The sequence below is a fragment of the Pseudoliparis swirei genome, chromosome 4 (genome assembly GCF_029220125.1).
Source record: "Pseudoliparis swirei isolate HS2019 ecotype Mariana Trench chromosome 4, NWPU_hadal_v1, whole genome shotgun sequence".
Taxonomy (NCBI): Eukaryota; Metazoa; Chordata; class Actinopteri; order Perciformes; family Liparidae; genus Pseudoliparis; species Pseudoliparis swirei.
Window position 1 is genome coordinate 28,319,791 of NC_079391.1, and position 72,089 is coordinate 28,391,879.

The 72,089-nt window shown below is 45.2% G+C and overlaps 1 protein-coding gene across 12 annotated transcripts; it reads left to right on the forward strand.

Moving 5' to 3' along the window:
- Window positions 1-17,711: 17,711 nt before the first annotated feature.
- Window positions 17,712-46,810, forward strand: tle3b (TLE family member 3, transcriptional corepressor b). 12 transcript variants are annotated; one of them, XM_056413725.1, is made up of 22 exons: window positions 17,712-18,152; window positions 18,699-18,942; window positions 19,534-19,634; window positions 19,835-19,898; window positions 21,586-21,630; window positions 28,049-28,111; window positions 28,804-28,908; window positions 32,604-32,642; window positions 34,911-35,115; window positions 35,846-35,862; window positions 38,085-38,207; window positions 38,945-38,995; window positions 39,288-39,443; window positions 40,288-40,423; window positions 40,948-41,123; window positions 41,594-41,670; window positions 41,777-42,026; window positions 42,802-43,049; window positions 43,162-43,309; window positions 43,394-43,544; window positions 44,792-44,868; window positions 45,363-46,810. In XM_056413725.1, exons 2-22 carry the CDS (start codon window positions 18,919-18,921, stop codon window positions 45,468-45,470), a joined length of 2,364 nt encoding a protein of 787 aa, XP_056269700.1. In that variant the 5' UTR covers window positions 17,712-18,152; window positions 18,699-18,918; the 3' UTR covers window positions 45,471-46,810. The 12 variants fall into 12 exon arrangements, with proteins under 12 accessions (XP_056269700.1, XP_056269689.1, XP_056269691.1 ...); XM_056413714.1 differs by lacking the exons at window positions 43,394-43,544; window positions 44,792-44,868; window positions 45,363-46,810 and having other exon boundaries at window positions 34,911-35,114; window positions 35,803-35,862; window positions 43,162-43,387; XM_056413716.1 differs by lacking the exons at window positions 43,394-43,544; window positions 44,792-44,868; window positions 45,363-46,810 and having other exon boundaries at window positions 34,914-35,114; window positions 35,803-35,862; window positions 43,162-43,387.
- Window positions 46,811-72,089: the final 25,279 nt, after the last annotated feature.

The following is a 72,089-nucleotide window of genomic DNA, read 5'->3' on the forward strand; positions in this document are numbered from 1 at the left end:
CAGGTACTACTTGGATGTTTCTCGATGGGATAAATGCAGTGCTGCTGGGTAATGGTTGACAGAGAGTTGGTATTTTAAAGACCGATATAATAACGATGGTTTGGAGCAGGAAAAAGGAAATGGCCGATCACATGTACAAAGATATTTTCTGCCATGGTGGCCATCAAATGATCAGATATGACCCATAGTTGTGCTCTCACCTGTGGCCAAATTATAACGACCATGCTCGCCAACCAAACAGATGCAGGTCAAGTCTTCAGTCGAATGCATAAATGAATGCCATACTATATATAACCAGCCACCTTATCTTGCTCATATTTTATGAATAAAGCTGTCAAATTTTCAAGTTAACTTTCATTTGAATTCCTCTCAGGTACACATTGACTTCATGGAGCCTCAATATAAAACGGTGATATATGATTTGTGAAATATGATTTGCCTCTACGGCCGGGTATAGAAAGAGCATGAATAGATATGTATGTATATGTGGCATGAGCAGCAGCAGCTTGTTCTACATGGTGGCAGAATGGCTTTCACATTGTGTGATAAACAGTATTTATCCACAGGACTACAACTTAGTCACACACACATATTTCATTATTGGTTTGCAGTCAAAATCCTTTGTTAGACTACCTTCAGGGCATTGTTTTCTTTTTAATTTATATTTTTACCAAACCAAAACAATCAGAAAACTCGGACAACTAATTTGCCATAATTTCATCTGGTGCGTGTTGTCTCTCCATTCACCTTCAGGGTTCATATACGTTGACCAATGGATATCCACGACTTTTCCATGACTTTAAACCAAATTTCCATGACAAAACATTTTGTGAAATCTCAATGTATACATAAAAAAGTGAGCAAATGTATACCTGAAAAAAAGACCCAAATGAATGAGAGAAAATAGTTTGATTAAAAGAATAAACATGTATGTCTTTTCAGTTAAGGTGTGTTCACTTGCATCGTGAACAATGTGCGCTGCGAGTATTGAGAGCGTATGCCGGCTTATATTTTGAACGTAATTCTTTTAAAAGCATATTAATTATGTAAATGCACATATGAATACAACAAATGAACATGACTTTTCCAAAACTTTTGGGATTCAATTTCTTGAAAGGACTTTTCCAGGCCTGGAAATAATCATTTACAAATTCCATGACTTTTCCAGGTTTTTCCATGACTGTACGAACCCTGACCTTCATCATGTGTCTCTCGTCTTCGAAATGCAAAATGACGTTATAGTGTGGCTCCGGTATTGTGGCATTAACTCCGTTTGTTAAGATAAAATAAGATAATCCTTTATTAGTCCCACAGGGGGGACATTTCAGCATTACAGCAGTGGGTGCACATTAGAGCATTAATACAAATAAAAGATCAAAATAAAAACACAAAGCACAAAACAAAACTGTTGTGGGTGATCTCGTCGTTATGCATGAAAGAAGGCTGTTCCTGCGTTAGCGAGGCTGCTGCTGCTGCTCGGAAGAGCATATTGGTGCTCAGAAGAGCATATTGATACTCAGAAGAGGATATTGGCGCAGCATCCCTGACTTCAGATCAGCCGAGAGGGACCATAACCGTCAAATGATGCACACGGGAGCAAAAAGGCAGCAAGGTGCATTAACATCAGTCCTTTTGATGTTTTGTAGGCACGCAATCGTCCTTTTATGATGTGCACTATATCTCGCATGATTCCCTCTCCTTATTAACATAATATTAGCTTTGAAAAAGACTGGAGCTAAATGCATTTGTCTGCATGAATAATGCAAGGAAGAGACGTGTCGTCTTCCGCGTTTCTTTTTCCACGCAGCGAGCGCCGCTCCTCTCTGAAGTATGGCGGTCCCTAAAAGCCTTTCCTGGGAGAGTGCAGCGAGGTGGACGGAGAAGCAGAACAAAAGGTTATTTTGTTGAAGGAGGCAGAGTGGTGACAAATTATGAACAACTCATTACACTGAGGTGGCACTTTGTAGAGCAGCCAACATAATCAAACATTGAGGATGGATCGCCGGTGGAATGTCGGAAGGTGCTAATCGCTCCCTGACAGTGACACAATGAATTGCATTCAAGTTCCCCAAAGATGAAAAATATTTTTTATACTTTAGTGCTTTTCATGTTAAGATAATTTTGTATGGCGTTTCTGCTCCGTTGGATATTAAAAACTTTAGAACAACTTTTTCTTTTTTTACATCAAGGACTTTTTTCTTTTCTTTTTTAACTAACCGTGTCTCCTAAAATATTAGGGACAATTATGATTAATTGATATTTATATAACATTTTAGTAAAGTGTTATGTTCTAATTTGTCATTTGTTGTACTTACAGAACAATCCTTTAACACAGGAGACGAGGGTTTGTGTGGTTCCCCATGTTGAGGTTAAGGACAGATTATGGTTGTCATTAAATATTAACAAGTATAAACTAGTGTCTGTCACCATTGACTTTTTCAATATTTAACCAAGACCTGTATCATTGCCTTTACTTGCCTAAACATAACCAGAAATACTCTTTACTTTTCGTCATGTTTTGTGGCTATTGTAGGGAATATAGAAATGAAGACGTCACTTATGCAAATATGTTCAATCTTTTTTTTTCTGTATTTCGGATACAAAGCTAAATTTGCGGAGGCGTTATGTTTCTTAAAAAAAACTGAAGTTGCAAATTGGAAGTACAATTTGCAACTGGGATTTAAGTGGTAATTGCTCTTACTTTCTTCCTCAGCGAGAGTCAAATGAGAAGTACGGAGGGTCTAAAAGCTCAGAGGAAGTCAATTAACTGAGCGATTAGACACAGGGACCGATAAGATGCAAACTAATTAATTAATGAGGCTTTTTTTAAAGTGTTTCTTCTCTTGAACTTTGAGGAACTTGATTAGTTTTGGTTTGCCACTTGAGATGCGCTTGAATCCAGAGCAGCTGAGCTGTGGTGGTTGAGGTGGCAGCTACAAAGGGAAGATTTTTTTTAAACAGCCAAGAAAACTCAATTCAATTCAGTTTATTTTATAAAGCCCAGTGTATTGCAAATTAAGAAATTGCCTCAGTGGGCTTTACAATCTATACACATACGACATCCCTGACCTTTGACCTCACATCGGATCAGGACAAACTCACAAGAATTAGAAAAAACTGGGAAAAAAGTGAAGAAACCTTCAGGAGAGCATTAGAAGAGGATCTCTCTCCCCGGATGGACAGAAGTAATAGATGTCATGTGTACAGAAGGAATCATTAAAGAGTTACAGCACAATCAATGAATATGACAGAGTGTATGAATAGTTCCTACACTCAAAAAAACGATTCAAGCCCTTCTTAGAGGTGACACATTTAAATATTGTTTGATACATTTAAATAAATCAATTACAAAACGAAGATATTTATATTGAATGGGTGTAACACAAAATGTATGAATACTTTCATTTATTAAATTTATTTAGGTTACACTCACAATAACGATTCAAGCCCTTCTTCGAGGTGACACATTTAAATATTATTTGATACATTTAAATAAATCAATTACAAAAATAGATATTTATATTTAATGGGTGTAACACAAAATGTATGAATACTTTCATTTATTAGATTTATTTAGGTTAGATGGTGTGCGTATCAACTCAAAATAAATGTGTTTCATTGAGGACTACCCTTTGCGCATGCGCCAGCTGAAAATCAGTTGTTTACATGAGGTGAAGACACTTTCAGGGCTGTATGGTGGTGTAGTGGCTAGCACTGTCGCCTCAAAGCCAGAGGTCCGTGGGTTCAATTCCCAGTCGGGGCGTTCCTTCTGTGTGGAGTTTGCATATTTTGTGAGTTAGTTAGTTTATATTTTGAGTTGGACAAACACAAATTATTTTAATTTAATGAATATCGTTATTTTATTTTAGATGTATTTGATACAAATGAGTTGGACTAACTTAATTAAATTGTATTGCACTGATGTGCTAAATTTGAGTTGGAGTTGCATATAATTATTGGATGGAAAACCTGCCAACAATTTAATTGAGTTCATCCAATGAGTCATTTCTTTGAGTGTAGTAGGCACGTGCACAGACATTTTGGGGGGCAGGTGCTCAAACCCCAAAAAAGGGCATCTATCGGCTAAATGATTTTTCTATTGATTACTGTAACTTGAAGTTAAGTAATTGGTTACTAGCAACACCTGAAACACATTGTGTTCTGAGAAGACATGAGAGCTGAACAAAATGACATTTTTTTAAATTAACATTTCAATTTGTTTTTATTTACAAAATGATAGGAGCGAAAAGTGCCATATAATTAATAACTTTACTAACCTCGACCGCTGTACAAACATTATCAAGCCTCAGTCTTACATGTCCTCACTCTCGGTTAGTAAGTAGTTATTACAAGTGGTCTTTTTCCTTGCGTTTACTCTTTTCACCCTCTGCAATGCTCATACAAGATTGATCTTTGTAAAACTGGAACAGACAAAACAAAGAGAAACATACCACATAAAACAATGTGGCACAAGGATAGCATGACACCGAGAGCAAGCATTGAATTCTTGTGACATTTATGAAATGAATTAATAAGTTCAACATACTTTCGAAATTGTCTAAATAGCATGTATACAACACAAAGAAGATACCTGTCTGTATATCTCTCCCTCTCTCTCTTCATTAAACATGACGTCAGTAAACAGCTGGACAAGGCTTTGAAATCACGGATTTCGGGAGTCTTTTGTTTGTTTATTTTTTTTAGGAAATGACGGACCAGTCGCGACGTAATGTGGCGCTAATGTCGACGTGGTCAATTTATCACCAAACAACGTCTTGGGATTGCACAAACGCCGTCATGACCCGTTTGTCTGATGCTGCGGTGGTGGTGTGTGTGTGTGTGTGGGGGGGGGGGGGCGTAACCCTGCTCCGGTGTCTCGGATAAAGTTATCAGCTGTTTTGGATGCGATGGTGTTAAAGAGCGCTCCTGTGTGGGCCAGCACATGTTTCCCTGGCGGCATCATCAAATCCCCTCGGCTCGACTCCCCACTTCGCCCTAATATCCCTTGTCAACAACTGCTTTGGGTTCTCGCCACTGGCATTTTAATCAGTCACTATTACGAGCTAAACAGCTACACCGGCCCCGAGGCCAGCTGCCGGGCATGATGGGATGCGTTTGGATATCTGCCTGCATTGCGATGGCCTGACAGCACTGGGGTGGGAGGGTGGGGGTGGGGGGGGGGGGGGATAGACCTGTGACGAGCAAACACACACACATTCACACACGCGCGGGCACGTAAACATTTCAAAGCGCTTCCTCCGATTGAAAGGTCACGCGTCGTTAACGTCGTGTCTTTTTAAAAAAAATGTCTCTCCCCGTCGGCTTCTGCCGAAAGTGTGTTGCCGCATTTCGGTCATGGTCGCCCCGGACGATCAGCCGCGTGTCGTTAACAGGACACTTCAAGCGCGGATCAGAAGAGCCGGTCGGATGACGCATGGATTCTGAACTGAGACGTTAACAATACTCTTTAATTCACTCTTGAGGACGACGCAATGGATTCCGATGGATTCCCGAAAGGTGGCGCCCACGTTAAATTTAACCCATAGACTGCCACGTCAAAACTGTAATGTGTATTCGTCGACATCCCCGATTCATTATATTGGCTTTCGAGACGACGATGACACTTTTGAGTGGCCGACTTCACCACGGCCTTTTACATCCACACACACATTGCACGCAGGCTCCCGCAAATCCACACTCTTTAGTCACAGTTGCGAGTTACTTTGCTTGACAGCGTAGTAACAACCAATCACATCGCGGGGAGGAAGTTATTTCTGACCCAACGAGACAGCCTCCTTCCCAAATTAGTCACAGCGAGGTTGCCTCAGCGCTAACTCTAAATAAACGTTTGTGTCGACACACAAAGCTCCGCAGTCACCATGAGATTGGACTGCAGGTTGATAGTGGAGCAACGGGTAGGGAGTAGGGTTAAGGGGTTAGGGAGTAGGGTAAGGCAGTAGGGTCAGGGAGTAGGGTTAAGGGGTTAGGGAGTAGGGTAAGGCAGTAGGGTTAGGGAGTAGGGTCAGGGAGTAGGGTCAGGTAGTAGGGTCAGGGAGTAGGGTTAAGGGGTTAGGGAGTAGGGTCAGGGAGTAGGGTTAGGGAGTAGGATCAGGTTGTAGGGTCAGGGAGTAGGGTTAAGGGGTTAGGGAGTAGGGTCAGGGAGTAGGGTCAGGGAGTAGGGTCAGGGAGTAGGGTTAAGGGGTTAGGGAGTAGGGTCAGGGAGTAGGGTTAGGGAGTAGGGTTAGGGAGTAGGGTCAGGGAGTAGGGTTAGGGAGTAGGGTCAGGGAGTAGGGTCAGGGAGTAGGGTTAGGGAGTAGGGTCAGGGAGTAGGGTTAAGGGGTTAGGGAGTAGGGTCAGGGAGTAGGGTTAGGGAGTAGGGTCAGGGAGTAGGGTTAGGGGGTAGGGTTAGGGAGTAGGGTCAGGGGGTAGGGTCAGGGAGTAGGGTTAGGGAGTAGGCTCAGGGAGTAGGGTTAGGGAGTAGGGTTAAGGGGTTAGGGAGTAGGGTCAGGGAGTAGGGTTAGGGAGTAGGGTTAGGGAGTAGGGTCAGGGAGTAGGGTCAGGGAGTAGGGTTAGGGAGTAGGGTAAGGCAGTAGGGTAAGGCAGTAGGGTCAGGGAGTACGTAAGGGAGTAGGGTCAGGAAGTAGGGTTAGGGAGTAGGGTTAGGGAGTAGGGTAAGGCAGTAGGGTAAGGCAGTAGGGTCAGGGAGTACGTTAAGGAGTAGGGTGAGGGAGTAGGTTATATATATATATATATATACATACACACTATCTATATAAAATAGCAAAAGACATGGAGCCACTAGGTCAAACCGGATTTTAACTGATTAATGGAGATGTGAGCTGTCAACATTTTATATTTAATTTATTAAGGATTTAGTCTGACAAGCTTTTTCTTAATTTCTAAATGTTAAATTGATTTGATGAACCTCTTCATGCAGCTCAAATAACTCCTGATCATTTTTCTCGATTCTGAATCCGCTAATGGGCAGTGTTGAGCTTAAGAATAATAATTATATATATATATATAGCCGTTCCCTCTGACTGACAAGAGAGTGAAAGACAGAAAGCGAGGGGTAGTGGGCAGCGGGCCGGCCTCGGCGATAAGTGGACCACTGCAGAGCTCCGAGTGTGGAGAAACCTGATATCAGGATGGCAGCACTCAGCAGTCGGAGGTGAGGCACAGACGGAGGGAGGAGGGCGGAACACTTACAACAGCATTGCTTTTAAGTGGACAGCTTGAAGACATTAACACGAGATGCCGCTCGGATGTGTGAGTGTGAGTTAATGACACGTCGAGCACAAGTGGTACCGAGAGGAGCTCCAACCAGACCGGCGAGGTGTAACTCTGTCACACGTTTCCTTTTCTCTTTTTTTTATGTTCCGTGTGAAACGATATTTGTTTTCAAAACTCGTCTTTCAGAAAACACAAACCACGTTTTTTTGTTTTTGCGACCGACGGTGAGCATTCATTTGGTTTATCTCTGGGTTACTTGGCTTGTTGTGAGTCGTAACCCGCGCAGCTTCTTTCTTCGGTTTCGGTGAACCAGAGCGCGGACGCTTCCTTCCTCGGTGCGTTTGGCTGTGCGCTCTGTTCACATCCTCACGTTAGCAAACACACACGTGACAGATCCTCAGATTCCAGACCCCTGAACCATCTCGCACATTTCATATTTGGACCACGGTGACTCAAAGGCCACGGGATTCACCAAATAATGTTTGAAGCGGCAACAGAGCACGATTCAAGTCGGCCGATATTTTTTCGCGGACTCTTCTCTAGCTTTGTCGGCATATTCTCGGCATTCGAATCTAAGGCGCCTCTCTGGTTCATGTGTATTTTCATTTTTTAAACTTACATGTGTTTTCTGAAAGACTATTTTACCCTGACAGTATATGCGAGCTGGTGCCATGTTGACTACAACTGTTTTATATATATATACACTACCGTTCAAAAGTTTGGGGTCACTTAGAAATGTCTTTATTTTTCAAAGAAAAGCACTGTTTTTTCAATAAAGATAACATTAATCAAAAATACACACTATACATTGTTAATGTGGTAAATGACTATTCTAGGTGGAAACGTCTGGTTTCTAATGAAATATCTCCATATGTGTATAGAGGCCCATTTCCATCAACGACCACTCCAGTGTTCTAATGGTACATTGTGTTTGCTAATCGCCTTAGAAGACTAATGTCTGATTAGAAAACCCGTGCAATTATGTTAGCACAGCTGAAAACAGTTATGCTGGTGATATAAGCTATACAACTGGCCTTCCTTTGAGCTTGAAGTTTGAAGAACAAAATTAATACTTCAAATATTAATCATTATTTCTAACCTTGTCAATGTCTTGACTATATTTTCTATTCAATTTTCAATTCATTTGATAAATAAAAGTGAGTTTTCATGGAAGACACAAAATTGTCTGGATGACCCCAAACTTTTGAACGGTAGTGTATATATTTTCCTGGAGTTACTCCCCACTCAAGTCATTTTTGTTGTTGTTTTTTGCAAAGTTACAATGCTTTTATATTTTTCGGCTAGACTCTATCCACCACGGCCGAGTTTATTTCCAGTGGCAGTGGGTGACAAGAGGTTTATCCATCCAGACGGTATGAGAAGAATATTGTTTATAGAACATGAAAGCACGTGAACATGTTTTAGTATAAACCTGGAAATTAACACAAAGAATATCTCTTTTGATAAGAATTCAGTCAACAACACATTGGCGTGAGACTGTACTTCCCACTTCCAGTTCCTTGAAGACAATATGATGGCTTCTGAACGTATTGCGGTGGAGCCGGGTAATTGGAGTTATTGACCTGGATAAATGATTGCCTTTGCATCATATTTCATTTTTTATGATTTAATGGTTTTGACGGATATAATCGGGGGTTTCCTGTTCTGCAATTCGGTTCTACCCTTTTTCTTTTGAGCATTGGTTGTTGATTTGTCTGGCTTCCTGTGAAGCGAGCATGTTGTACATAATCCTCTTTGAGGGAAGGAGGAGGGGGGGGGGGGGGTACATTCAACAAGTAGCCTGAATGAATTGAAAATAAACTGGTGGTAAGAATGATATAAATGCATTTGTTATAGTAGGTTCAATATGGAGGAAGATGGTTTATTTTGGATTTCTGTCCGTGTTTTTTCTATCCTTGTTCGTATAGTTGTTATGCTGTTATGAAATGTATATTTATTTGTTGTGGTTTTTTGTTGTTGTAAAAACTTGAAATGAAAGAACATGAAAGCACATCAACATGTTTTAGGAGAAACCTGGACATATAAACCTGTATATTAGTACAAAAAAATATGTCTTTTGATAAGAATTTAGTCAACAACACGTTGGCGTGAGACTGTACTTCCACTTTCCAGTTCCTTGAAGACAATATGAGGGCTTCTGAATGTATTCCGGTGGGTGGAGCCGGGTAATTAGAGCTATTGATCTGGATAAATGATTGCCTTCGCATCGTGCTGAAGGGCATGTGCTCAGCAAGCCCCGGTGTTATCTGATGACCCACGAAATCGATGGCCTGGCTGCAATCTCCCAGGTGATTTACCTCATTCCATTAATCTCGCAAGGCGGAGTGGGTCCACGTGCACGAAAGACACAAGGCCACACACGTCATTGCATACTCTCAATAAGCATACAACGCGACACAATATTCCCTGTTTGAAGTATTTATGAGAGCAAAAATCTCTTCTTGCCCACAGTCCTGAGGCACTGCGTGGAGGAGCTTGTTCCCTTGGAAACCATATTTTTCTCTGGTCTATAATGGATTCTGGTTGCCCGCCGAGTGACTGATGGAAAAAGAAAGATCATTACATAGAGAAGACATTTGAAATGTCACCAAGATGTCAGGCTTCTCTCACATACGTGTAGACCCCCCCCCCCTCTCTTTCTCGCCCCCCTCTTGTTTCTAATAGAAATTTTACGTTGGGACAAGAAGTGCACGCAGTTGAGCGCAAACCCGCCAATAATGAACTATTTCAAACTTCCAAAGAAAACCGACTATCAAAGTTACAAAGATTGTGGTCAAATTCACTCTGAAGCACAATATCTATACCGGTTTATATAATATGACTATTAGCAACCAGATATAAAGCCGAACGTATCATGTTTTCTGTCGATGTAATGAGGAAATGTAAACTAATATCTGGCAGTTATATTAAAAGGTACTTTTGACAATATATCCAATCATGTGATATCATTGCAACTGTAAATCCATGGTAATTTGCTTTACTTAACTAAATATATGCAAAGTAATTTCTATGAGACAGGGTCAGTCGTGGCAGCGACAGTCATAGCAGACGTGTCATCATTCACTTGGTAAAGGCAAAGTGGGCGTCGCCGTCATCGGCAGCCTCCCTTTCGCTCTCCGGCTGAAGGACAGGGGAAGGTCACCCTGTTGACCTGCTTCTTACAGCAGCCACTTGGCCGGTAATCACAAACAATAACACCAACGCACTACAGAGCGTTACGCCGGGGCCGGCCTGCGGACCGGGTCACGATGAGTGCCGACTAAATGAGCTCATTAATCACAGACAGCACCGGAGGCGGAGCTATTCTTAATTCATTAATGCTCGGCACAGAAAAAACAATCATGGTTTTGGTATCCGTGAACTCCAAATGAACGCTTTGTGCACTTCAAATACTCAAAATGTGCTTAATATAATGTTCCAGAGCGCTAGATTCACAGAATACAACAACAACAACAACACCGCTTGTGAGATGTGTTTTTACGCCGACGAATCAAGACGATTCAAATTGGAATTATTTTTCCTATTTGAGCTTTTAAACCTTTAAATAATTGAATTATTCTCTTTGTGTTCAGATTTACTGACACACCTTTGTGTTACAATAAATCTGAACATCTTTTTACCTTTTTTTTAATGTCCAAGGTGGAATAAGGCAGATGTTTTTGCTCTGAGTGTTGACATCTCCAAGCTTTGCAAAAGATGGGAACAAAAGGACAATTTGTCAAGGCACCTGGAGGAGCCTCCTGTCAGTTTCACTCTTGTTTACCTTTCCTACCTGAACGACTTGCCCTGATACACAACTGTGTGTTTAAATAGCTTACTTGTCACAGCTTTTTCTTTGTGGAAGATCGAGTCCTCTTTCAAGGAGGGATTACAGAAAATCACAACATGGGAAATTCCTCAACATCCTCTCTGTATTTCCAATGAGGTTCTGCGTGACTCGGCTCACTCCCATTAATTAATAAAAATACAACGTTGAAAATATTTTGTATTCCCGTTTTCCGCTGGATCCCCTGTTCGGCCTTGACTGTGCTACGTAGGCGGGAGGAAACTGCTCGGGTTCAGCTCCTCTATTTCCTCTCCAAACAGGCAATGTGCGTAGGCCTATACACACACACACACACACACACACACACACTGTATATACATCAGCCGGCAGGACAAACAAATGCATGGACTTTAGCCAAGCAAAAGGCCTTCACCTTTTTTTTGTCCCGACACCGCTCATGTCTGTTTGTCTCTTTTGATAAAGCCCTTTCATCTTGTTTGCATTGATTACAGGCCGACGAGTCACAGTGATACACTTCGGGGCGCTATTCATGTCTGCAGCCCCCGCGACACACACTGGGTCCATTGTGGCGAGGAATGTCTCCTTTCATGGCCTCAACCCGCCTGTGAAAGCATGTCAATAATCCCCAGGCAGTGGGTGCTTCACAATGCCGCCGCGGCCATCCCACCGACTGGACCGCGGTGGAAAAAACGGGGCCCCCATTTTGCACTCCTCGGTCGCAGAAGAACTAAAAAAAAAATGACCGGGATGGCCGAAAGAGCGGACATTTGAATGGATGAAGTAAATAATCTGATGGATGCCGATAATCAAAGGTGAGACGATTTACGTAAGAAGAGAAAGCGCTCATCAACGCTAAGCCATCCATCTTCATTTACAGCCCTCACACACACACACACACACGACACCAAATATGTTGGGAACAGCTTTATTGCTTTGCACAGCCCCTCCTTGTTTTCACACTGCAGGCCTCCAGGAGGCGAGTGGACATGGCTTCTCCACTCAGGAAGTATCACGAGCCTCGTATACAGGAACAAGAATCGCTTCGCTGTGCCGCGGTTCTCGGTGCCGAGGAGCTCTTTGAGCGGAGAGTGCGATACCGCAAGCAGAATAAACGGGGATTTGAGTCTTCAGCGGCCACTAAAGTCATTGAAAATACACATCAGGTATATTTATTTTGGGGCAGGGTGTGAGCTGGTGTGTGTGGGGCTGCAAGAGGTTGAAAGAATCCATTGGCCGAGGCCCTCGTCGAGACGGGAGTGAAAAGAGCCAATCATTGCTCGGTAAAGAATTAAAACCACCTCTGCAAATAGCTCCAATATTTGTGTAGTGCCTCAGAGTGGGAGATTCACAGCGTCTGGGTTTCCAGTGCAAATAAACAGTGCAGAGGTCTACAAGGGTGGACTGGCCCCCCTTATCCCAGAGGTGAAGCCCCCTTCTTTGTTGCTGCCTAATCTGGGCCACTCTCTATTGAGTGGGATGAAAAGTGGATCTGTGTGTGTGTGGGTGTGTGTTTTGTGTGAAACATAATCACGGTCCTCAATGTGTGAGATGAAGCTGTATGATAATGTGTGTTTGTATGTGGTGCTTGAATCAGAGTCTCGGGGCCCGTGGAGAGCGCCGCTGTGTTTGCCTGTTCCCAGATAACCCACATCCTTACACTGCACCGACACATCCCAATCCCAGGATCCTCAGCGCGGAGCGAAGGGGACAAACAGCAGCACAAGTGACCAGCGACGCGGCATACATCCTGAGATGTGATGAATAGAAGAGGATGTTGAAATGCCCAGCAGTTGATTTCGGACGGCGTTTTTGACGTACAAAAAAAAACCCGATAGAGTATTCATCACGGTGTCTTAGACACGGAGATCTGACTCGGGACCTGAACTGGGCAGTATCTCCATTCGGTCGCCGCACGTCTCAGGTTCGTGCGTCGATATCTCGGAAACCAAAGTGTATGAAACCATCCGATCATGTGATCAAGCGTCAATAACATCGCTGGTTGGAAAATGTGGCGTTCGAGGCGAGCTGGAGTGTGGGAACTGGGACATTGAGAGGAAAATGACACGTATTGCTTCCGTTTTCGTCCGGCAGCAGCTCGTTAACCGGTGTTGTTCTCCTTGAGGGTCGTTTTGTGAAGTTCTGGTATCAGTATCCATAACTTTCTTTGGACCGGGTCTCTCTATTTTTGGGCACCTTTCAGATCTGGTCTCTTATTTTTATGAACTAATGCGGCCCCAGGTTCAAGTAGCTTTCCACAAGTTAATTTTGGACTTTGGACCTTTGACTGAACCAAAGAATGGTGGCTCGTTTGAGGGCATCAGAGGATATTCTATACCATACTTCAGGTTTTATTAATTTATGTTAAAATGACACGCATGTTTTTAGTGTTACTAAGCAAAATGTCGGAAAGCCAAGATAAAAAGATGCGAGTCTGAAACCTGTGGAAAGTAAAGAGCAGCGAGAGCCGCTCTGAGAAGTCCTTCAGTTTCTAAACCGGACACAAACATCCCAAAACCAACTTCTCAATGCCATCTTTGTTTATAGTGACCCGATAATTAGTGGGTTGAAATAGCGCCTTGGCAAGGGACTTACAAGTGATCGTAAAATACTTGGTAATTTACTCCCTCTTTAAACGTGGCGACATCCCATATTTGAGGTGTAGGAAGAGGGTTTCAGCATTGCCACTCTTCATTGCCACTCAAGTGGAAGAAAAAAAAAAAGGGATTTATTCTGTTTTTTTTTGAAGCCCTAAAACTGTTCATGACACATAAAAGGTACACATAGTCGAGAGCAGGTCGCCATATTCCAATAAATACGCCTATAACATTCAGACCTCTCGGGTAATTTGATCTCTAATAACACCTGGCTGTCATGTTGTGGAGGAAACTGGAGCAGGCGGTGGAAATAAACACAAACAAGGTGAAGTGTGACCGACTGTGGTTCCGCCGCCTGACACGAGGAAGGAAAAAAAGAAAAGATTTGCAATAAAGATCGAGCTCGGTAGCCATGAATGTTTTTTTTTTACCGCTCTTACATTTTGAGGGCATAAGTCCACTTGTGCGCTCTTAAAAAAAACTCTAAACGTCACCTCTCCCTGGTTCTGAAGTTCTGAATACACTTTGCCGTCACTTTACACATTTCACTGTCTGCCGGTCATGTTTATTTATAAAAAACACATCCATCACAAAAACGAAATGTCTTTCAGCTGGAAGGGTTCGCGAATGAAAACAAAGCTCGGTGTGCGAGCGGTCAACAGCTGTCAGCTCGCTTACGCTTTATGATTCACGTCACACGGTGGACGTCGGTCCAAGAAAGTCAACTTTAAACTTGGCCTGCGTCTCGAGGACGGCGTCACGCCTCGACTCCCCTCGGACCCGGAACGAGACGGCCGGCGGTCCGTCTGCTTTTTCACGAGCGAGCGCGTCGTCTATGGTGATTCGTGAGCGACGGTCTGTCATCGTCTCTGCATTCGACTCGCCGCGTGTGTGTGTGTCAATGGAGATTATACAGAACTTGGAAAAAGGAAAGTGACATTTCAGCCAGGTGAGAAGAGGAAGAGGAAGAAAACACAAACCGGCGGATCAATTGGTGTTCTTGGTCTAAAAAAAAAAAGGAACATAAAAAAAAAAAGGAACATTATAAACACTTAAATGGAACGTGTCGTTTGCGGTTCTTTCTATGAGTTGGCTGTTCTTAAGATGCCGTTTCACCTCCTTCTAGTGGAGGCACTCGTTAATCTACGACCGTTTCTAAGAGCCTCTTCAGCTCCAAAGCTTTTGGGCAACGAGGCCCGTGGTCTTCACATCGGAGGCTCCACACAGTTACAGGAGACATGCAGTCCGGGTACTAATGCAGTCTGCAAGTGTGTGTGTGTATGTGTTTGAGGTCAAAAGGTCAGACGACAGAGAGACAGAGAGGAAATTATTTCCTGCCGATATTTTATTTTATTTTACAGAAAGATGAGTTGATAGAATGTCTTCAATAGCTCAATAATGAACGTTTCATACTTTAAAAAAAATAAAAATATATCAAGCATATTACAGATTAGAATATACCACCATATTATAGCTCGGGGGAGAGAGAGTTGAGGCCACGTGAAACAAAAAAGCCTCATTTGTAAAGCCTCTCTGCATATGTTAAAGCTAAAGTTGCTAACTTTAATATAAAAATAACTTAGTGTCATATTTGCTCAAGCTGTCACTATATCCTGACATTACACGAGATATTCTGTGATATAATTCGGCTCCTCCGACTTAATGCCTCGAAATTAAAAGGCATTTGCAGGAATCCACTGTGCGCTGAGAAAAACAGCCAATCAGAGCAGAGGAGTCTCTAACGCGTTGACAATTGTCAAACTAGGCAACGTTGATTAAATATGCATCTTCTGTTCCCATATACAGCCTGTTTATCTCGTCAAATGTTCAGAAACATATTTAAGTGTGCCGTTCATCTGTGGAACGAGAATGTTTGTGACCCGGCCGCCATGTTGAAAACACTTGAGCACCGTCCTCTCGCTCGACAATTTTCTAAAAATATCTTCTTGTTGTCCCTTTACAAAGTTATGTATTTGACTATTTCACTTAAGTGATCATTTCAAGGGACGACAGACACATCAGATACATATTATGTTCAAGCTATTATCTGGTACAGGGCATCACATGGGGACATTTATGTTTTAAACTATATATGGTCCCTTTTTAAATAAAATAAATGGATATTTAATGATAAATAAAATGACACTTAGAACCGGGACTGCAGATAAATTATCACGAGGAAGCTTTGTGTGGAACATCTTTTTTAAAGTCTCCCAGTATATGTAGCTTATGGACATGCCGTCCGTCGATGAGTTATTATCCCAACTCATGTCAGAGCATCTGCAGGAGAGATGCATTTGTTGCTAAGCAACAGCTAAAGCTCGCAGTATGCCTGCTGCAGTTATGTTACAAATTTGGTGGACTTTAAGCTCTGGGCACTTTTTAATTCAACATATATATATAAAGATGACTATTTACAATAAAAAACAACACAATATTTACAGTAGTGTGTGTGTGTGTGTGTGTGTGTGTGTGTGTGTGTGGAGGGGGGGGTTGTGTGTGGTATGTCCATATAGTCGAGGTCTCATGGTGTGCAGCGAGTGCCCGAGTAGTTCTCTTATATCTGCAGTTTAGAAACACAATGCATTCAAGAATGAAGTCAGACCGAGATACATTTTTCATTTGTATCATTGCGCAAGTTATGCGCTGAAAACTTAAATTCACAAATGATTCACATTTTCCGATATTCGATTTATTTCTTCTAGATTGCGTCACTGGCAAATATGAATTCAACATCTTGTGACATATTCCTCAGAGTTGAGTTGAAGTTTCCCTGTTGACGTCAATACACACGTATCAACAGATTACACTTTTCAATAATTTTAGACGCTAATAAGCGCGGAAACAGACGAGAGAAACAAGCCCACGTTTGAGCGAGGTAAAAGCTTTGTTTTGCAGCAAATGTGTTCATGGAGGAGGGGTTGAAGAGGAGGAGGAGGGAATCAAACTGATATTTAGCCCCTACTGGCTTTTTTTTTTTGCTTTTGTTTTATGCAAGGCTCTTTTTACCACATGGTAGTGACAGATTGTTTGAACTGAAAGGAAAAGCCATTCGAAGCTAATTAAGCAGCCATTCCAGGCACTATTCGCAGGCAGGAGGGAGAGTAGCACAGGCATTTGTCAGCGCCGTACCCCACGTGGGTTTAATTGACAACCCTACCTCCTGACTGACAGCGTTTCCACCCCTCGGCCAATCGTATGCCGCGCAGGAAGACAGCTGCGACCCCATTGGCTGCAGAGCAACGAAGAGGTAGGAAGCAGACCCACGTGGGGGCCGGGCTCTGTGAGCAACGCTCGATTGGCTGATATCCTCACGCGCAGACGTGTTGTAGCCTACCTAGTGCTGCTGATAGAGAAGCTTGTAGATGCTTGAGGTCTCGTTAGAAATAGGTCGATCAATTGAAGTCACTCAAAGGACACTGCTGTAGATTAAGCGGCATTCACGTCCTCTACACACTTCGGGTCTTGAATGAAATTCTATGAGCTCCTATTTTTCTTGGAAAAGTAAAAAGAGACCGATTTCTCAGCCTTCTCTGCCTTCAGATTCCAGATTTAAGACTGTTATTCAGGGTCACACTTGCAATTGTTCACATCTCATACGCACATACTACATTTACGGCCTATTGCTGTTTTTTATTATTTTTAAAAAGAGGATAGCATTCTGTATTTGATTAGTGGGGTCATTTCCTGTTTACACCAGCACACCGTCTCCCAAGCGACATCGGTTTCTTCACGATAAAACTCGCAGGTGAACGCTCACAATGTGAAACGCGGGAAACACAGGTTGCAACGCACTAATATATAAATCATTGCCTTTTGTTTTGAACAAGTTGTTGAAAGCACCGAACGTCACTACAAATTCAAAATGGCGACAATGGTGAGGTCACATATCGAGGGCCCTATCAGAACGCCCGTGCGCTGAACAACCCCACGTGGGGGACACCGGGCGGTGATTGGCCACCGACGCTCAACTCCTTCGGAGAACCCCATTGGTCAGAGCACGGCCCTCTCTCGGCAGTCGGTTCCTCGTGTCAGTGCACAGTCTGTGTGTGGTACAGCGCGCGGCGGAGAACTGGGTATACCCACCAGTAAGCTAGTGGTAGATTTCACAACGGCCGACATTTTCACAAGAAGTAACCGGTTTATTCGCCGCCCAAAAAAAAGAATAGAACACATCTTTGGACTTACAGGAAGACTCGCGTCCTATTACTGGATCTAATACTCTTTGAGGTCGTATGCGGGCGACAACTAGTCCCGATCGAGGGGTTTCCGACGTCCGACCGGACGGAGAGACGCTCTCCGCCTCGGGTTCACCGGGGTTTTAAAGGACTCTCCAGGGGCGAAGAAGAAGAAGTGTTAGAAAAATACAAAACGGCGAAAGACATTTCCGGACGTTATCGTTCGGCGGTGACGGTTACACGTGACGGATATTAAGCTTTTTGTTTCTGGATACTATTTTTATTTGTTTTACCTGTGAAGAAGAGAGAGAGAGAGGGGAGGAATCAGCCCAGACAAAGGTAAAAAAGGGCGACATGAGGAGAGCCGCTAACAAGACGGGTTGTGGCTTCATGGGAGCAGCGCCTTGTGTTTTCTGATTATTACGTTTTCTCCCCCGTACCGTCAGAACAACCCTGGTGTGTGTGTGTACGTGCGCGCGCGCGTGTTCTTGTTCCCTTTGTGGAAGTCAACTCGTTACATTCACGAGAACGACAAAAAAGCCTCGTGATGTCGAGGTCGTGATCAAAAGTATCAACTTTGGGATTTATTTGATACATCGACTCAAACCCATTTAGCTGGTTTCCATGTTTTTAATGCAAACCGAGGCGACACATGAATGTATATTTTGACACAAAATGGGAAATGTATATGAAATACATATTGTTTTAATATTATAAGAGTATTAAAACAATTTAGTCATTTTCTCAAGGAGTAAATTACAACCACTCCATTAAGTTCACAATGAAGCTTTAACTCTTGTCGATTTACAACCGAACCGGGCTGTTGCGGTCGCTCGCTGCGAAAGTGATTCAGCTCCTCAGCTGTACCTCGTTTTGTGATTGTAGGTACAAAGGAGAGGCCGACCGAGAGGAGGAGGGGGGGGGATACATCCAGCGGCCGGGCTCCGAGAGTGCGCCTCGCAGCCGAGGAACAGGGCTTTGTCCGCCGCCATCCTGCGTACAGAGGGGAGGGGTGGCGGTGATTTACCGCACCTTCACCGGGATTAAGGAAGCAAAAAGGAGAGCGGAAAAAAGACGCCGAATTCACTCGTGCAAAGGACGCGACATGTATCCACAAGGCCGGCATCCGGTAAGTAGCCGCCCTTTGTCACTATTTAGTAAATTGATGCACATTCGCCACCCTGTAAAGTAGCCTAATTAGCTCGTCATGAGTGGAGCTGCTGATCCACACCTTACTATTTATGGTCTGCATCGGTGCCGCTGAGCTGCTTCACCGTGGCAGCGCAGGAGCTGGGAGCTCGTGTTTGTGTTTGTGGGCGAGAGGTTTTGGTTGAAGTCAGATCACCACCTCCCCGCTGTGATCTGACTTCATGTCTCCCTACAGTTTGTTTGTCACTTTTGTATCCAGTGCTAAACAAAAAAAGGTGATTTTTATCTTAAAATACCCCCCCCCCCCCCCATCACCAATCTCTCTTCATCCCCTGCCCACTGTGTACCATTACTTTGAGGATAAATGAAGCGACCCGCCTCTGTCTCTGTGAAAGCGGTTCTTTCCTCCTCCGCCAGTCGGGTGATGTGATAACAAACCCATCAAAAGAGGAAGACAAAACAAAGCCACAGTTCACCAAGAAAAAAAGAGGAGGCGGGGGATGAGAGCCTATTGTCTCGACTCTGACGGCGACATTTACACCTGTGGCATCTTCCTCTTTGCACTTTTCAGGCACCTCACCAGCCAGGGCAGCCTGGCTTCAAGTTCACTGTGGCGGAGTCCTGTGACAGGATCAAAGACGAATTTCAGTTCCTGCAGGCTCAGTACCACAGGTAATGACTATCCGACTGTAAACACGGTTGGCTTCCTGGAAATGAACAGAAGAGGAGTCTTCTGTCCTGTTCCACTTCGTGTCGCTTCATGTGCGTCTTATATGCTTTGCCTAAGGAACCCAAATCAAGAATGTGCTTTAATGAATGCCAAACGTACAACAAAAATAGCCAACTTTTATTTCTCTCTCCTCTTCCCAAAGTCTAAAGGTGGAGTACGATAAGCTGGCCAATGAAAAGACGGAGATGCAGCGTCACTATGTCATGGTAAGAGCAGTCGCTGTGAAGCTATACCAATCTGATTCACGACCGTATCCTCCCTGAAGCCTCAGGTGAACGGTCACAGGTGCCGCAGCCCGGCTGCTCTGCAGAGGCCATGTTGCCGTTTGCTCTCGAGCTCGGCATTGTTGACTCACGTCTGCGTTTTCTGTTTTCATTGGATAAGACGGCGCAGGTGGGATGTGTGGAGGGGGGTTGTGGAAGCTCTAGCAGGGGTCAAATGTCCAACTATTGATTGTGAGGTGTGACGACCCTCCTCTTTTGGCTCTGGGGTCCTCTTTATGACCCTCCGCTGCCCCTCCCTAACACACCCAACGTGACCCACTGGGGGTTAATGACTGGTTCTTCTGGCGTTGTGCGTAAATCAGAGGGTTTCCCAAGTTAAACCGTGGGGTCATTCAGACACTTGTGACACACCCATGGGTTTCTCGCTTTTGGGGAGAACGACTGTAAAGATAAAAGACTCCTTGTTTCGGTGGGGGGATTTTCATTAAGACCAACATGACCAAATAAATGGGTTTCTTTTTCTCCACTACTTGATATCACAAAATGGGAAATGCATGCAAAATCTCCCAGAGGATAATCAAATAGTTGTTCAGTGCAAAGAACTACACATGTTCCTCTGTTTTGCATCGCACGCTGTACTTCTTTGTCTCGTGTTTTTGAATAATCATCTAAAAGTGAATCAGCCATTATTTAAAGACTTTCAAGTCTGCTTCGGTCATTTTCAAAGCTAATGTATAGGTGCTTGATTTCTATCGAAGAGGTGACATTTAAACCGGTTCCTTTCCTATTCCTTTCCGTTGAGCGCTCCCCGGGGATCAAATGGAAACAAAAGAACTGCGTGCCTCCGCAAAGACGACCCGACTCGAAGGTTCTTTCAACGGCTGCATCGTACGCGTGGCAAAAAATAACAATCTTTTGTCTAAATATGAGCGTTGTAACTCAGACCTCATTCTCAGTGTGCGCCTGCGCGAGCTTATCTCGTCCTAACAGGAAAGAACGACTTTGACTAAAAGCACCAGCAGTACGTTTTGTCGTTAATATCTTCTTTGAGGAACCAGAAGGCGGAGGAAGTAGCTTTTAATGAATCTGTTTGCTGCGTGTTTTGATAAACAAGACGGACGGACTGCTCGGCTCTCGCTTGTATCTGTCGGCGGGCTAACAATCATCTGGCCACCGTCAGCGGATAATGTTGTTTTCAATGATGGCGTTGGCGTTCTCCGGTGTTTCTGAAGCCACAGGCGGGCAGCGCCCAGTCGAAGTAAATGAGACCGGTCGCCACTCGTCTGTCGGCTGTGGGCGCACGTAGAACATGGAGCCGTCGACCTCTTTGGTTAATGTCGGTGTGTTTTTAATAACTCTCCCCTCGCCCTGCTACGAGTCTTCAGCCTGTCTATTTTATTGTTTGGGTGTGGGTTTTTTTTTTAGAGGAAGGATAAAAGCGTCATACCCAGTCAAACACTATTTTCTTTTACAGCTCATTATCTGTTCCTCATTAGAGAAAAGTCGCAAGTAACTCGGGGGTTTGCGATTTTGTTGAACACAACGAGGAGCACGCCTGGCCTCCCTTGTACAAAAGTACATGCGTCACTGAAAAATATTTTAAACGGTGTTGTTTTTGTTGTTGTCCAGCGTTGCTGTGTATTCATGTTGTCTCTCCTCTGTTTCACAGTACTATGAGATGTCCTATGGGCTCAACATTGAGATGCACAAACAGGTATGTAGCCATATCAGGATGATCTGTATGCAGCCAAAACATTACCCCCCCCCCCCACACACACACACACATACCTGACTATACTCTCTACCCTCATGCTTAAATGACTTTAAGAGGCATACACATGCTGGCTTCCTGTAGTGAAAATGCTGACGGGCTCAACAACACGAAGGGCACGTTGCCTGATAGGGATGCTTTGATAAGATTAAAGTGAAGTATTTGGCAGACCGTCTGAGAGGGCGTGTCTTTGTGTGGTTTGTCCTTTCTACGTGGGTGTGTATGTGTGTGCGCACATATGCCTGCATTATTCTGTGTCTACCCCCCCCCAGTGCCAGCTGGGCTAAAAGCTTGTTAGTTCCGCTGCCACCCGGCGCTGGGCATCACGCTGCAATGGAAAGACTGTTACAGATGAACAGGGCAAAGATATCTGCAGTTTCCTTGACGCCACCCGAGGAGCTGCTTCAGTCGTCTGGCGGCACGAAGGAAACGGTGGGAGGGCAGATATGTTTCAATCATCTCGGCCCTCGAGATAGTGACCGCTTCACATCGGGCTTCTTAGTTGGTTGGTTTCCAGTTGATCTTGGGTCACGCTTAGGGTTTGGAGGACTCCACTCCGCCTAGCGCCTTCATGTCTTCCAGCTCTCTTTGAGATGAGTGTTCTCACTGAGTGTTGTTTTTTCTCTTTTTTTTTTTTGTAGCGCTGAAACAATTAATGGAGGAACAAATGGGTAGACAATTATTCACTCGTAGATTTGCTGCAATGCTGTGTTTTTATTGTAAATTGGATATCTCTCTGGGACCTTTGGGGACGTTTTATGGACTAAACAATCAATCGGGGATCGATGAATGACCCTGATGATGACATGAGTTGTTATTTGCGGTTCGCTTTGAATCAGAGAGCGGGTGTGATGTCTCTGGTCGAGGTCTGGTGGTGTGAATTTTTTGCGTTCCATGTGAAGCGAGTCGACATGCGCACTCGATAAGGACTGTGCCGTCTGGCTGGTTAACTCTCGGTGCTGTTTGGATGAGACAGCTGCTACTGCAGACACCACAGTCCTGGATCCTCTGCACAAGTCAGATTACACCTGTAAACAGTGTTGAGCTAAAGATCTGACCCAAGGCCTTTGAGTCAGCCGTGTGGAAGCCACGTCTTCTTTTCTATTAACAGACATTAGAATACTCTTTTTATTCAGTTCTCTTGAAAGGAGGAGTAAAGATTACTGTTATCTCGAGATGCCCCTCTTTAAAAAGAATCTTTTTACACATTTCCTCTGATGTCCGTCTCGCCCGCCGTTTCCCCCTGTCGCCTTTCGCCTCCTCCGTTCTCTTCCCCGTGCCCTCGTGTCTTTTCACCGCTTCCCGCTCCTCTCTGTCTGTACCCGACCCCAACGACGTGATGTGAATGATTGCCCTTGTGTCATTAGCTGTGCGATATGATGTATGAGAGTGGGAATCTGTCGGGGGGGGGGGGGGGGGGGGCGGGCGGAGGCTTCATGGCCCCTCGGATCCAGAAGGTTAATGGCATCAGTGGGGAGGGTAGCCCAGTCGGAGCAGCACCACACTGCACAATTCATCGTGCGTGTGCGCCCTCTAACTAGCTGATGTAGACCCCCCCCCCCCCCCCCCGTACTTGAGCGTTGTCTGTCAGGCACTTATCACCAACAAGGAGGTTGCAGGGTGGGGGTGGAGCTGGTTGTTGTGGGTGGATGCTGGTGGCAGTGGACAAAACAAAGGGGGGGGGGGGGGGGGATGGAGACAGGAAAGGAGTGCGAGGCTTCAGGATAAATGGGTTAATCGACTGGTCCTCTCCTGTGCATCTCCTTTGTTTATCAATAAGCCCGCTGGAGTCGACGGAGCACTCTGAATAATGCATGATTCCTGCCACCTCCCGCCCCAGCCCTCCCTTCTCGTGCCTGCGTGCGTGAGTGAGTGTTTGTGATGACATCAGCGAGAGCTAAACAGGCAGCTCTTAGCCGTCCCTGTTATTGGGAGGGAGGGAGGGAGGCTGGATTATTGGATGCAGGCAGCCTCATTACTCCGCTTGTGCAGAAGATTTATTGCGGTGTGAAAAAAAAGACACGATAAACTCACTTTGTGTTGTTATCGCTGGATTGAAGAAAACGAAGAAGAAAAAAAATCGGGGGAATGTACACAAGCCGCCCACACACACGCACACAGACACAGACACACACGCACACACGTGCTGTAATTGAAGTTCCAACAGCCACGCAGCTTTCCCGATGCGGAGCTGGGTGGTTGCTAGCGTAGGGATCTGTGCGGTTGCTGGGGGGGTAATTTGTTTTGACAGTGTCTCTTATGATGGCAAAGAGTGCAGGGTGAAGGTAATCACCCTCGCTTGCTGTCAATAAGTGATTTTAATTAGGGCAGCTCATTAGGCTGCCTCGGCAACACGCCCCGCTGACTCTGTGCGGCGCCTTTTCGTTTGTTGTTCGCTGGCGTTCGCTCCGTTTCCATTCGGTTCATCTCGTGTACGCGCGCCCCACATTTTGATTTCAGTTCCCTCTTTTTTTGGTGAATTGAAAGCAGAAGGAATCGACGGGTTCTCCACCGCGTCGTTGTGTTTGGCCGCCGACTTTAGTCGCGCCTCGGGGAGCCATTTTGTGTCGTGCGCGTGTTTCCTTTTCCTCACTTGTTGAGTGACTGAGGGAAGCGGTGGAAGTGCTTCACGGAGGAGTGTCATGTCAGTTTCCTGGATGGAGCAGAGGGAGGCCGAAAAGGATCTTGTGCAAATGAATAATTTATAGAGGATTCCTGGAATTGTTTGCCAAGGTGATGATGGCCGACCTGTCTCTGAGCCAAAACAAACTGAGAACGCACACGCACACAAACACAAACACACACTCGCTCTCTCTCGGGAGCTTGACGAGGTTATTGGAGGCTGTGAGACGTGCTTTATTTTGATAGCCAGGCAAGAAGGCTGGTAGAACAGTGTTACACAATTAGTGTGTGTGTGTGAGTCTACTCATCCAGTTGTTGGTCTTGATGTGGTTTAATGGAAGAAAAGACGTCTGTACACACACACACACACACACGGTGCATCATTCAGAATGAAATCTATGGAAGATATTGTTCACATGATTATTTGAAATCAGGCGTAAGCTGTTGGGAAACGACTCATTACCTTCGCATTGAAAATGCCGGAAGGTTATGTTTTGATCGCCGTGTATTTATTTATTTATTTGTATGCGTGTTATTCGCAAATCTCAAAGTATTGAACCGAACCGCATGAAATTTGGTGGGATGATTGTTTATTATCCGGGGACCAGTTGATTAGATTTTAGGATCGATCGGGTCAAAGGTCAAAGGTCATGAACAGGTCAAAATCTTTCGCAGAACTCAAAAAGTATTGAACCGAATCGCATGAAATTTGGTGGGATGATTGTTTATTATCCGGGGACCAGTTGATTAGATTTTGGGATCCATCGGGTCAACGGTCAAGGTCAAAGGTCATGAACAGGTCAAAATGTTCTTGAATCGCATGAAATTTGGTGGGATGATTGGTTATTATCCGGGGACCATTTGATTAGATTTTGGGATAATCGGGTCAAAGCTCAAGGTCAAGGTCATGGAAAGGTCAAACTCTTTTTTTACCATAGCACGATACATTTTTGTCCATTTGGCATGCAACTAATGCCAAAATGTTCATAATTCAATGCCCAATCTTGTGATATGCGAAGGTATGCGCTCTGAGTGCCCATTCTAGTTTCTAAATGCTAAGCTGCGGAAAAGGACGTCGCTTCAGTTTGTTGTGTGCGAGCTGAAAATAGAATCTCACGCACAAATATTCTTCATGCATTTGTAATGAACGAGATACCTCTAAGTGCCTCTTTCTTCCTGTGCTCTGGCTGAGAAGATAATTCCCAAATAGCCCCCCCCCCCCCCCCACTACCATCATATGCCACTTGGTTACTTTGCCAATTGAATCCTCGTCAGAGACTCTGCTCTCCACTCGGGGGCTAATGCCTGAAGCGACAAACACCCACATGGCTTTCAATGCTCCATTGATGAGGGCTGCAGCGAGGAGGGAGAGAGGGAGAGAGGGAGAGGGACCCTCTCCAGGCTCTGGTGCTACTAGACAACCCTGAGTACCTGTAATTGTGGCGCTGCAGTGGAAAGCTTCTGCAGCCTCAACGGCTTCTGTTTTCAGTGGCTATGAGTGATAATAAACTCTTTCCAGTGGCCCGTCTCCACCACTAAAAGCACTGTGGAAAAAAAAAAGTGAAGCGGGAGTAATGCAAGAGTGCCGCGTGTCAATGGGTTTGATGTGTTATGAGTATTTGTTTGTTTTCTCTCTCTGTGAGAAAGTCGCGTCAATAAGCCATGCGCCCGTTTGCCCTCCCTCACGCGTGTGACCGAGATGGCGCCGATGGAGGCAGCGAGTCGGTTCACTGCTCCGCCAGTTGATGCGCGAGTCGTGCCCTCTTAGAGTGTAGCTGTAAAATTCACGCCATCAATAATTGGGCCACGAAAAGATGAAGAAAATAAATGCTTAGGAAGTCTGTTGCATTGGGAGTCAGGAAATAAAAAACAGTCATACTTTGAAGGAAGTTAAGGGTTCTGTAACATTTAACCTTAATATAATAACGTGAACACTCTCCGCTCTCAAAGTATCTGGTGCTCCAGCTGGCGTTCTATAATGAACCTCTACCACAGGAACCTGTGTTTGTTTGTTTTGATCACATCCCACTAAACAACGCGGCAAACAAATGAAAACATATTAGAGTGCACCTGAATCCCATGAATGTTTTTGGCTTCCACCGGAGGCTCTGGAGTGGTGATGTTCTACCAACAAATGGATGCCTTTTCTTTGGGAATGCGTTTGCGGTGAGGGTTTGTAATGCCGCTGCTCTAATAGCCGAGTGTTTCAGCACACCGCCGTGTCCCACCAGCCCCACGCTGCTCCCGGCGCAGCCATTTCCACAGAAGTGGTGTGATACTGAAACACTCTAATCCTACTGTGTGTCATTGTATCCAGCCCCCACTAATGATGATGGTTTATGAGTCTCCACAGAGCTTCCTCTGTCCTCCACCCACCCCTCCCCCAGTGCCCCCCCCCCCCCACACTCCCAGTTATCCCTCATTAATTTCCCGTGCCGATCAGATCGACAGGCTGAAAATTCAATTTAATGACCTGCCTCTTTGCTGTGCCTAATATGATTTTACAGGCTGTTCTGGTCAGGGCCCCGGCCCAATTTACATAACGATCAGCCGTGCCAGATAGCGTTGCCCCGGCAACAGAAGAGGGGGGGGGAATCAGGGGACGAGGAAGGAGGGAGAACGCAGAGGAGAGTACTGGAGATTAGTAGGGTGGGGTGTGAAGGAGCGTTTGGGGGGGGGGGGGGGGAGTCTGGATAGAGAGACAGAGAGAAGGCACAGTGCGTCTAGAGTCACGCAGGAGGTTGTGAGATAATTCCTGACAGGCCAGCAAATGGCCGTCCCCTCCTCTTCTCTCCTTCTTTATACCTTCCTCCCCAAAATGAAAAGGGTGACACGCAGAGAGCTGTGCAAAAAGGCCACCGGCACCTCCCGTCCCCCTCACCCCCACTTTCTTCCCTTTCTCCTCCCCTCACCCCCTTTCACAGTCAAAAAAGGTTAAGGGAGAAAACGAGTGGAATGCAGCAGCCTATAAAACGGCGGGAAGGACCTCTTCACCCCCCACACACACCTGCCGGGCCTCCACCCATAATCTCTCAGAATCAATTAGTTCACCTCCCCCGGTTCAGTCAAACTATATTACCGTAGTGTCAAATCAGACTCACTTCACTGCCCCCCCTTCCCTTTTGCCTTTTATCACGCTTTCGCCTTTTGTGTTCCTCTCCTTCCCCTTCTCTTTCTGTGGAAAGTACCGATTTAAAAAAAGAAAAGGAAATGGGTTTGGGCAAAATGTCTTGGGACATGGGAGTGCGGTAGGTGGGCAGCAGCACATCCATTTGTCCAAATGCAGCGCTGCAAAGTGCTCTTTGTGCGTCGAGTCCTGCAGTATCGTCTTACTCTCCCAGATAATATGCTGTGGTCGATACCAAAGATGCCTCTGATAGATAGAACCGGAGAGTTAACCAGTCTGCCCCGCCCTCCTCCATAGGCCGTAATTATGACGTATGGGCCTCATTACGGTCTCTCCAGCCAGATGTTATTAGCATATTTCAGCCTCATAATGAAATAAGGCCCGAGTCTAATGGAGGCCGGAGAGGGGGGGGGGGGGGGGGGAGTACATTTGTTCTAAGGCGGTCCCAATTTAGTTAAGAAATACAGGGTCTGTCCAGATGGACGCTGCAAGTGTGTGTGTTTGTGTGTCCACAAATGTACAGCGTCTTGTTTCAAAGGTAGTTTAAGTGCTTGATTATCGTGTTGCCTGTACAGGAACCATCACTATAATTTTCCCTCTCTTCCCCAACAGACTGAGATCGCCAAACGTCTCAATGCAATTCTGGCTCAGATCATGCCGTTCTTATCACAAGAGGTGAGTGTCACTGCGTCTCGGTGAATCGTTTTATTGATTAACTGCACGGGAAATTGCGAGGCCGACGATTGGGCAAGAGATTGGGCGAGAGACCCAATTATTTCGACCACAAAATTCCTTGAATTTTACATTTTAGCAGCACAAGCCTTCAAAATGCAGGGCAATTATAAATAAAAACAAATGAACTATTTGCTATGTGAGGCTAAACATGCGAGGAACTTTATCAAGTCGGAGACTTAAAATGTCCCGATCCGACTCGACATGTCATTTTAGGTGTTTTTATTATTATTAATTCCTCACGGTAAGAAGTGAGTGCAGCTGCTGGAAACACCCACACGGATGTAAATCCCGCCTCAGGGATACACAAACACTGTTGCGCCAACTTTCCGCTTCATTGGCTGATATGTTCTTGATTAAATTCTTCACAGTGATTGATGGAGCCTTGGTTCATCTTTAACATCCCTCTTAAATCCCATTGAACCATACCACCAGTCTTTTTTTCCTTCTTCTTTACGAGTCTGCTTTGACTTTGAGTAGGATTAAATTACTTTTGTGCATTATGGAGCATATTATCCCCCTCAGATAAAGGGCATGTTCGCAGACTTTTTCTCGGTGAACCGTCAGTCCAGGCCCGGATAACGTGCTAATGAATTCTTCATTAGGAATCTAATCTGTGTTTTTGTGTCCCGCAGCATCAACAGCAGGTGGCTCAGGCTGTTGAGCGGGCCAAGCAGGTCACGATGACTGAGCTGAATGCGATCATCGGGGTACGTGGACTTCCCAATCTGCCTCTCACTGTGTGTATACCCCCTTTTCTTACTTCATTTGACCCGAGTCCGGGGGCAAAGCTGCACGCATAGGAGGGCCGGGCGCTCCACGACGGGCACATCTACTGTTTAAGTGCTACGTTAAGCTCACGGGGGTTTATTCCACCTTTTTTCTTCTTCTTCATGCGCCTCAGCTGAAGTGTCGCATGTCAAGGATACCTTGGGAAAGGGTAATGGATTCAGTAGAGAAATGGGTGTGTAAAGGAGTAGCTTAGTGGATTAATCTGCGGCTTTCCAACGTTCGGGCTGAATACCGACCGGCATACCGTGTCCTCCTCACTTGTGCAGACTTGCCCGCCGCGTCTCGTGGTTTATTGTGTTTTTATTTAAAGTTTGCAATGATGCTGTCAATATGCTCTTCAACCGGTGTCATGTTTCTTGATTGTTGGTTTAACCATGACCTGTCAGCACGCTGCGTGCAGTTCATAACGGCAGCTGTGCTCTGATTTCCTTCTCCTCAGGCAGAGTCAAAGAACACCTGATATACAGTAACACGGCCCGGGCTGAGATCAGATTATGGTGTTTCTCTGCTTTCACTTTGGCTGCACTTAAAAGGTTTTACCTGTACCTCTGACCCGGCAGCAGGAGGAATTAGAGTGGTCAGGTTGGGACACGCTTTGTGATTGTAACCCAGATTACAGCAGTGTGCACGTCGCCGGTCCTGAACATTGTGTACGGTGTAGAGGGCGATGGGTTCAGGCCGCAGCCGCACAGGCGGCAGAAAAGGAAGCGCTCCGTCACTCTGACTCGGGAGTGCTCCCCGATGCTCGCTGTGTCGTCACACCGTCAATAATAATATAAACAGCCGAAATGAGCTACTCTTGTTGTCGCTAGGGTCGTAACCAACCATTATTTTTTGCTTTTGATTGATCTGTCTTGATTTAATAAATGAATAGTTGAGTCTATAAAATGTCAGATAGTAACCCAAATTGGCCGTCACAGTTGCTAAAGACCCGGGTGGCGTCTTTAAATTGGTTATTTTGTCCGACCAACAGTCCAATGGTGAAGTTTATTATCACATGAGACGAATGCACTGAGCCAAATAGATTGTGAGAGTGATCTATGATGATTTTGTCTTTTTATGTCTGTAACAGTGATGTTGGTTTTTGTCGCCAGTCTTTTGTCGCCAAGTGGGAGACGGCGAAGCTGTTAAAGGTCCTACGTCGTGCTCCCACTCGGCTGCTTGTAACTGTGGTCTGAACAGCATGACGTGTGCACAGCATTATGTACAGGATTAATGTGCTTCTCGGTATACTTTGGGTACTTTTGGCTTTTTCACTCGGTTGGTCCCCCACCCCCCCGCAGCTTTATTTAAATTACATTTTCTTACGTTTGATTCACTTGAGAGCATCTGCAGTGCTCTAAACTTTAATAGAGGAATGTAAAGCACTTGAAAAAAATGTGTAATTGATCTTTTATTTGTGGTCACAACCCTAAACGCACACTAACTCTGCTCCGGCCATATGTACTTTTAAGTGATTCGGCCTTCCATCTGCTTTAATTTAAAAAGTACCAGCCTGGCTGCTTTATGATGGCCAGCTTGGACGCAGATGGATAGCTGACCCTTTTGATTAGCCCTCTGTAGTCGGAGGTTAGTCAGCGGTTGGCTAGTCCCACTGGTCGGGGGGGTCAAGTCTAATGAGAGGCAGATATCGAAATTCGATTAAGGTAAATGAGCCAGGAGCACAACCCCCAGTTTTCAAGGTAATTACTTCCTGTTTCCTTTTTTTTCTTTTTCTTTCTCCCAACCAGCTCAGTGAAACAACAGGAGTGACCCTGCCATCATTAAGGGTGGGCAGGGCCACACACACACACACACACACACACACACACACACACAGGAAAACACACTTTAATTATAGGGGCAAAGACGCATGGCAGGTGATCAATCTCCATGTCGCCTCAGTGCGAGGGGGGCGGTGCTGCTGTCGTGTTCTTGTCATTAAAGTGATATTCAGAGAGTAGCAGACTCCGGCAGCTTCCTGCTGCAGCTCCGTCAGAACATACGGGTCCAGACACACACACACACACACACACACACACACGCAGGCAATAAGCCGTTGGGATGCAGTAAATGTACACATTGGGGACTTCTAGGAAAACAACACGGACACTCTTTACCATTTTCAGATCTTTAACAGACTGGAAGGGTTTAAAATCATATTATTCGTCACAGCCCTAATCCTTTATTTAAATAATATATGCTTTATTAGTTTAAAATGTAGCCTATTTAAAAAACCCAAAGTGAAGGTCGATTCCCCCGATCATGTGATTGCTGTCTGACTGCTGCCGTGTAAAAACAACAACAACCCTGTGACTAGTAAACTAGTCGTTAATGTACAGTATAATATGATGCTTTTTGACAAATGTTAATTTCTTCCATCATTTTTAAACGACAAAAGCACACGCCGCCTCAGACTGAGCGTGGGCAGAGCCGTGTGAAGCCAAAGATGCAAACCCGTCTCGCCCGTCCTGCACGATGCTTTGCATCCGTTCGGCCTGAGGCGACGTGTGATTTGACGGCGGCGCGCCGCCCGCCTCCCCGAGATGTTTAACCGAGGCGAGATTGTACCTCGACACTGTTTATCGAGTCGGTTCCAGGTGGTGTGCTGCTTATCGCCAACCCTTATTCAAATGCTGTGGAACACCCAATGTAAAGTTACTCTGCCTGGTTTCTCTTTTTTTTTTGCTAACCGTGATCTCTGTCACACGTTTGCATGTTTTATTTGCATGTGTATATTTACTTTATTAAAAACGGTCATATTTTCATCCAGTTTGAGTGTGTAGGCTTTTTGTAAAGTAAGAGTCTGCACACGTACACATGGTGCGACATCTACACATGACGGTCTGCTCCATGGAGCATCATATCGGGCTTTATTAGCTAGCCCCTTATTTATTTTTATTTGATATTTTCAGAAAGACTATAGTCAGGAATCGGCACCTTTTTATTATTCGAGAAAATATATGATTAATCAAGCTTTCTGTTATATTAAAGTATTGTTTTCAATTGGAGGAAAAGATTAGTTGATTTAATTAGTTGATAAACATTAGAGATGCAGTGTCATTTTCTTGGTTGATTCCAATATCCGCTGCTTCTTTTTTGTAAAGACCAACTCGCTGATTCAGATCTTTCAAAGAGCTATAATAACTATATAACAACGCTCCAGACTAACTTTATTCACCACCATCCCGAAAACTATCTTCAAATGAACCAGCCACAATTCTAAATGTTATTCTTTTACTTAGGTTTTTATCATCTACAGTGGTTATTTGTATAAAACATGTCTTAATTACATGTATAAAGCACCACAGTGCCGGTCAAACGTTAGCTGAGCAACATGATTGGAATGAATTGGTCTAGTAAGTGTATAAATAATATTTATTTATTTATTTTGGACTTGCAGTTGTGACACAACCTTTTATATCTTCACGTGCATCTTCAATCGACGCTAATTGAATGATTCAGTGTCATGAATGTGAATATTTGATGGTATTTTCGTTACTAATTGGGCATTTTTGGACTGTTGATTGCACAAAACAAGCAACTCGAAGACGTCACCCTTTTCACAGTGGAACGTTTTTTTTACTTTTTATTGTCCTCTTCAGTTTTGTTGCTTGTATCATTTCTGGCTGAACCTCTCCTCTTCCTCTCTCCTTTGACTCAGCAGCAGCAGCCGCCTCATAGTGTCTACCCAGCCTTCATGGTCAGTGTTCAGGTCACCAAACATAGAGATACAATCTGTTCTTATCAAGTGTTTTCAATTGCTTGCTGGCGGTCTAACATATGTCTTTGTGAAGGGAGACTGGTTTCTTTCTTCTTCTTTATTTCGGCAGACGAAGCATGTCTTTTTGGTTGTGTCTTGGATATTTCTTTTTGGCATCCTGTCCTCTTTTTTTTCTTTGTCTCCGTCTCTCTCAAGGTGTCTCAGATTTGACGTTATTTCTAGCCTCATATCGGCCATTATCCAGAATCTTTAAATCCCTTTAGCGATGGCCGTAGGAAGAGAATACGAGGCATTGTCGTAAAGCACGGGCTAAGGAGGTAACGTGGCGCTCGTCGCCAGACTTATTAAGCCCGTCTGCCAGCTGGTTTGTGCCGGTGCTGTTGACGCTGGTTCCACCTGACAGTACTGTTCTGCAGGGAGCCGGCTCCGCCTAGTTAACTTTAATTGCCTGTTTCCTGTGGAAGTTGCCTGAGCTGTGGCGGCATTTACACATAATGAAAAAAGATAAGTGTGAAAGGAAGCCGGCTCTTTTTATCCATGAATATTGAATTGGAGGCAATTTATTTTCTGAATTTCTTTCCCTCTCTCTCTTTCTCACCACGGCCCCCTCCTCCTCTCCCCCCTCTCCTCAGCCATAGCTCGTTAATGAGGCTTCTTGATAATGATCCCTGCACGCTTTTCCTCATTAGGCACACTCAATAGGGACGTCCCTGACTCAATCTCTCGCTCTCTTTCATTCTCTTGTTATTCTCTGATTCTGCCTCTCCCTCCCCTTTTCTTGTTCTGGCTGTCCCTCTTCCTCCCCCTCCTTTTTTTTTTCTCAAACCCGCCTTTTCTTTTTTTCCTCAACAAATAGGCCGCTCGGCACACCAATACAATATCGATTAACAATGCCGCCCTTCAGTCGCTTTCTAACCGTCGTACGATTTCAGGTCCAGCGCGACATAACGAGCCGGCTGAATAATGGCCAGCTGCTAAATAAAGCTTTAAATGCGGGGAGCCAGCCTCGTCTAGTTTCTCCATTTTATGTAATGAATGTATGGATGAGGCTATTGAAGTTCTACCCAGCAAGCAGAATAGCAATCATGTTTTTTATTTTTTCTTCTTCTTCTTCTTTGGAGTCAGTTGATGGATGTGCTAAGTGTTATTTAACCTTGTTTTAAAGCACTTGCTTCCCTCTTGCCTGAGTGGCTCTTTAACTCCTGTCTATCTACTCGCTCCTCTCCGGCTGCTGCTCTCACACAGACAAATCCACGGCCTCTTGGGAAGTGTGTATGTGTTTGTGTGTGTGTGTGTTCTCTCTCCACGGTGTCTGTGTTTAACAGCATTTTGCTGGAGGAGCAGACATGTTTGCTTCGTTTTCCAGAGCGTTGAAAGGTTTTGAGGTTTTCAAGTGTAGACCTATTGATTTTTAAAGCAACCCAACTATGATTGAAGGGCGCTGATTTGGGAAAGAGCAACACACAAAAAAGCCGCCGCGTATCATCGGCGGTGACATGTTGTCGAAGTTAGTTGTCACATAAAGGTCTCGTACCATAAATAAGAAACTCTACGGCCTTTTTTTAAAAACACTGCAGCAGTGTTTGTAATAATGGAAGTTGGTGGTGTGAAGAGTCCCCGGTCTGTAAGATGCACCTGGAGGCACTCGCCGCTCTTTCATATGCAGAAAAATAAATCAACAGTCATTCTGATTTGATTAGTCAATCGTCAACGTCGGATATTCTCCGGTTCCAGAGCCTCGGGATTTACCGCTTTTTTCTTTTGTTTTCATATCTTTTTTGTGTGTGACTAGAAATTTAGTTTTTTAGACTGTTTGGGTCAAACGAAACCAAATAATGTGTAACGCACACGCATTAATTGACTCATAGAATCCGATCCACGGCGGATGAAAGTCTCTGTTAGTTGCACCGCTCTGAGGGTGACGCGATAAATCGGCTAGACTGTGTGACCTCGCAGCGGGTCGGGATAAAACCCAGTGACGGATCCTGTTTCAGAGAGCCGACACCTCCAGCCAGACGTCGGCGTACTGTACGTCTACCGGTCCGCTTCCCCCTCAGACCGTGAACGAGCCGGTTCGGCATGTTGGCGGTCGCCGTCGGGGCCGCGATTATGCACAAATGGTTTGGCCTTGAACTAGACGCTGTCAGAAGCCGGCGCTAATGCATGAGTCGAGTTGCGGTCACTCGCGGTTGCACTGCCCAGCCGACCCACTTGTCCTCTGTCTTGTCTCTCTGGGTTTGTTCACAGCAGCAGCAGCTCCAGGCTCAGCATCTCTCTCACGCCGCCCACGGCCCCCAGGTGCAGCTGCCCCCCCACCCCTCCGGCCTGCAGCCGCCCGGCATGCCCCCCGTGACGGGCGCCGGCTCCGGCCTGCTGGCTCTGGGCGCTCTTGGCAGCCAGGCCCACCTGCCTGTGAAGGATGAGAAGAACCACCACGACCTGGAGCACCGAGGTGAGGATAATAATCATTTATTTTTATTTTTATTTTGGAGGATCACCGCCTTGTGACACGCACGCACACACACACACACACACACACACACACACAGCCTGCGGTGTTTTAGCACCGGCGGCTGATTAGTTTTGGCCAACAACTGCGTTGACCAGCTGGGTATATTCATCATAGAAACATGTTTTCATGTCCCAAAGCACTTCTCCAGAAGGTCAGAGGTCAAACATTCTGTCTACTTGACACGGCCAGATGCTAAAGATGCTCCACAACTTATAATTATTATTATTATTCAGTGGCACTTAAATAGCACTTACTTATGGTACTTTTGTAGTTCGACTATGTTGAGGAAATGTTACTTCCTGTATTCTTGTTGTTCTTAGTTTGTACTCTAGGTTGAAATGCACTTATTGTAAGTCGCTTTGGATAAAAGCGTCTGCTAAATGACATGTAATGTAATTAATTCATAAAGTATTAAATATGTGAAGCATGAAAAGAAAGCTATTAGTTACAACATATGAACCCTTTTTTTTTTTCCATTGAAAGCGGCTCATTAGAAAAGTGTTTCCAAAATGGCAGCGTTGCAGACGCCGGCGTAATCTTTTGGGCGGATAATAATTGAATAACTGTTTTCTGATACGAGTCGCGGCGGCACCCATACTAATTTGTGTTTCTGCTTGTCTCCCTCCTGGCCCCTCATCTTTTCACTTGCCTCTGGCCAACTCTCTGAAAGAGCGTGAGTCGAGCACGGTACGTTGACGCCCCGCCTCCTTTGTGTGCGCCGCGGCTCACACGCCGTGCGTGGCGATGAGGTGTGCTTTACGCACACTTTAAGCCCACTGTTCAATAGAAATTCATGCTCTCTGTGCAGGGAGACGCACACTTTTCCTGGTACTCTGTGTGGGCGGGCGGGTGTAGAGGGATAATGAAGTCTAGCCAAATAAACCAGTGCCATCTAATCCAGGTGGGAAATGACTCCAATCACTGGGCGAGGATTAGTCGTCGGCTACCTCCTTAAATTTCGGCACAATTAAAAGCGACTTTGACTTCTTCCCTTCTATTCTTCGCTCACCACTGCAGGGGATTCACTGTGTTCTGTACTTCTACCCTCCTCTTCTCCTTTCCACATGTACCTCTTTCTTATCTCTCCAATTTACTCCTCCCCCCCGTCTGTGTCTCTCTCTCTCTCTCTCTCTCTCTCTCTATCTCTCTCTCTCTCTCTCTCTATCTCTCTCCCCCTTCTCATGTTAAAGTCCTTGTTTATTGGACTGGCTTAAAGCTCTCAGTTAGCCGGAGCGTAACGCTCTGCTGGGTCCGCTCGGCCAGATTGAGTTCCCATTGACTGGCCACCCTGAATGGGACCACTCATGTCTGAAGGGAACCCAAACTCGTCCCCCATCTCGTGTGGTGACGAGCGGCTGCCAATACGGCCTTACCTGATCTCCTCACCACCCTCCCCCTCATCTCGTATTTCCAGTACACACACACACACACAGTCTTCCTGTAATGTTGTCTCAGGTCATCTGATACCCGAGTTGGAGGCGACCGCGGGGTTATTGAGTCTAACAATCCTTTAAAGGTCACGGGCTCAGATGCACAGACGGGTTGCCGCGCCGGAGGAGCTTTTCTGTCCGTCAGACGGCATCTTCACGCCGAGCCAAGACTCCGGCTCCGTGTGTGGCGCTCTCCTCCCCGGCAGCAGCCCAACACATTTCCATATTCTGAACCTGACGAGGAAAGGGATGGGAAATTGGCAGAAAAAGTGTGCCATCAACTGTCCAACTTCAGTGGTTTAAAACATTTTTTTAGGATTGCACTCTAGCAAGGGAGCTCTTTTTTTCTTCTTTTTCTCTTACCACTCGGGGGGGCTACCTTCCCCCCCCCCGTCATCTTTCTCTTCCCTTCATTTGCAGTCAAGAAGTCCGACATCTTCTTCCTTCTCCCCTCTGTCTGTTTCCGATGAAGGCAGGGATTTGTTGAGCTGCCTGCCAGCATCGACCGGCCTCAGGGACCCCCCCCCCCCCAAAACCAACCAGTGCCCAGACTACAAAACCCCCGTTGCAGCTTTAGAGAGAGTGCCAGCCTGTCCAGGCATTCCCACTAGTGGGGAGAACTCCCGGCCACACTGCTGCGCTCTCATTGCTCGCCAAGTTCCTTTCCTGTTTCTCTCTCTCTTGTCTCTCTTCCTCTTTTTTTTCTTCTTTCTCTCTCCTTATTTTCTCACTTTGCCTCTTTCATGGATCTTTTCTCTGCTGGCAACACCCTCTCTGTGTCTTCACATTGCACTCTTGTCCAGGTTCCCTCAAAGGCCTCTTTCTTTCCTTCCTCTTTTTTTATTTTCATGAACTTTGCTGTCATTTTCTGCCATTTAGTCACCGATCTGCCACAGTGCACGCATGCATACGCACACACACACACACACACACACACACACACACAGACAGACAGACTCTTAAGTCTTAAGCACTCATAACTGTGTTTTGGGGTTTAACGGTCGCATTGTGAGATATTTTGGTCCCTTTTGTATTTATTTGTTTATACTTGCATGTCACAGACGAACATAAAGTCAGGAATGTAAGCTGTGTTTGAATTGTTAATGCAGCTTCAAGCGTGTCCCTGACCAGGTCACTGTGAGGTACAAGAGCTTTGTGTGTTTTTCGCTTTACAGTCAATATTGTCCCTGCTCTGACAAAGAGAAGAGGGCTCCGAGGCCTCGCCTGGACTTAAACGCACCATTTGGCTTCCGGCTCTACTGGCTTCTGAGCGTTTACTCCTTTATTTGAGTCTCTTTAGTCCCTGAATATTAGTGGCGTCACACTGTTTGTTCCTCCGCATCATGTCAAGACGGGTTCAAGTGAAGCGAGGCGACATTCACTCTGCCGGCAGTGTTATGAGGATGCGAAGACGTGAAGGTGTAACTCGCTCGGGGGGGGAACTGACGCGGTCTGACTACATGTTGTTGTTGTTGGCAGAACAACTCGGTGTCGCCATCGGACAGCCTGCGGGCAGCGAGTGAGAAGCACCGCGGCTCTTCAGATTACAGCCTCGACTCCAAGAAACGTAAAGTGGACGACAAAGACAGCATGGGCCGATATGTGAGTGTGTGTGTGTGTCGCTTTAATTGTTCCGGCGAATGCATCTTGAACCCTCCCACTCTCGCGGTGGGGGGGGATTGTGTGTTTACTATCATCGACTGTTCAACAAGTTCCACTTCACGACATACGTTAAGTGTGAGCGGGCCAAAATATAGCAAGAAAACTATTCCACCACCAGTGCATTTCCCTTTTATTTACACAGTTTTGGCAGTGCTTAATTCAATGTGCCTCTAAATTCCTAATTAAATTTCATAGCAAGTGTCCTTGAAGTAATTTGGCTCTAATTGAAGATAACATCGAGAGATGGTTCAATTGGCACATTTCTAATTAATTCCAATTTAATGCTAAGCTAGTGCCTCCTCGAGTCTTTTAATCAGCGCGCAGCACGTCAGCGGAACGTCGTCGAGAGGTTACGCAATCCAACACACACGAGGAATAATGTTTATTAGAGTTAATAAATGGACATAACAAATATTCCCTATAATTACAGCCGTGTTGCACTATCCGGACACTGTCGAGGCATTGTAATAATTAGTAAAGGATTGAACCGTAAAATAAAGAGTCGTAAAGTCTCATTATATGTGTCTACACGGCGTCTTAAATAATAATAAACGAATGCCAAAAAGAAGGGTTACGACGGTCATCAATAAAAGTCTTTGATGTTGTCGTCTTTAAGAACGTGCGGCTGTGCGGTTTGTGATCTCTCGGTCACGTGAAGTGCCTCTTTTGTTCTCCAGGACAGCGACGGAGACAAAAGTGACGACTTGGTGGTGGACGTCTCCAACGAGGTAAGACTCCGTTTGATCCGAGCCGCCGCGCCGCATTCCTCCCCGGGAACCCGACACGGCGCTCTTTAGCCGCTTGTCTCAGCACCTTTCACAGCGTTGTCAAAAAGTCTCGCATAATAGTGTGGGAGTGTGTGTGTGTGTGTGTGGGAGTGCATGAGCACGCAGACGTATATATTTATCTGTGTTTGCACCCCCCCCGTGTGTGTTTGACCTGCATGTCCACGCCGGTGGCTTTCCTCCTCCGCTCTGTTTGCTCAGTTTCTCTCTCCGTCCGTCTCGTTTAACTCTGCAGGACCCGGCCACCCCGCGAGTCAGCCCCGCCCACTCTCCTCCAGAAAACGGCCTGGATAAATCCAGAGTCCTGAAGAAGGACGCCGCCCCCAACAGCCCCGCCTCCGTCGCCTCCTCGGGCAGCACGCCATCCTCCAAAGCGAAGGACCACGCCCACGTGAGTGACAGCGCCGAGAGCCCAGAAGATAAGGGGGGAAAAAGGGGGCCATTACGGTGGAGGGTGAACTGACAGACTAAAGTGTGTGTGTGTGTGTGTGTGTGTGTGCTAATAGGCAGGAGGCTTAGCAGTTGGCTGCCATGAGGGGCTTGAAGGGGGCAGAGATGCACTCTCAGGAAATCAAACCCTGTGGCTCACTCCTCTCAATCACCTTTATGGCTTACCCAATAAATGGTCATTTCTTCCTGGGCCCGAGGCTGTAAATAACCCAGAGACACGGCGGCGGGGGAACTGCCGTCTGCCTCTTTTCTCGCTCTTCATCCTCTCCCCTCCCCCGTTTTCTCTTAACACCGAAGCGCTCGCTAACCAGGCTAAAACAATCCTCAATCATCGGTTTTACATAAACCATTTCTCTGAGGATTAGGATGGATTTATAGTCCCACGTCTGACACCCAGCCGCGCTCCATCCCTCATTAGTGTGCGTCACCAACTAAACCCTCCACTCCTCTCTCTCCGTCCGCACGGGAAGAAACAATGGATTCATTACGAGAAGTGTTTGTCTAGCAGCTCTTAACAAGCCTGACTTCTAACACTCACACACACCACAAGCACACACAGTGCCAGTGTTCGATTGGATTACCCTGAGCCGTCCACTCAGATTGTCACTCTGGATTTCTCTGAAAATGGGGCGATTTCTTTTTTTACTTAGGGATTTTTTTTTTTTGTGTGTGACTCTGGCATGTTTCGTGTTGTGCGGCTGAGAGTCGGTTGAACTCACAACTTTCAGTCAGTGGATACCAAATCAGGTTTCGCCCCGAGATGAAAAGACTGTTTCTGTTTTCAGAATGACAAGTCGTCCACGCCCAGCCTGAAGTCCAACACGCCGACTCCGAGGAACGAGGCTCCGACGGCGGGGACCAGCACCACTCCGGGACTACGGCCTCTCACGATGGGCAAACCACCCGGCTTGGAGGCACTGGGTATGTGAACACCTCGCATGAGTTCAAATGGAACTCTTCTTCCCCAAAGATGCATACCGGGTGCTTTTCTTCTTATGTGATAACAAACAGAATACTTTTTAGGTTTTAGGATGCTAGTCCGACAAAATATGCATTTAAATGACTTGTGATGTCCGTTTTATAGACCCGACTATCAATGAAGAAGGTAATCTGCAGAGTAGATTGAGCTTTTGATTCATATCACAAGATCTGTGATGGGGTAACTGTGGGTCAGTGGCTAGCATGTCCATCTTTCAATCGGAGGATCGGCGGTTCAATCCCCGCCCTCGTCGATGTGTCCTTGAGCAAGACACCTAACTCTGTATTGCTCCCCGTAGCTGTGTCTACGATGTATGATTGTAACATGTAAATGGTCTTTGAGTACCTTAAAAGGAGCTATATAAATTCAATGTATTATTATTATTAGGAACCATAGTTCCAAAGTTTCTTTAAATTATTTCATTCCTGCCTATATCTATTAAAAAGCTCTTCCCTCTCGGCTCTAGCGGCCCCGGCCCTGCGTACGCCTCTCTCCATCGCCGGCTCCTACGCCTCCCCGTTTGCGATGATGGGTCATCACGAGATGAACGGATCCCTGACCAGCCCGGGCGTCTATCCGGGTCTCATTTCACCGCAGATGAGCGCCGCCGCCGCCGCCGTCGCCTACGGACGCTCGCCAATTGTAACCGTCTCAGCTTCTACTTCAGAATGCATGAATCCAACGAAGCGCCTCGTCACGTTCTCCTCATTCATTCAACTCGGCACAGCTGTATGAATCATCCTCCACGGCCACAGGCTGCGGAGTCTGACTTTGAGAAACCTTTAAGCATTATTTCCACAACTCGTTGTGAATATTTCTGCTCGGCTGGCTGCAGCTGTGTGTGTGTAATGAGAAAGTACAAAGTCGGCCTCGCTCCTTTACTTTGATGTCAGTTAGTTAGTTAAAATAAAGTGCCTCTCGCGTGTTTGCGAATCTCCCCGGCCTCCATTAGCGTTAGCGAGCGGGACGCTGCCGTCGAGTGTGAGGCTGCTCTGTATGCGAGGACGCGCTTAAAACGAGGCACACGTTTTAATAGCTATGTTAGCGGAGACCAATTTATCTCTGCAGATTATTGGTTGTTTGTTAACTCCCGGCTGTTCTCGGTCACGCAGGCGGGGTTTGACCCTCATTCCCACATGAGAGCGCCGGGCCTGCCAGCCAGCCTCACGTCCATTTCTGGAGGGAAACCGTGAGTAGCTGCACTTATTATTTAGTATGTAGCCATCCAACATCCGGACTCAGATTAACCATCATTCCCCCTCATTGTGTCCCCCCCCCCCCCCCCCCCCCCGCAGAGCGTATTCTTTTCACGTGAGCGCCGATGGTCAGATGCAGCCGGTGCCCTTCCCTCCAGACGCACTGATTGGCCCGGGCATCCCGCGTCACGCTCGCCAGATCAACACGTTGAGCCACGGGGAAGTGGTGTGCGCCGTGACCATCAGCAACCCCACGCGTCACGTCTACACCGGCGGCAAGGGCTGTGTCAAGATCTGGGACATCAGCCAGCCCGGCAGCAAGAGCCCCGTGTCCCAACTCGACTGCCTGGTAACCAGCGTCTCGTTTTATTTATTTATTATTTTTACAAGGAAATGTTTGTCAAAGAGTTTTTACATCTGTGTTATGAATGTGGATGCTTCAAAGCCATCCGTCCAGAACACAAACATCATGGACTCATTTCCAGAGGTCTCAGCGTTGGGCCTCCTTTATTAATATATTTATATATATGTATCTATATATATTTTTTTGAGCATCAAAAGTAGCCGGAGTCCCGAGAGACAGATGTGAATAATTCAGCAAAGTATCTCGCTGCTGTGCTGAAATAATCCTCTGTGAGAAAAGAAAAGCCTGCTGAGTATTGATGTTCTGATTGGCCGACCCTGTCTGCCAATACACGGCTCATTACTTCCTCCCGGCCGCCTCCTCATTTTGATACTGTGGCTTCGTGCCATCCGACTCATCCGGCCCCCCACCCCCTTCAGGTGCGTCCAGAGTGCAATCGGGTCTTATAAAGTCATCAGGGGGGGGTGTCGTTTTAATCCGACCGAGAGCCTCCGCGGCCTTATTGATCCGTCGTCCTGCTCTCTTGGAGCCTGGCCACCAGCGGCAGCCCCACAACCGCTCCCTGCTGTTAGGGCCGACATCCACGTCGTCACTGGAACACCAGAAACCGCCGGCGGGCCGCCTGAAAACTTCACGTGTCAAAGAAAAGCTCCTCTGGAGTTTAAGTGGAGACGGTCTCGCCGCCGACGTACGCCGCTAATCTCCAACCGAATCGTCATGTTTGTTTGTGAAGCTCGTCGTGACGATGCTCCTCTTCCAGAACAGGGACAACTACATCCGCTCCTGCAAGCTCCTGCCTGACGGCCGCACCCTGATCGTGGGCGGCGAGGCCAGCACGCTGACCATCTGGGACCTGGCCTCGCAGACGCCGCGCATCAAGGCCGAGCTCACGTCCTCGGCGCCGGCCTGCTACGCGCTGGCCATCAGCCCCGACGCCAAGGTCTGCTTCTCCTGCTGCTCGGACGGAAACATCGCCGTGTGGGATCTCCACAACCAGACCCTCGTGAGGTCAGTGCTTCGGGGTTCTGCCGATACGGATTAGACCGGAAGACGTCTGTGGCTCATGGGGGACGTGCGCGTCTGTCGTCTGACTTGATGTTCGGTGTCTCGGGTCCTCCAGGCAGTTCCAGGGCCACACGGACGGAGCCAGCTGCATCGACATCTCCCACGACGGGACCAAGCTGTGGACCGGCGGGCTGGACAACACGGTCCGCTCCTGGGACCTGAGGGAGGGCCGGCAGCTCCAGCAGCACGACTTCACCTCCCAGGTAGAGCGGCGCAGAGTCTCGTCGTGTGTGTGTGTGTGTGTGTGCGCGCGGACCGATGAGTGATGCCCTGGTGACATGTTGCAGATCTTCTCTCTGGGCTACTGTCCGACAGGCGAGTGGCTGGCTGTGGGGATGGAGAGCAGCAACGTGGAAGTCCTGCACGTCTCCAAACCCGACAAGTACCAGCTGCACCTGCACGAGAGCTGCGTGCTCTCGCTCAAGTTCGCCTTCTGCGGTACGTAGCGGCTCCTCGACTCGCAGCTGGAGGGGATCCAATAGGGAGATCTAAAGGAGCACTTTGCCTTGTTTATGGCATCATGCACCAGCTGCTTTTGGTATTCATAGTTGTTTTTATTGTTTCGGTGACATCATGATCTTAGTCATCGGACAAGTGATGTAATACTTCTAAGAATGTGTGCGATTTAAAGATTGTACCAGTCATATTACCCATGTTCAGGTATTTAAATAGTCCAAATGTCGTCTTGCGCTACAGAATTACAAACGCAGCGGAATGAAACAACCCGAGTTTCATGAATAAATAACTGTGGACTCGTTGGTGGGTGACCAGTCTGTAGACCAGTCTGTAGACCAGTCTGTAGACCAGTCTGTAGACCAGTCCGTAGCTTCTTGGTTGAGTGGCCTTTTGCTGGGATAATGTTTGACCTCTCGTCTCGTGAGGATGAATATTATCTGTGGTATCGGCGTGGACATGTTGCTACAGTCGGTTCCTGGCAGGCCGTCATGGAGACGACTAGGAATGAGGAAGCGACTGTTTCTGGAGATGTCGAAATGGTTTTAACCCCTTCAGTGACTGGGATTCAGGCGCTCGCAGAACGCCGTTTATTCGCCCCGACGTGTTTTCCGAGTGCAGACGGACGTCGCCACGCGTTATCCTGTGCCGTCTGAATTGCACGTAACAATATGCTCATTAAATTTGTCATTGCCAGTTTAGATCATCGTGCCTGCTGGGCCGACCAGCTGGTGTCAAGTTTAAGGCTCAGACAAATGAGGTTTCACTATCGCCTCGCTCGGCATTCATGTCTCCTCACGAGACCCCGCAGCACGCGCTGCCTCGGAGCGCTGGCTGCCACTAATTAAATGATTACCCAACTAGTCTGTTTGGTAATTAATCAGAGGGTGATTTACATATTCATCAGAGTGGAACCGGTGTGAGTCGTCTTCATTAGGATTCTAAACGAAAATGTATTTCCTCCCAATAAGGTTGTTTGTTTATCGATAAGGTTCTTAGTCACTCTGTCGTGGGTTTGAGGTTTAATGTGTCCAAAGAGTCGCCGGCTGAGGAAGGAATGTGGTTACAAAAACCCACATGTGTCTTCTGATGCCGCTTCCGTCAGATAGACTCGTAGTTAATTATTGCAATTTGGCTTATAGTGCATTTCAGCCCACGCTGGACTTTAAATATGGAAAAGGGAACTCGAGTTTTCAGATAATATTCTCAAGACGTCTGTTTCCTGTTTGCAGGTAAATGGTTTGTGAGCACAGGGAAGGACAATCTGCTGAACGCATGGAGGACTCCTTACGGCGCCAGCATATTCCAGGTAACTACGACAACCACACACACACACACACACACACATTAAGAGGATACCTTCATGATCTGAAATCATACAAAATGGAAGCGCAACTGTCGTGTTTCATGTTATTTTAGAAAAAAGCTGATCATTTAGACATGGTACGTCTTGTGTCGGGCTAAAGACGTATTGGCGGGGTAAGAGTAGCGGTACTTGTTGGGTTCTCCAACGTTCATGTTCTTTAATCTATTTCTCGTGCAGTAAGCATGTCCACCAGAACCGCACCACAACGCCTTCGGAAAGGAATCCGAGGCTCTGGTCTGGAGTCGCATGCAGCTTGTGTCTGCTATGTGAGGAAGACGGACATTTTTAAAGCGACGCAGCCATATAAATACACCGGTTTCCTCACTATTCAGGAGGCTAATTAAGCATCTTTCATAAAAACTGACTACCAAACCACAGCATATAAATATATATAAACGTGCACTCCGCCAACTCCGGTTTGTTCCTTTCCTCCTCAGTCGAAGGAGTCGTCCTCCGTCCTGAGCTGCGACATCTCCGCCGATGACAAATACATCGTGACGGGCTCCGGGGACAAGAAGGCCACCGTGTACGAGGTCATCTACTAGAGACGACGCCCACATCGACTCCACATTTGACAAATCGGAACTGGCGGCGATGGAGGAGCTGTTGGCCGAGGGAGCTCGTGCCGGAGAGAAGGTTTTCTCTCCTTGTTTTGGAATTTTTGTTAATTGGTTTTTTTTGGCGACTTTCTTCTATTTTGTTCCTGGCTTTTTTTCCCCGACTTTCTTTCCCCGTGATAATATTTGGGCGTAAACCCAATGAAGCGGTGCTTCATTTCTGAGAACCTCGTCCCCCTTTCTCTCCCTCCCTCCCCCCAAGACGTCTTGTGAAAAGTGTACATATCGGATTAAATAAAAGACACTTTATATATATTATAAAATATATATATTTTCATGTCCTGGGTGTACTTGTGATGAATTTTTGTTTTTGTTTTTTGGGCTTACTCTTGTCTTATGCCATGATATTTGAGTGGGAAAGCGGAAAACATAGATTAGAACTTTTTAACAATTTTACTCTTGATTTTTCTTAAAGCACATTCTCCGGGCTGACCCTTTTTTTTTTTCAGAAATCAAACCGAGGAGCATGAAAACTTGTAAGTAGGACGTTTTGTGGAAGATTTTTAAAAAGGCCTTTTTGTCACAGTGCTCTTACCGGACAATGGACACGCGGCGTCCTCTGACTCCGGCAGAGACTCGGCTGGTTGGGACCACTGTGGGACGGAGCAGGACACGAGGATTCAGGAAAAAGAAATGGATGTAAATTTAATTCCTATATATATAACAAAAGACCTTTTTTTTGTAAGTGTACTGCTCTGTCTGTGCTATCTGTCTCCCTGTTTGTTTTGACCCTGTTGGATTATGGGGGATGGGGATGTTTATTGTTTAGCCTAACCCTTGGACCTCAGTTGGCAGCAGAAGCACGAGAGCAGCCGCAGACTGGATGAAAATGTGCTTTTTGCTAACTTGACGCAATATGGATGTCGAGTTGCGACATTGATTTTATGGATCCAGACTAAAACTCAAACGGTTCAATCCGCGCTACTGGAATCCTTCCGCCCTTTTGAATCTGATCCACGCTCCTGGAATGAGATTGGCTGGCGGAGAAACGTAAACGCTGATGCGGACGGAGGGCACGGCACTTAAAATGTAAACGCAAACGAATAAGTCGAGTGTCTCCAATGTAGACGGTATGAAGCGGTGGATACTTCTGGTTGTACACCGTGCTCCGAGGATCCCGTCAGCAGTCCCCACTGAAAGAAAGGAAGAAAGAAACTAATCTAAAGGGGCGATGAGCGCCGGCCCTCTGAATCACACCAAAGTATGTAGCAAATGCTGTCGGCACTGAAAAGAAAATGTACAGTTGTTAATAAATCAATAAAACAGTTTTTGTAGAATGGCCCATTTCCTTGATTGACCCACCGAGTCGGTTTCATCACTGGAGGATTGTGTTGACCTTCGTTTAGAGAGGAAAGCGGCGGGATGGATATCGGTGTTTTGTTATGTGCAGATAAAATTAATGAAGACAACATTAGCTAAGAAAATATTCTTTACTTTATGAAGTTCATGTGATGCAACAACGTAGCATCAGATCCTTTCCTTGAAGTGTAATTGGTGTTTTTACTAAATCGAGTCTGTTGGAACGATACCGTCCTCACGTCTTTGATCCTTTATGTTGGTGTTCAGTCATTTCACCAAAACAAAAACGGGGACGGAGAAATCAAGTTTTTGTAGGTCTTTGGGAACGGGAACTGCTCCATGTTCTGGTTCTGACACGGACTAATATATTCACCGTACCGTCGTCTCACAGACTCGCCGCCCCGACCAGTCGCCGTGTCTCCCCCCCCCCCCCCCCCCCACAGGCGGCCAGCATTCATTTTCACTTGTGGGGGGTGCTGGTTGCCAGGCTGTGATTTCTGACTGTGGAAGAGAGAGAGGAGAGAGAGAGATGGGGCGAGTTCTTTGCCACGCCCCTCGCTGAGTGACGCATGCTCACAAGTCAAAACAACCGATCTGCGTGTTCTACGGATCACACGGGGTTACATTTAGGAAACAAACCGGGACGGCGAGCTGAAATATTGAGATGTGTGATGACGCCTCCTCTCACGTTGACCTTTCAACGGCGTTTTTATACGGCAAACTATGCTACGACGTTATTAAATGATACTTTTGAATGATAACATTTAATTTATGAAAAACTATTCTATGACATTCAAAAATATGAATATAAATTCTCTTAGATTTTATTATGGAATACACTGACATTTATTATGGCATATTAATACCATTAAAACATCATGCCTTAAAACGCCTGACGGATTTGTTTTCTATTTCCACAGACCTTGTTTTATTTAATAAGAGTAATTACAAACGCTGAAGCCTCGATGGCTTTGGGTTCCATGTTGGAGCGTGTGTGAGCACGGGAACAGGATGTTCCAGCGTCCATATATGGGCATGTGGACATTTAGGACACACTTCAACACCTTCACATCCAACCTGGACGTGAAAGAAGTGCTTGTGAGATATTCTAAAAAAATATATATAAATGCAACGTAGTATAAATCAGAGCTATTAAACCCAAATCTTTTTAAAAAAAAGTCTCCTTATCCGCTAAAAGCCAGTAAAAAGCTTCCAGCCACCGACCCGGAGAAATACTGACGCAGTGTTTTTGTTGTTCTTTTGACAGTCGAGAGCGTTTGCCGTCAAGGAGAAATGATGCGAGGCCGCCTTTCCTCCTTCCTCCTTCCTTCCTCCTCTCCATCCTCTCCGCTCGCTCCATTTTCAGCAGGGAGGCAAACGTTTCACTCTCCTCTCGCCCGACAGCCGTCGGATTTCATCTCTCTTTCATCGCGCCGCCAGGAGAAAAAAGAAAGGCGGAGTGATGAAGCCTTTCTCTCTCCTCCTCTTTCATCCACAGACCTTTTATGTTTCCATCTTCGACTGACTCCTTTTCCCTCCATCACATTTTTCAGCAGGTACCCCCCCCTCCTTCTCCTCCCTCCCCCAAACCAAGTAGCCTGAAGAAGAAAAATCGGAGCGCCGTGTTCGAGGGTGCAATATTCTTTCTTTTAAAGAGATGAAAAATGAGACGCTCTTTTTTTCCCCCCTTCTCTCTTTCTCTTTCACTCACTGGATAACCAAGTGCTCGCGGAGAGCGGCGCGAGATTAAAGGGGCGCTCGCGTGGAGGCAGCGGGCGCCGGTGCTTCAGCTCCCAGAGGTCATTGCGGTCCCTTTGATGGCGCTCGGGCCTGCGCTCCGTCTTCTGACCCGTCCTTAAGATGAGACGCTTTCATCAGTCTCTGCCGGATACAGGAGCCCACTCAGAATGAGGGCCTCAAATTAGAGAAGGGCTGTGTGTGTGTGTGTGTGTGTGTGTGTATTGAGTTTTTATAGTTATGTATAATTCAATGCTTTTACAGCTATAAAAGCCTTCCTCTTGTTCTTTGATCACACAGACGGGTGAGAACAATTCTGAAACTCTATAGTATTTGTCTGGGAAGGACTGGAGGGGGATTTGAAAGGATTTAGGTTTAAATAAAATAAAATAAAATAAATAAAACAGTGGTGGAGGCTTCTTATAGCCAACAGCAGACCTACAGTATAGAGAGGACAGAAAAAGCACCATATAAATACAATTCATGCTATTGTGACCATGTGCATCTGATCTCCTGACGATGAACAACACGGGTAACATTTGACATTGAATACTTCTCCATGACGCTTGTCCCTTGATGAATTACAGAACATGAAACCGTTGGACAGAAACAGCATCAGAATTTCTCCGGTTCCTAATGTCCTTCATGTGTCCCTTTCTCAGGAAGAGACAGTCCAACTAATTGCTTTTTACTTTAAAGTTTTGTTTTGCACTTTGACGCAAGTCCAGAAAGAATAATTCAACATTTGGGGAAGTACGCTTATTTGCTCAGGTGGATACAAGTTGCTGGGCAGAGTCTGAGTGGTGATAACTATGTCAACACATGTTGATGGGAGCATTATCTACGGGGGGATTATATTTTCTTGACAGTTATTTAAGATGGATATCACGCTCATGTCTGAGCTGAGCTGAAGCTAAGGGCCAGCACCTCGAACGCCTGCTCATGAACATGCCAAAGCTCTTTTGGGGTTCAACCTGGACTTGTCTCTTTTTCATAAATGTTGAACAAGTCGTCAACGTAACTATTGAGATGAACAAGAGTTTAAAAAAACAAACCCGGACTTTGGATCAGAGGACCGATCGACGACTCTGTCGCTCATCCAAGAGGAATAACCGTCGAGGAGGAACTTGGTTCCTTCTTTCTGTTTGTGTTTGTGAAAAATAAACATGATGCGTCACGAGGAAGATTTTGGGAACTTTATATACCGCCGATGAGGGAATAATAACCTGCAGCGGCCAAATCTGAGCTCCAGCTGGTGTCTCAACATCAACGAGGTCCGGACCGCACAGCAACACCAGTTTAAAATGCACCTGATAACGCCGATAAGTGACAGACGGCAGATACACGACTCACAATGTCAACAACAACAACAACAACAACAAACTTTGATTTCATGGGAGCTGTGAAAAGGGAAAGCGTGAAACACTGCGATCGCTCCGACTGCCAAGGTGAACACGGGGGTTAACAAGCTCAGCAAAGCAAATAATTGCTACAAATAAGTCATTAGCGCAGTCGGAAAAAGGCTTCGATAAAATGTGAAGGAGCACTAATTGAACATAATTATAAACTCCCTTCCCCTTCCTCCATCAGCCGGAGCCGTAACGAGGAGGTCCTCAGAGATAATTAGGATTACGGATCAAAAGTGCCACTTAAGAGAAACTCCAGATGTTCACGAGAAAAACAAAGAGTTCAAATACTGTCGATTTCACACATTTCATGTGATGGTTTCCATCCCTTCCCCATTCAGCTGAGCACAATGACCGAATATGTTTTGTTTTAACACTAATTACATTAACTCTGTGTACCGTGAAGGTTATGCGATACACGCTATGTGATTACTGTGAATTCGGGACTATAGAGCGCACCTTTATGCAGGCCGCACCTGTTAATTGTTCAAAGAAAAAAAGAAATTGATCAATAAGTCGCACTTGTCTATAAGCCACAGGTGTCCCCGTTGAAACATGAGATATTACAGGATTTTTTTGGTTTGACTTTTAATTAAATAAATGCCGGTTACATCCAAAACCTAACACATAGCGCAAATGTTTTTTCTCAGAACTTTGCTTTTAACAGTACTAAAGTTGTTTTCTCCCGTATCGGAATTGAACAGCACACATTTTCTCAGCGAAAATATCGGAATCTACCAGCGAAAGTTATTGATCACTATCGCCATCGTCCTCCTGTGCACTGAAACCATTGAAGTCTTCTTCGTGAGCATCGGAATTAAACAGCCTCATTAGTTTGCCCAAACAGTTGCATTGGTCCTGTGACCTGTTGGGTCATCTCATTGGTCAGATTAGCCGCATCGAGTGTATATATTTTCCGTTTTAGTCTGTCATACATTTATATCTATTGCGAAAGCGTGTGGAAAAAAAGTAGCGGCTTCTCCAGTGGGTACGGAAAGTATTTAGACCCCTTTAAATGTTTCACTTTTTGTTTCATTGCAGCCATTTGCTAAAATCTAAAAAGTTAATTTTATTTCTCATTAATGTACACTCAGCAACCCATATTGACAGAAAAAAACCCAGAAATGTAGAAATTTTTGCAAATGTATTAAAAAAAGAAAAACTGAAATATCACATGGAGTATTTTAAAGGGGTCTGAATACCTTCCGTACCCGCTGTATGCCCGAATTGACGGTAGTTTGTTTTACAGCCACTCCGACTGTATTCTTGAGACTCGCCGCTGTCATCATTCTCACCGTTCATTGCACACATCATTGGAGTTGGTGATGAACCAATCAGGCGAGTGTGAGACTTACGCATCCACCATGTGTCCTAAAACACAACTGAAAATATCTTAATTTAGTAGAGTGGGCGTTAAAATGTCCAAACAAGTTACATTATATCATATCGCTGTATAATAGGACTCACTCACTGGAAGGTTTTACCAGGACTATTCAGACCTTCCAGATTGAACAAATTACACAAATAAATTGTTATAATTGTCTTTATTATGAATAAGATTTGTTTTAAAACTAGAGGGCAGCCCATGTTCCTGGAGCAACTTCATTTTTTAACACAAACAAGTTATGCGTAAGTTGTGGCGCTGAAGTAAAAGTAACTTCTAAAAGAAAACAACGGAGAGAGAGAGAGAAAAAAGCAAAACAAGCAGAGGAAGAGAAGGTTCGAGGAGGTCATTGAGGAAGAGGAGAGGTGAAATGAAGCCGGAAGCCTGGCGGGGCTTTGTGCTGTGTGAACAGGTCATTTGTGTGAGCGGGTCAGTGGGTCAGGAGAGCCAGAGGAAAGTAAGGTGCCAAGTTTATGTGATAGGCACGTGAGTGTGAGCCTGTTCCGGGTGTTTCTATGGGCTTTATGCAGAGTGAGAGGCGAGAGGGGAGACTCCAACCGGCACCGGTCTGAAGCACTGGAGAGAATTCTGTTCTCAAATCTGTGTTGAGTCGGCGAGGCCGAGCCACTTCAGCCAACTCGCTGTCGCCGGTGATTCATACTGGTATCGCTTGTGCGATCTATATTTACTCTCAATTGGTCATCACAGTAATAAAAACATCGATCCACACAACGAGGCTGTGCATCGAAACCTGAAACAACTGTTGAGCTTCGAGATCTCCCTCGACTGAAAGGTGTGTGTGTGTGTGTGTGTGTGTGTGTGTTACACACAAAAACACACGTGAGAACGTTGATGAAGTGTTGCATGGTTGTTTTGATTTTTTATTTCCTATTCATAATTATTTTCCTGCTTTAATATTTTTATTGTTTGTGTTTCCTTATGGCCCTTCTTGGCCAGATGCATGGTTCATTTTTACTTTATTTTATTATTATTATTATTATTATTATGCATTCTTACTTTTGAAGGTTGTGTTTCTGTAAAAATACCTAAATAAAATATTAAGTATAACATTTATTTTTTAAAACACATGTAAGCCCAGACACAGACGTGTTGCTCGTGCTCCGGATGCTTCCACTGGGAGACGTCCTGACAGCTGGACGCTCCGGACACAAAGAGGAGGAGAAACTTCGGGCCTCGGAGTTTCTGACCGTATAAACTACCGAAAAAGCCCGATGGGCCGGTAGATAGATATTCTGTCGAAAAAAAGGGAGAGACGCCACCCTGAACACGAACTGGACGCTACTCGCCGCTGCCTCAAGTTGCTGCCTGTGACCATGGCAACAGTGACACGCGGAGGCCGACTCAAACCGGCGAGGAGCTGGAGTCCTGCTGCATTCACGTCGTATTAAAAGTTACGTCAACTACTAGTTTGCGAGTTGTAATTTACGACATGCTCTGTTGTTTTGCGAAAGCTATTAAATTGCTAATCACGGAAGTGTAAAAGCAAAATGTATCGACGATTTCAGTGTGTTCAGCCAGTGCGGTCAACCCCCTCACGATATCCACGCCTCGAGTGGTCCGATAATGCGACCCGTCGCTAATAGTGACCGTTATTTCACTTCAATTATCTGAAGAAATCAAAGCGATGCGAGGGGAAACAATACGCCTGAAAAGATTCACACAAACAGACGTCATTCTTCTCAGAGAAAACTGGGCATCGGTACTTCAGTCATCGCAAAAACACAAAACAGCGGCGGGCCAGAACGAGCTTCTTCTCTCTCCATCTACCCTTTTCCCTCTCTGTCACACACACACACACACACACACACACACACACACACGCACACGCACACGCAGCATATTCCCTCTCCCTCTCCCGACCTGTCTCACACACCATTACCCCTGTGAGGCGAGGAGACAACCCTAGCCGGGGGGAGGGGGGGGGGGGGCATCATGGGTAATGTCAGGAGACACATGTCCAAAGTACATGCCCCGTGTCCTGAAAAAGCTGTGTGTGGTGTGACAGCGGTCCGCCCGCCGCTAACCCGGCAAACCCTCGTCCGCCCCTCGAGTCGGCCCGGCTGACACAAAAGCGTCCGGTGTTATCGGTGTTATCCCCGAGGGGGGCAGAGAGCCGGCGGCGAGGGTCATCATCAGCAGGATAAATGCTTTTCCTCTTCGCAGTCTCACCTCACTGCACCGCTTTTGTCCTCAGGAAGAGTGGAAAAGAGGTTGTGTGTGTGTGTGTGTGTGTGTGTCAAATGACGTCTATCGTGTGTGTTGTGGGTTCAAATACTCAACAACACACACATCATTCTCTCGATGAATTCCCACAGCCGTGAATCAAATAATCGGCTTTCTAATGAGACAATAAGACACGACTCCGTCATCAGGACACTTCCCGGTCCAGCCGTGACGTTACTTCCCGCATCGCTACGCGGCCAAACGGCGTTTTCATCCCGTAAGTGGACCTCGCGTTTCCAATGTTCGCCACAGACGTTTCTGAATGGACCCGCGTGAACGTAAACGTGGCGCTGTGGACGCTGTGGACGGCGTCACTCACACGTCGAGCCAGCAGGTGGTCGGTCTTCAAAGTTCGCCCACTGCGGTTCGTTGCTGGATCCTCGACTCCCAGCTGGAGGGGATCCAATAGCGAGGAGATCTAAAGGGTTCACTGTGTAGTGGAACCTGTTTATGGCATCAAGCACCAGCTGCTTTAGATATTCATCGTTGTTTTAATTGTTTCGGTGACATCATGATCTTAGTCATTGGACAAGTGATGTAATACTTCTAAGAATGTATGAGAGTTAAAGATAGTATTATCATATTACACATGTTCAGGTATTTAAATGTCTTCAAAATGTTGTCTTGTTCTCCAGAATTACAAACACAGCGGAAAACGACGCGAGTTTTATGAATAAATTATTTTGTGTAGCCCAATACCACAAATTACAAGTTTGCCTCAGAGGGCTTTACGTACACATACGACATCCCTGACCTTTGACCTCACATCGGATCAGGAAAAACTCCCAAAAAATAGAAACAAATGATTTCACAGGGGAAAAAAGGGAAGAACCCTTCAGGAGAGCAACAGAGGAGGATCCCTCTCCAGGATGGACAGATGAACAGATGTCATGTGACCACACACGACAAAGTTGAATGTACACGACTGTCTAAAATATACATTTTGACCTGGAGTGCCTCTTTCAAACCACGACAACGTGCACAGTGTGCAGTGTGCCGGATAAAATGTATTCATAGAAACGACGTCTTCTAAACATGGAGGTGCTGAGGGGCGGCTTTGTGTGCCGATCTGGGGCACGAACAAAGAAAACAAACCCCAGACACACGAGGTAAGCGAGGACGACTCGAGCCCGTTGCTGTGACGCAGAAGGCTGATCTGGGATCAGGGAGAAAAGAAATCAGAGAAAAGCTTGATTTCAGAGAGCGCTCCAACGTTATATCATCCATACAGCATAGGCGTAAGATCTTTAACTCGTTTACAGTAAACATAACGTAAACCAGCGGCTCATCTGCGGTTTGCGTGTCTCATGTCGACACGTTGTTTTGTTTGCAAATCAATTAAAATCTGCCACTCGGCTCGAATTAAGAAGAAGGATCAGAAAACGCAACAACCCAAATGGAGCGAGTGACACACTCGTTACGGCTCCAGATGCCTATCTTTACTAAACGATGGGGTCCTGCCGCAGCATGATTATGACCGTGACTCTCTTTAACGCTCTCTGGCACACACACACATCATACACACTCCTCTCTGTAAAGCACCTAGAGCACATACAACACGACACTCAAGAGTGGACCATTATTATGTAAATTAATTACTTTATTTGCATTTGTATTTTAACGATCTCTTCCATCCATCCATCCATTATCACCCTCTTTTTTTTCTTTCTTCACTGAGAATGACACTGGACTCGAGAAGAAGACGGTGAGGCATATATACCCTCAGACCCGCAAACTAAAGCAAACGTCACGGAAGCTTGAAAGCATATGGCGTTCGACTAATCTGGAAGAATCCCGCTTAGTTTGGAGAGATAGTCTTAAAACGTATAAGAAGGCCCTCCGTAATGCCAGAGCGGCCAATTACTCATCAGTAATAGAGAACAATAGTCTCAGCTCTGTGGAGACGTGTATTCCTTTAGACCTCAGTAGTAATGACTTCATGAACTTCGTTCATGAAAATATTTGAACTATTAAGGGTTGTTTGGGAGTTTTTCCTGATCCGATGTGAGGTCAAAGGTCAGGGATGTCTATGTGTACAGATTGTAAAGCCCTCTGAGACAAATTTGTAGTTTGTGAAAATGGGCGAAACAAATAAACTGAATTGAATTTCTACTGGAGTTATGGCTTATTTACACGTTTGTTGGTAAGCCGGCTCGCGAGACGTCTTCGGGGAGCCGACCTCGGCAGAACTCGTGATGTCATGAATAACTCTTTTGATTATGACAGTCGTTCATGCATATGGAATGACGTTCGCCACCTGATTAAAATCACATTATGAAACTAACTTCACGGGTCGTGCTCCTGCCGCTCCTCTGAAGACCGATGTCGTACAACTTCCGAGAAAACTATTGAGGTTGCTCCTTTAAAAAACAAACAAATCCTCCACAGCCGAGCGAGCAGGAACAATAACACCACTCGTCATGCACGCCGAGCGCTTTGAGCTCGTTGTTGTACACGTGTGTGTGAAAGGCTCAGGTCCCGTGGGAGCCGTACGGTTATGATTATTATCCACCTTATTGGGATTGAAGAGATATTGATATATGTTCCTCTAATTGCGTTGTGTCTTGGCTCACACATGCTATACTTTATGAATAACTAACATACTAAATGCTTTGTTGAGATTTTTAACTGTTGTTACTTTTTAGAGAGTAGGCTTTTTTATAGGTTTTTTGACTTTTAGGCTTTTTGGGATCAGAAATAACATATTTATAGTATTTACTGTGATCAGGAAACGTTGTGTATCGTTGGGACTTGAAGTCGTGGTCTCAGTTTGTGCTCCTCGGTCACTTTAAACCTAATTCAGTGTGAAGGACAAGAACACACACACACACACAAAAAGTCAGACACACACACACAAACACACACTCTGTGTCTGTTCGTCTGTCTCTTTCTCTTTCTCTCTCTAACTCTCTCTCTCCCTCTCTCCATCTAACTCTCTCTCTCCCTCTTCATCTTACTCTCTCTCTCTCTTTCCCTCTCCATCTAACTCTCTCTCTCCCTCTTCATCTTACTCTCTCTCTCTAACTATCTCTCTCTCCCTCTCTCTAACTCTCTCCTCTCAATCTTACTCTCTCTCTCTCTAACTCTCCTCTCTCCATCTAACTCTCTCCCTCTTCATCTTACTCTCTCTCTCTAACTATCTCTCTCCCTCTCTCTCTCTAACTCTCTCCCTCTCAATCTTACTCTCTCTCTCTCTAACTCTCCCTCTCTCCATCTAACTCTCTCTCTCCCTCTTCATCTTACTCTCTCTCTAACTATCTCTCTCTCTCTCTCTCTAACTCTCTCCCTCTCAATCTTACTCTCTCTCTCTCTAACTCTCCCTCTCTCCATCTAACTCTCTCTCTCCCTCTTCATCTTACTCTCTCTCTCTCTTTCCCTCTCCATCTAACTCTCTCTCTCCCTCTTCATCTTACTCTCTCTCTCTCTCTCTAACTATCTCTCTCTCCCTCTCTCTCTCTAACTCTCTCCCTCTCAATCTTACTCTCTCTCTCTCTAACTCTCCCTCTCTCCATCTAACTCTCTCTCTCTCTTCATCTTACTCTCTCTCTCTCTTTCCCTCTCCATCTAACTCTCTCTCTCCCTCTTCATCTTACTCTCTCTCTCTAACTATCTCTCTCTCCCTCTCTCTCTCTCTCTCTCTCCCTCTCAATCTTACTCTCTCTCTCTTTCTAACTCTCTCTCTCTAATCTAAAGGTCAATACACCAATCGCCTGTGTTTCCGCCGTACGGAGTTATGAAATATATCTACATACAATATCATCAATGGTCCATTTTAGTTTCTCGTCTCCCGACCACTTCAAAGCGCTTCAACACTCCATGACATCACTCACTGATGCAACACCATGACAACAATATGACGGCACACCTTCCAGTGCACGTTAGACGAATAGATAGATAGATAGATAGATAGATATATACTTTATTAATCCCCAAGGGGAAATTTGTCGAGTCAGTAGCAGCAACACAACACAAAAAAAAAAAAAAAAAAAAAAAAAAAAAAAAAAAATATAAGATGAGGTGGGGTGAAGCAAGGTAGAGCCTCAGGCCTCAGCCTCATCGGAGTCTGTGTTCCTCCTGTATCTCCTTGTGGCAGGCAGCAGGCGTGAGGAAAGTACTTTTAAAATGACCGTTCGATACGTGCCGATATGCTACAAGCGCAGAGAAACGATCGAGTTCAGTTTCAATGGAAAAAAATCGGGAAAACACAACATTGTTGCACCCTGGTCCGCCGCAGACGAGGCGAGGCTGTAGAAAAGCTTTCATACGAAGCCTCAGAAAGTGCATTACAGAGAGATGAGCGTCCACGTCTCAGGTGAGGAACACCTTGACCCGCCGACCCCCATTATTCTCTCCCAGGACCACACAAAAGAACTCAGCTTCGCATCTTGACGGAGTGCAGATGTACTTAAGTGACCCCCTTATGTTTTTCCTTTCAGCTTCTCCACGGCGAGAGATCACAGAAGGCAGCGAGCATCATGAGAGGCACAAAGTAATTGGCCTCATTTCTGCCACAGACAAAAGCTAATGTTCTGGCTGCTCTTAAGTAAACTGCCGAGTGTCAGTCAAGGATTCTTCAAGTCTGCGGAATATTTTCAGGGCCTTCTTTTTTCTCCATGACTACCACCAAGATGAGGATATTATACATCTCCCCATTGACAAAAAAAACCTTGCCGTGACAGATTGCTGCAATTTTAATACGGTATATGAAGGAAAAAATGTTTTTTTGTCTTCTCTTCTTTCTGAGACAACTGAATGGAGGATCGTTGGCTTGACGTTGGACATAATTCTTCTTCCATTACTTTCTGTTTTATTCATTATTTCTTGTGTGATGGATGAGTTGCTTTTATAACATTTGCAACTTGCAGCGGAAGAGATGTGCGTTCACACGGCTGACACTTTTATTGCATGATAATTACCTTCACTTGGGAAGAATTATCTTTACGGAACATATTCCACGAACTAAAGCAAGACATGAAAGTAGTGGATGAAGTCAATGAAGTCAGCCAACTCAAGTAGAATAGATCAGTGGCTATAGGGGTTGGATGCCTACATGCTTTCTATGCTTTTTAAAGACTTTGAGAAGGTTAGCACATGATGTGGCCTTGTGCCAAGACACAAGCAGATAGAGAAAAAAATAGTGCTTTTCTTAACATTTTCTCCAGAGCTGAGGAATCAGAAAATGCCTGTGTTGGTTGGAGTTGCAATGTGGAAGGCAAAAAAATTAATTATATATATACATATATATATATATAATTGATATTATATAATGTATATTATATATATATATATATATATATATATATATATATGTATGTATGTATGTATGTATATATATTTATTTATTTGTTGCCTTCCACACTGCAACTCCAACCAACACTCAAATTTTCTGATTCCTCAGCTCTGGAGAAAATGTTAAGAAAAGCAGATATATTTGGTTTGAGCAGCAGAAATGTGAAGAAACAAACGTTCTGACATGCTATCCAAGTTGCCAGATGACTTTAAACAAATAAAACAGTGATTGATTGATTGATTGATTGATTGACTGACACACTAATGAATGTTTACTGCGGCATTTATGAGCAATGACCGATGATGTAGTTGATCACCAACCACTTTGGCTTTATGAAAACAACCTGACCATGCTGGCCTCAGAAGAAGGTGCTACAGTAGGTGTAACTCCAGCTATTGAGAGGGTGTATTTAAGCGCATGTGTGTGTGTGTGTGTGTGTGTGTGTGTGTGTGTGTGTGTGTTCAGTGTAAAGGACCGCTGGCTTTCAACAATGTCAAGACCAAAGTCACCACAGATTGGCCGCTTGTGCTGTGAGGACCCAACCCATTTAGGGAATTCAGAGGGTATTAGTTGGTGATTTAGGCCCTAATGAATGGGTTGCCAAGCCACACACACACGCGCACACACACACACACACACACTAATCCTTCAATGAATTGTAACTAAACATTGCTCTCACCCCCAAACCCTTCTTTGTGCCATGCTAAACACCAGTTCATGGAACACCATCTGGTATCCTCGCGTCACACAAAGAAGAAGAAGAAGAAGAAGAAGAAGAAGAAGAAGAAGAAGCAGAAGAGAGAGATCTTGTCCAAAGCAGCGTGAATAAGCACACAACGCTGAACAACCCAAAGACTCCAAAAGAGCCAGATGAGAAGCCCAAATATTGCCCCATTACTGATCCTCTGACCCCAAATGTGATGTCCATTATAGCACAGCAACCCTTGGGGTAGAACCAATCCTAACCCAGTTACTATTTGCATATGAAAGGCTTTAGCCTCAGAATATAGCATCCAGAGAGGAGGCTCTGGCTCTGATTTCAAGGGATAGTTAGCCCCCTATTCAGCCATCAACAAAGGACGGGCATTCAGACAGGCAGGGAGGGAGGCAGTGCTCGCTGAGCCGTCACAGAGCTCATTTGTTCTCTTCTGTTTACTTAAGCCTCCCCCTCTTTTTTCTCTCTCCCCTCCAGAGGCTTCAAGCATGGATGGGTGGGTGATTGGGAACCCTCCTACCATCCCTCCATCCCAGTGGGGGAGATAAACAGCAATTTAAATGGCGGTCTAAAAAAAGAAAGAAAAAGGTTTTGATTTGCATGAATTTATCGGTCAATCAGCACCGCCGACAATCACCGTCAAAAGTGTCGCTGTGCCGTTGAATAGATTTATTCATTTATTTGAACTATTTCTTCTTCGTGGTCCTTTGTTGTCTTTTGCGGGCGTTAGGATTGTGTTTGTCTATTTTAATCTATCCGGGAGAAAGAATGTACTTTGATGAACGTATGTGTGACCCTGCACTGTTCAAGTGTCGGTCGTCTCCGAAAAGGAAACACTTGATGGAGCTCTGGTTTCTGCCACCGATCGCCTCCAGCCTCACGCGTCTTTGCCGGACGACTGCTCAGGCGTCTGGGAGGAGAGGTATGTGTAATAATATCGGTAGATTAGGAAGGGGGGGGTAGTCTGGAGGCCACATGGATTAGCTTTGTCATGTCTGAGAATCAGGGGAGGTCGAGCCGTGCCGCGTGTCCCTCAGGTATCAGACGAGGCTCCAGATTGGCTGGGTGTAGTGTAACGTGGTGGGAGGTGAGGAGGCGGAGCCAAGGAAGGCCGAGACAAGAGACCCATGTTCTCATTTTTTAACCAGAAGTTCGAAAACCAGAGAGAAGTGAACTATGAAAAGATGGTGTAAAGCTGATACTTATATATGGAGGACCACCTGCAACAATCCTGTCATACTGATTCAACCCTGGTTAAATCATGTCAAGCACTGTTTACGTTTATTGTTCTTATCTATTATGCAACTAACCTCATGACTGTGGGTCAGTGGTTAACAGGTCTGTCTTTCAATCAGGGGGTTGCCGGTTCAATCCCCGACCTAGTCGATGTGTCCTTGAGCAAGACACTTAACCCTGAATCGCTCCCTGTAGCTACGGTGTATGAAATGTAACATTTGAGTCTTTGAGTGTCTTAAAAAGCGCTATATAAATTAAATATATTTTTATGACAGTTTTTTTAGAAAATATTACGACCTAATATAATATATTGGTCTTTCAACTGCTTATAGTACATATACAGTACATACTGTGTACTATATATAACACTGTAGTAGATTTACTACACTAATGTACCTAACAGGTGTTTGAACACGTGCTTCTGGGTTTTGACGAGATCAGCAAACATCGAACCTCCCCAAAACACAGATGATATACTTTGCCCTTTTGACCTCATGTCTTATTTGTTCGGATTTAATGTTAACAAACTGCTGGGTAAACAAAGTAAAAGTCTCGTGAAGACATTTAAGTTACAACTACATTGTACTTGTATCCGTTATCAGCGACATCTGCAGCGCACTAAGCAGTCACAGCGGGACCCGATCCGTCCCGGAAGAGTCGGAGATCATCGGACTCTTTCTGCTCCGACCGTCGTCTCAATAACTCAACGCAGGCCGACGAAGGCTTATGCAAAAGGGGCCCAAACTTTATTTATCTTGACAGGAAAACTCTCAATGCGATTTATAGAACTCAAACCACCAATGCATGTGAATGCAACGCATAGCGTAGGTCTGTTTAGGTTAAGTTAAGTATGCACACCAAAAAAAAAGGTTCTTCTAATGCAAAAAGCTCCCGAGATGATCCAAAGATTCTGTAAAATATGACTTACAATAATAAAGTGAAATCTCTCTGGTGCCAATATATGGATAACAGGTGAAAAGAACAAGCGGTATATTCATCAATCAACAAAGATATGTGTTTGCTGAATCAGACTCCTGATATGCTCTCCTGGAGACTTAATATTCGTGGTGACGGCAGCAGATCTACGGCTTCCATTACATCTCCCGCTGACTCCCACTCTTTTTTTATGATATGCTGGGATGTAAATGCTCAGCAGAATTGAGATGGACTACGATGTTCTTTATCGGACACTGAAGGCCGAGGCTTCGCTGTGTTTACATCAATTAGTTAAATCCTCTAAAGATGCTGATGCAGATCATTTGTTTCCCTTCAACACTGCCACAACAAACACCAGGCAGCAGAGCAGGAGCTGTGGATCTCTCTCATCATCATTCACACACACATATGTTAAGTTTAGGAGACATTTAACTGAATTATTACTGCCTGTGGAAACTGTGAATTAAACTTTACCTGTTAATATAAGAGCAGAACGGAGCTGTATCTCTCGCTAAAGGGCTGTTTAAGTATCGGTAAGTCAACTATGTTAGAAGCTGCCCAGAACTAAATGATGCACGGGCAGCTTTCTAAAAATGATGATTAGTATCTCAGCATATGATTCAATACCAGTTCAGTTCATTGCAGTCACGTCACTCCTTATTCAAAGTGTGATGTTGGTGAGCAGACTCTCACTTTTGTTAGTTTCTCGGACCTCAAGGTGGCATTTAAAGACTCATTTAAAAACCTGCTGAATATATAAAGTAATATATACAGTCATTTAACTCTCAGTACTCACCCAGACTGGAGGAGGTGTTATTGGGCCGTGACACGTCTAATACAAATATGACTGCAGTTTAGAAAATACACTTTGAATAAATAAGTGGAAATGGCCCTCTTCCTGGTCAAAAGGCTTATTGTGAGGATATTGGAAACATATTTAGGCAGATGCTTGTTCTTATGCCAAAGGGAAAAAACAATCAATCAATCTAATTACGTCACTATCCATCACCACTAGAAATACACGGCTCGGAGAGCATTACGGTAATAACGTGTCACTGTCAGGAAGTTATTGACTGTGTTTGTATTCTCATACTAATAAAAATGAATAATCCATCTCATAGGTCAGAAAATCGTTGTTGCACAATTCCCTTCAGACTCGCCGAGCACATGTTTGGCATCTGGTGCCAGAAGCAGAACACCTGCTGCCACGGCAACGATTCTGACCTGAAATCAGTTCAACAATTATGTTCTTCCTTTCAGTTTTATTGTGTGCGTTGGATGAAGTGGGCCACGAGTAAAGCTGCGGTCACAAGCGTTGCACATTTTTCGCGCGAGTAGATCCCAAAGCAAAGTCAATGCACAGACGCGAATGGTTGTCATTTTTCCGCCGGGCGGCGCGAATGACGCGAATTGAGCGAAAAATTCTCCCCGCGCTGACGTGCGAAAGCCAATCGGCATTGAGATGCTCCGCCGTTGGTAAATCTAACTGGCTGATGCTACTCTCGTAGCGCTGGAAGCGGCAGTCATTCAGACGTAGACGGTGAAGACACCGAGCTGTGTGCGCCTACGGGCGATGTGGTGAACCCCAACTCGAGGGCGGTCGATGTTCCGACGTGTGTGGGATGTCCTCAACAAGTATAAAGCAGTGGTTATTTATTCCGTGGTGGATGGCGGCAACAATAACCGTTTCCACAGAGATAAGCCCCCGCCCCCTCTCAGGCGGGAACAAAGCGAATGACGCGTGTAAACCACAAATAGTAAAGCGAGTAAACTCCCGCGAGTTTTGGTGTGAACGCAGCATCACGAGTGCACCATGCGACGCTGTCCAAGGTGCTGGATGCGTCCCCTCTGCTTCAGCAGGAACGGCTTTCAATGTGTACGTCTGACACGTCGTTTCATTAAAGGGAGGGCAACAGAAAAAGAGAGCAGATATAATTTAAACATATCCGAGAGGGAAAACATGACTACATTTCACGACTTTCTTCTTCAATAGGGAGCGGCGTTCTAGCAAGTCTCATTTTCATCTCGACAGTTTTAATAACTTTGAATCGTTTCATTCTTGCTCTCTTCTTCTGCTCCGAAATATATTGTGGATTTGAGGCACACACACACTTTTAGTCCCCGGTATTCAAATTGAGCGCAAACAAGTGCAGACCTTCTGGCAAAGGTTAGCTGGTTTGTAGTCAAGCCTCTTGTCTCTGTGCCTCAATCTCTTTATCCCTGGACTGAGCTGGCCCTGGCCCAGAGCCCGTTCCCAGGCTGTGTGTGCGTATCTTTACCCCCCCCCCAGTAGGGAGTTATCTCGGGGTAGAGGGCTCACTACTGTTTTTACATAAACAAAGACTTTGGAATGAAACGGAGAAAGCGTCACGGCCAAATCCCTTTGGTCCTAGTAATTAAGCGGCGCAGACGGCCACCGTGATTAAAATAAGTGACACCACAGAGCAGAGCACAAGGTGTCGGTCAGAGCGGTCAATGGAGAGTTTCCGTTGTATCAGACGTCAACTCAAACAGGAGACATATTATATATTTATATATTATGTGTGAAGGACACTCTGACACTTCCTGTCCTGTTTCTTGCACTTTTAATAAAGAGTCTTTCATTTCAGTTGGCTGAGGTCGTCATGACTGGAGCATTAGAGGAAGTCAGGAGGAGGTCATGGTGGACGGTGCGTCAGCAAAACATCAAACTTTAACCTCGGTTTGTTTCCACGTTTCAAACCACGCATGCTTTTTGTTTTACTGTACAAAAAAATGTGTGTTATGTATTTTCAAGAGTGAACAAAGACTTTCCAAAAAGACTAAAGTTCACAATAGGCTATACAACTGAAAAGCTACATGTTTTTTAATTAGTTTCTGCTTACAACTGGAACAAAATGCCTGAAGATCTCGGATGTGCACCAGATGTAGTACATTTTAATTCAAGGTTAAAACATATTTATATTTTAATGTGATTAATTTAGAGGACGTGTTGCGCCCAGCGTGGACATAAAGCAGAACCGGAATTATAATTGTTACCCTTAATACACATTAATAAGGGTGTTATAACTCAAAAGCAGGGCAAGACATGTCTTGAAAATAATAAAATGAAAAGAAAGAAGAAAACCACGGACAAAATTTCCTCACTATAAATATTCCTAATGCCAATGAAAACGTTAGTTTAAATATAAGCATTTACATCTCAAATGCCTGGGTCCTATACCAGAAGATGCATTATTGTGAGATTCCCATGTCTAAATCAAGCATCAGTGTTTAATATTTTACTATAAATACAATAAATCAACCCTTCCCCGCTGCTATAAAACAGTGATGTACAACCGACTGTGACACGGGATCAGTCACTAAACATGAACTCAGAGTAGCATATTGCTCTTTGCCGTCATGGGAAAGCAGGATTAATAAATCTATGAGGACTTAATCTTCAAACATGAGCTTCATGTTAGCAGATGTCACGTTTTTTAAAAACTTTAAAATATCACTTGACTTTCTGTGATCCTGAAAAGAGGGTTTTCAGGCAAAAGCTTTTGTCTGACAATATCAATATAGTATATGTAACATGTGAACGTCGTCATTCGCCAGTTTGGTCGACATCCCCCGACCCTCCCTGACAAATGCACAATTTGATCAAATTAAGACAGGAATGTCTGTTTTTTACTTGGTTTATACAGAGTTTATTGTAGTTTATTGTTTTTTTTAATACAATTTCCTGGGTTCAATATTACATTTGACCTTAACAACGATTTAATGAGAAGTCAGGTCCCTCTACGTACATTACTACTGACTACGAGCACCTTTCTCCCCACACACACACACACTGAACATGACCAGAATACACACACACACACACACACACTGAACACACACAGACACACACACTGTTAGAGTGTTAGAATGCAGTTCTGCCAGCTAGCACCCACTGAGGAAATTGTCCGTGATTGACAGGTCTATGTGGGTACCATGGAAACTGAAGACGAAAAATTTAGCCAGTAACAAAAATGTCTGGCTGCTCGCGGGGGCATTGTGTCGTTCTGTGTTCATGGAGAGAGACACTGCTCTTGTCAGTGTGCGTTCAAAGCCCGGGGTTCCTGCTTGTTTGCTCATGTCTCTGTGTGTGTGTGTGTCTGTGTGTCTGACTGTGTGTGTGTGTGTGTGAGCATGTCGCTGTGAAATGTTTATTTTCAATACTCCCCGTCTGTTCCTGAAACAGTGTCAGCTACATCCTGCTGTATTTAGTGGCCTTTTATGTGAAAATCCACGAGCAGCCCATCTGTCATCTGCTATCTTTGCAACGAGAAAGCCAGCAGCACCTTTTTTTGGAATTTTGCATTCAAAAGCACTTTTGTTTTTCATTTTCCCTGTCGGTGATCAAACAAGTATGACGTCATAACTGAACATCCCCCCCCCCACACACACACACACACACAATGGATTGAGATAAGCATGTTTGAGTTCCTCTTATAGAAACAGACGGCAAGTCCGTGCTTGTTGGTGTCGTGGGGGGGGGGGGGGGGTGCAAATATACGTGTGTGTGTGTGTGTGTGTGTGAGAGTGACTGTTGGACCAGTTGTAACTGCCAGTGTTAAAGTAAGGGATGCAAATGACGTTTCGAAAAGCTCAAATAACACCGTGTCCCGCCGATATTTTGAATTGGTTATTGTTTATGAACGGCAACACGGAGTTCACGACGTGCAGCTGTAGCGATTTCCAACGCAGCGGCTCCGTTGTCCAGCCGGTCGGAGAGCTGTTCATCGTAGTTCGTGGTCCTACTGGTGAAGCAGGAGCGGACCGTGTGTGTGTGTGTGTGTGTGTGTGTGTGTTTTCTGAGGCCGAGGCGATGCGGTGGGAATGTTTTCATGGAAAGATGATAAGATAAGCTGGAAGAGAGCAACGTCTTTATCACCCAGGTTTATTTCCCCCAACAGCAGGTGCCAGAAAAGTAAAAAACAGGGAAGTTAAACTAGATTTGAATATAATAATAATTTGCCTGTTTGATGCCATTCAACAGGTGGAAGTCAATTAGTTTATTACTATTATACTACTCCGTCAGTTCGTGGATCCCCCCCCATCTGTTCTCCTATAGCAATTTAGACAACGAGGACAACACATCATTTGCCTATTTCAGTCAAACGCAGGTTGGTTTCCATATCTAATTTGATTAAAAGGAGGAAAAGTCGCCACCTTTTAGTTCTGGTTCATTTAGTTCGAACTCTTGATTTATTACAAAGAAACCAGGAGCTGTCTCCCCCCCCCCCTCCCCCCACGTGGGTAAATCACTCAGTTGACTGACAGCGGGGGTCATGCAGGTTATTTATTATTTCATTCACAGAGGACTCCCGTGGACATAATTGATGATGACGTTAATAGTCGAGATTGAAAGTGGACCTTGTGTGTCGTAAATAGTGTTCGACGTGTGGAAGCAGGAGGAGAAGAAAGAGGCGTCTTATATAATGTCAACGAGGGACGGTTACCGTGGGAGCGTTGCATCTGAAACACGCGCACCAGGAACCATTTCAATTCCGTTTCACTTTTTTTCGATACGGCAAAGATACACACACACACACAAATGATGAATACAACTGGGCATTAAAACGAGCAAAGACGGACTACTTTGCATCTCCCGGGTTCTTTTTGCATTTCTCCGGGGGTTCGGTCGAGGTTATTCTGCCTCACATCTCAAGGTGACAAGGAAATCCCAAAACCACTTATTTTAAAGCCGTAATAACACATCCTCTCCCCACGTCTTACGGTGTAGATCCACAAAAAAGGTCGCGTTCAATTTGACTTTCATTCATCAACCTGTACTCCTCCAATCCTGGGTCAGAAATCACACTTTTTTTCCCTTGATTCCCTTTTTGGCATCTTCAACAATCTCCTCTACTTTACTTTTTTTTTGGTTCCCCCTCACTGCGCTTTTTAAATTAAGTATGATGGCTCAGTGTGAGTGCAGAGTTTCTTTTTTTTTTTGCAGAAAGGGGAAAGAATTGAACTGTCAGTCAACTTCCACCAACTTCAAGCGTGCGCGGTCGTGAGCGTGTCTGCATAAATCCGAGAGCTCGGAAAACACGTGAGATGAGAATGCCTCTGCAGTGGTCTATGAGCAGCACACACTACATCATGACTGGCTGACCTGGCCTCCTGTAAACAAAGACTACATTTGGGATTGTACACGCACACACACACACACACACATACACACACACACACACACACAAGAGGACCTCGCATTGTGCCTCTGCAGCTCAAGAAAATCCTCTCAGCTGCTAATCACTCACAGGCAGGCTGCATGTCTGCAGGCGCTTTCATGCACGTTGGAGGATGCCGCTGAAACGGGGTCGACAGGAAACAAAGAGGATACGATCTGCTCGCTGCGTACACGCATTCTCAGTCCACACACTGGACGGAGAACATCCACCATTTGGGGAGAACGCTCCGTCTCCGGCTGCACCGCATCTGTTTTGTCAATCGGCTGCTGACTCCCTCCTGTCAGTGAGAGACAGAATGAATCATCGGGGGGGGGGGGGGGGGGGGATCGCTTCCCTCTGAACAAAATACCAAAAATATTCACTCTTTTGCGTACTGCATATTTCATAGAACTGTGATGGGAGTCTCATATCTCCATCTTTTGTCAGAGCGGAAACATTTTCTTGTTGCATTATTCAGATTATACAGTGGAGGATCACATGATGACCAGCATGTGTGCTTTCATTCAACTGAAGCGGAAACATGAGTAACGTCAGGGTCAATGTGTTAACATCACAACATATGTTAGCCCGTATTGGACCACAGGAAGGGTTTTTCATATGAATACAGTGTAATTAGGCTATCGACAGCTATTACAGTCACTTGTCTGAACAGGCTACACAGCCAAAGCTCGGTGGGGTTTCATTGCATTTCAAAATTATTAACAGGGCTGAATTTGTAGGTTTTCAGTACCTATAAAATAAAATATGCAGATACATATCTTTTCCATATGTTGTGAAAACCCAAAATGAACACGGTAAATGGAATATATAGATATAAATATATGTATACATATATATAAATAAATATATATATAATGATGTAAATGAACACGATAAGTCGATTATATATACATATAATTATATATATATATATATTATGTACATATATAGTTATATATATACATATACATATATATGCATATATATATACACATATATACAAATACACATATATGCATATATATAGACACATATACATATATATATAAGGGGTGGAATTGAGCTGAAGGTAAGTTAGAGTACCAGTCTCAATTTTGTTTGGTGTAGATTTGGGTGTGTGAGAGAGAGAGAGAGAGATCTTCTTAAACGTAGAGGACTTGTATCAAGGAGATATTATGGGGATCAGAGTGATCGCTCTAAATCCGACGGCCTGTCCGACAGCGACAAAAACATGTAGAGAGGCGTGACGATGACTTAAAAACGTGCATATTCCACTTCTCATCAAGACATGAGCAGATTTGTCCGGCGTGAATCCTTAATGCGACGGTGAAATAATCTGACTCAGAATGTAATAGTTCACATGGTACGTCTTTTGATTTGGATTAGTGGCCCGCAATCCTCTTAGCTCGGAAGCTCAGAAGAACTTCTCAGTGACAAGTTCACAAGTCCACATCGCTCCCTCTCTCGGCCATTAACTCACGGCTTAAAGGTAATCTGCTTAAATCTGGCTCCGACAGTGTTCTCGCATACATCTCGTGGTGATATAGTAAACACATGTCGGGGATGACACTGTGGGTCATCTCAGCATGCGCCGCTTCCTTCCTCTCCTCACGTCACCCCTCTAGAGGTTGTCACAGGGATCAGTGGCGCCCGGGATCACCAGCACGTGGGAAACACTTTACACTTTTAATACCCGAGAAACAGAACCCGGCGAAGGTTGAGTCCACACGTAATGCCGGTTTGTACTCAGAGGGGAGTGAGCTCCGTTTGTAAAAACAAAGTCGGTCGCCTCCTGCCATCTTTAAACATGATCCAGTGCTATCAAATAACTTGCACTAAGACAGGGGGTGGAAAAAATATATAACCCTGAATCATTTAAATCCCCCGACTGAATATTCTTTATCTTTATCCTTTAAGGTTCTTTATAATTTAATAAACAGGATTAAAGTCGTTGGGTAGAACAGAGCTAAGCGAGGCTCGTTCCACATTTTCTGTTTTAGCCTGCACTCCGCATACTGAGTCTTATTAAGCCTTTGCAAGATTACAGGGCCTTAATCTCCGGGAACACATGTTGTGAAGAATAAAAGCAATTTTATTTGGGAAACCAGAGTCCAAGTTTAGCAAGAAATGAGCTTTCTCCATAATCTCATCTTTTTTTTTTGCCTGAGTAAATGAAAACTCCCCTGTTACAGAACTGAGCTCTCTATGAGTGTGTGTGAGTTGAAGAATTAACAGTGTATTGTTTTCCGTATATGTGTACCCCCTCACTCCACAGTCTCAGACACACACAAACACACACACACACACACACACACACAGCGTGCTCGCCAGTTCAGAAATACCACAGCAGTACCGGGTTTTATCCACCAAGCCGGCTTTGATTTCAGAGAAATGTAAATCCACCTGTTTCTGAGCAGTCGGGGGTTTTCAGACAAATGTATTTATTGTTAACGCCCCCCCCCCCCACCCCCACACTCCCCCTTTCATTCCCTGTAAATTCTATGCAGATTGCCGGCCCATGCTTACTGCACTTTGCAGAGAAAGCTTCGTAAAGATGATGATAAGCTAAAGCTCTAAATCCCAGACTTAGCTTTCTTATCGAAAGCTGCAGGAGCGAATGGAGCGTTTTAATAGAAGACGTGTGTGCATGTGTGTGTATTTGTGTGTGTGATAGAGTGTGTTGTCTGGGTTGTAAATGCAAATGCATGAACACTCCTTTTTCCTCCACACTGGCACCGCTTCAAAAGCGCGGCATAGGCCCCGCTAAGCCTAAACCCTTTTCTAAAGAATTAAGACACTCGGCTCTAATAAAGTGTGATTGACGGTGCACCGTCATCCTGCTGTCAGTGGTGGCATTTCAGAATGCAAGAATACCATCGTGCAAAGATTTAAATTAGTGTTGTTGATCACATACAACGTGGAGCTCAGCAGTGTGTTTTAATGTCCTTTAAACAACAAATCCTTCTCAGCATTATATGAAAGAAAAGGCCTGAAGGTGTTTCATCTTCTCTGAGAGATTACAGCTCACAGTCCTCCTCACTGCGACCGTCCTCACTGGCACCTCAACCACTTGTGGGGATGCACAGAATAACGGTCCTCGCATAGTAAAAAGGCAGAAAACCTCCATAAAACCATGTGTGGAGGGCCACCGTCAATCAACTCTGACAAACAAGGCACTGCTAATGATCTGTTGCGTTCCGACTGAAGGTAAATGAAGGAAATCAAACCAGCTGTCAGGATCTGGAGTTTTTCATGTCTCGTGTCCTGTTTTATTTTGAAGGCCCCGTCTCTCGTTTCCTCCGTTTCCCTGCACTTCCTGTCCCTGTGATTGTCTGCCCTGTGCCTGATTGTTTCCACCTGTGTCCAATCAACTGCACCTGCCCTGTGTATTCAAACCCTGTCGGCGTTTCTCAATCAGCGTTCTTGTGCATACTTTCCTCTAATTGTGTCCTCGTGACTCGTGAAACGTCATCAGTCTCAGCCCGGGTACATGTTCCAATTCAAAGATCCATTCTCGCAAAGCACGGTCAAAATGCCCGGATGTGACTTGATCCTCCCACTTTCCGGAGGATGCATCAGAGGAGACTTGTGCGTACTCTGGCCAGCATATATCCCAGAATGCATTTCACCAGCAACCGGAAACAGGAGCGGAGGAGAAAATAAATTACTGACAGATGACTTTTTATAAATACTACTGTTGTTGAGTCACGGAATGTAATTTTAGGATGTTTTGTTTATTTGACTGTAAAAAATAATTTACAGTGAATAATTAGAGTAAACCCAGGAGCAAGAACAGCTGATGTGGTGACGTCAAGTCAGCTGCTGTTCCAATCGCAGAAAGACCGTCCTCCCGTCCTCCGGAGTCTGGACTCCCAAGACCAGACTCCAAAAAAACACAAGTCTGTAGTCGTGTACTTTGAATTGAGAAACGCTGTGTGTGTCTCATTCCTCAGTACTGGGTTTTACTGTTTAGACTAGATAGTTGTTAAACTGTTATTTTGTTTGAGTTAAGAAGAGTTTAACTTAAGTTTCTGTGGAACGTTGTTGGCTTTTGGGTCCTCTCTCGCTCTCTGGCTACAACAGACGTGACACCAGCTGTTACCTTTTGAATATTGTAT

Coding starts and splice junctions, on each gene's coding strand:
- tle3b (XM_056413725.1), top strand. CDS start 18,919: ATGTATCCACAAGGCCGGCATCCG. Junction 21,631..28,048: donor ACATTGAGATGCACAAACAG/GTATGTAGCCAT, acceptor CTTCCCCAACAG/ACTGAGATCGCCAAACGTCT. Junction 43,050..43,161: donor CACAACCAGACCCTCGTGAG/GTCAGTGCTTCG, acceptor CGGGTCCTCCAG/GCAGTTCCAGGGCCACACGG.